The 72089-nt window shown below is 37.7% G+C and overlaps 5 protein-coding genes, 1 long non-coding RNA gene and 1 other non-coding gene across 7 annotated transcripts in view; 4 read left to right on the top strand and 3 right to left on the bottom strand.

Annotated features, from left to right (window-relative positions):
- Positions 1–31556: 31556 nt before the first annotated feature.
- On the top strand, positions 31557–31630 carry TRNAV-AAC. The gene has a single exon. It is a non-coding gene; the product is annotated as a tRNA-Val (tRNA).
- A 3041-nt stretch (positions 31631–34671) lies between these two features.
- Positions 34672–36558, top strand: LOC121768687. Its single transcript, XR_006043399.1, has 2 exons — positions 34672–35530; positions 35652–36558. It is a non-coding gene; the product is annotated as an uncharacterized LOC121768687 (long non-coding RNA).
- An 8647-nt stretch (positions 36559–45205) lies between these two features.
- LOC121771672 (late embryogenesis abundant protein Dc3-like) lies at positions 45206–45848 on the bottom strand. The gene is made up of 2 exons (XM_042168509.1): positions 45744–45848; positions 45206–45662 (listed from the first exon to the last, which is right to left on the bottom strand). The coding sequence occupies exons 1-2, from the start codon at positions 45795–45797 to the stop codon at positions 45372–45374; spliced, it is 345 nt and encodes a 114-aa protein (XP_042024443.1). The 5' UTR covers positions 45798–45848; the 3' UTR covers positions 45206–45371.
- Positions 45849–47944: 2096 nt separating this feature from the next.
- Positions 47945–49461, top strand: LOC121773756. The gene is made up of 4 exons (XM_042170678.1): positions 47945–48028; positions 48088–48843; positions 48923–49050; positions 49122–49461. Exons 1-4 carry the CDS (start codon positions 47945–47947, stop codon positions 49459–49461), a joined length of 1308 nt encoding a protein of 435 aa, XP_042026612.1.
- A 3053-nt stretch (positions 49462–52514) lies between these two features.
- On the top strand, positions 52515–55871 carry LOC121761048 (squalene monooxygenase SE1-like). The gene is made up of 8 exons (XM_042156636.1): positions 52515–52827; positions 53537–53648; positions 53784–53958; positions 54229–54397; positions 54503–54721; positions 54808–55083; positions 55169–55447; positions 55541–55871. Exons 1-8 carry the CDS (start codon positions 52741–52743, stop codon positions 55643–55645), a joined length of 1422 nt encoding a protein of 473 aa, XP_042012570.1. The 5' UTR covers positions 52515–52740; the 3' UTR covers positions 55646–55871.
- Positions 55872–58828: 2957 nt separating this feature from the next.
- On the bottom strand, positions 58829–64313 carry LOC121764097 (histone H3.2-like). Its single transcript, XM_042160175.1, has 2 exons — positions 63977–64313; positions 58829–58988 (listed from the first exon to the last, which is right to left on the bottom strand). The coding sequence occupies exons 1-2, from the start codon at positions 64311–64313 to the stop codon at positions 58897–58899; spliced, it is 429 nt and encodes a 142-aa protein (XP_042016109.1). The 3' UTR covers positions 58829–58896.
- A 5667-nt stretch (positions 64314–69980) lies between these two features.
- Positions 69981–72089, bottom strand: part of LOC121788170 (DUF21 domain-containing protein At2g14520-like) — a 3814-nt gene continuing 1705 nt past the window's right edge. Inside the window, exons 4-11 of the mRNA XM_042186994.1 lie at positions 71957–72070; positions 71793–71879; positions 71459–71598; positions 71289–71376; positions 70934–71007; positions 70589–70716; positions 70243–70502; positions 69981–70174 (exon numbers count right to left, since the gene is read on the bottom strand). Of these exons, the coding sequence (XP_042042928.1) occupies positions 70130–70174; positions 70243–70502; positions 70589–70716; positions 70934–71007; positions 71289–71376; positions 71459–71598; positions 71793–71879; positions 71957–72070 (936 nt within the window). The 3' untranslated portion in view covers positions 69981–70129. The remainder of the gene's footprint in view (positions 70175–70242; positions 70503–70588; positions 70717–70933; positions 71008–71288; positions 71377–71458; positions 71599–71792; positions 71880–71956; positions 72071–72089) is intronic.

The raw sequence follows: 72089 nt of genomic DNA, 5'->3' as shown, positions 1-72089 counted from the left end.
TAATATTAGAGAAAATATTATTAATAAACAAAACCAAATTAATTTTATAAAACAAGAAATTAATTCTATTAATATTGAAGCTATTAAAAAAATAAAAGAAAAGGTTAAAAATATCCCTTGTCTCTTAATTGCCAATCCGGATTGGGAAAAAATTATAGAAACCGATGCCTCAAATATAGGATATGGAGGCATCCTTAAACAAATTGATCCCAATGATAAACAAGAATATCTTGTTAGATTTTACTCGGGAAAATGGAATAATAGTCAAAAGAACTATGCTACGGTTGTTAAAGAAATCCTGGCTATCCTTAAATGCGTTTTGAAATTTCAAGACGATTTATATAATAAGAGTTTTTTAACAAAAACAGATTGCCAGGCAGCAAAATTTTTGTTTAATAAAGATTTTAAGCACGATGTTTCTAAACAGATGTTTGCTAGATGGCAAGCGCAACTTGCTCCTTTTGATTTTGAAATTATATATAAAAAAGGATCGGACAATAATTTACCCGATTTCCTAACTAGAGAATTTATTACTAATGGTTAACCAGGAGATTCGTGATCTCCAAAATATGATTTTAAATTATAAGATTAGAATAGAAGAACTTGATAGACAAAGGTATTATATTAGAAGATGGTCCCCGTCTACTTCCCTCAGACCTATCTTGGAGGAAGCTCTTAATCTCAGAAGACTCATAAGAGATTGTAATAGAAAAATTAATATAATTATTCTCATTGGTTTAACCTAAAATGTTTCATTTTGTAGTTATGCTCCCCAGAGGAAAAGGCCAAAGGAGCCAATACCCTTCCTTTTATAAAGGAAGAGGATGTGGAATCCCCATCATTCAGCATGGTAATAAGAAACTTTTTAAGGAAAATATCACAGGTATCGACCAACTGGAAGATAATCCAGAATTACTTCAGAAAGTTCAGGAATATCTGAACTCAAAAAAGGATACTGAGGGAACCTCATCATCTTGGGCTAATAAAGTACAAGGTTCAACATCCTATGCTGAGGTAATAACTTCATCAGAAGAGAAAGTAAAGTATATTCATTCTCCCTTCAAAGATATCATTGTCTTCCTCGAAACTCATGACCTTAAATGGGAAAAAGAGCCTTCGAAGCTTATGCAGCGTTATATGGATACATCATCATATGCTGCTCCTGCTTATAAAAAAAGAATTTTTTATGAAGAATTCCTGACAAGTATGGGAGCTTGTGAAATCAGGCATTTCAAAACTTATAAGGAGGCTAAAGTTTATAATTTTAGCAGAATAATAATTAAGCAAATAATAACAGCTGAAGATTGGGGTTTTGGAACCCTAAGAGAAAGAGAATGCCAGATTAAGAATAATAATGGTGGCAGAGAAGTTATAAACTTCAATTATTGGGATATAAAAGAAGCTTATTATAAAACCTTCTTTTACCAAAATCCTTATCATAAACATTCGTGGTGGATTAAAATCTGCCCAAAAGTCTATGAACAAGGACTGCCGACATGGGTATATGACTGGTGGCAGACATTTGGAACTTCTGATAAAATACTTCCAGAAGAATTCAAATCCTTATTTTTCAAATGGAAACAAGTTTCTCCTGCATTAATAGAAGCAGAGAATCAAAATAGATTTTTCCATAATATGGAGAGTCTTCATTTTTATGCAGAGTTTGGTATCCCTTGGATCTGGAAATGGGAACCAGAAATTGGTTTTGATCATAACAATGTTCCTTGCCTTAAAAGGCAGTTCTCCACTAGGTTTTGGCCTACAATGATGGAGAAGGACAAGTCAGGAGATATCCAAGGTCTCTAGACTCTTCAATTAATAAAAGAAAGAGTTTCTTTTTATAAAGAACAAAAGAGAGTTAATAAATCTCTGAAAAAAGAAATTACTCCTTTTGAAGAATTTTTGAGGAAGAATATCTCAAAAATGAATGAGAAGGAACTTATAGCTAAATATATGGCTAGTATTGGAAAAGACATTGATCATATGGATGAAGATGAAAACGAAGAAGGAGATACAGATATTAATTCTCCAGAACTCTCTCCAAACAATGATGAGCATAAAAATTTTAGGGATGCTCAGGATCCATATGAAGAAGAAGAAGGCTTCTCAACAGAAGATAATTTCGAGAACTTCATTAAGATAATCGAGAAAACGCCAGATAAGGCAAATGGGAGCCAACAAAGTGGAAAGATGAAAGAATAAAAGGTGCAAGCTCTTTCGTCAGCCCTTACGTCAGCTGAAAAATTATAAATTTCAAATCCGGATTTGAAATCCGACTTTTGTTGTCTTTAAATAAGGTCTTTTGATAGGAAGAGATCAAAATCTCATGTGTTGAGATAGAAACCCTCTCACTCTTCCTCTCTTGTATCCCTCCATCCTTACTCCTATTGTAAAAAATCCTTCGGGAAAAGTTTAGCAATATATATTTTGTAAGTTTCCTCTACTCCTCTGTTTTTATAAGTTTTTATTTATGATTGTCTAAGTTTATAAATATTGGATAAACTAGGCGATAAGATACTAAGGAATTAATTATGGAAATATAATTTTAATATCGAAAGGAAGATATACCCAGGTTTGATTAATTATTTATTTTTATGGCTATTTCCTTGGGTCTGGATTCGCCCGTTGTTGCCAATGTTTAGGCGTTTTTTTTGGGCTTGCCTCCATTGACATAGGATGACTGGCCATATTAAATCAATAAGAAATCAGTAAAATCCCTTTTGGTATATTTCTCCTTCCCTTATTAGGATGATAATTCTATAATTATGGCATCCCCCTGAACGATCCTAAAGTATCTTTATACCATCTAAAATTAGTAAGAGTTTTGCATCTTAAATTTTGAAGTAGTGTTCTAATAGTCTCACTATTATCAGACCATCTTCCTGTAAAGTGCTCCATAATATTTATAACAAGAGTATAAACAGAATTTTCTGTAATATTATTATCTTCTGTTTTTACCGAGGTAAGAATAATATTTCTATTTTCTGCGGTGAGATAATTATCCCACCAACCTTTTAACTGACCTGTGAAGCCTGCTGTTATCATTTTTGCAATTTGGCTATCAGTATTACCAAGATTTTTTGCCACTGTACTATTCATGAGCATTCTATGGATAATATTTTGAATGTGCCTATCGTTATAACCATCAATATTCCATTCATAAATATTTTTTCCATTATAAGAATTATTTATCGTATACTCCTGTTCTTCAATAAGGACATCCTGGGGAGTTGGTCTATTATAATAATACATCCTTTGGGTTGGTCTATCAGCAAATTTAAATTTTTCCAGTTTATAAATTTCCTCTATATTTTGACCATCACTATCAGTTTCCTCTGTTCCTTTATTGAGAGTATTGACCCGAAACTTATTGAATTGTTTAATTATAACATCTTCAATATTATCCTTAGCTTTCATTTTAAAATCTTTTATGATAGGAGGAGGTTGTATACTAGGAGTACTAACAACCTGTTTGACTTCTTTTTCAATATAAAAATGTTCTCTAATATTCTTTATTTCAGAAGTTATTTTATTCGTTATACAATTAATATTTTCTCCAAGCCTTATAAGGTAAAGATTTGTAAAATTTCTTTGTTTAATTATTTCATTAATATAACCCATGGTATTAATAAAGGATTCGTTATCAATCAATTTATGAAAAGCTTTAAAATACCTAATTTCATTGTCTTCCTCTATTTGAAAAGATCTAGGAGGAGGAAAACTAGACCTAATATTTTCTCCTGTTTGGGAAAGAGTATAATTTCTTTCAATAGTAGAGATGTAATTTTTTACGTAATTATTTATGAACCAAGGAACAAACGAAATTTCTAAATTTATTTCAGCAAGTTCTTTATAAAATTCTTCAGCAAAATCTTTCTTTTCTTGGGAAGAGAAATTGGTATTGAACCAATCTCTAAAATTTTTCCAAATGGGTTTTTTATAATCCTCCTGTATTTTAAGTCTGGCAGGGGATCCTTGACTAAAATCAAATTTTCTTTTATCCATTTTAATCAGAGAAATTAAATTCTGATACTGTTGCGTTTGGATCAACAGTATATATTCCTGTAGCAATATTATCTTCTTTTATTTTAATTCCTTCAACTTTATCTTCCCTAACTCCTGTTTCTCTTATTCTGGAGGTGGAGGCTCTAGAGGACTCAGGATAGTCAACTTTATAATTAGGGGCTATATAGAAATAATTTTCTTTATCAGATCTAGAGCATAAGCTGTCACTAGATCTTCTATGATTTTCAAATTCTATTTGAACCTGTCCATCAGGCGTTTGAGTAATACTTAAAGGTCTGTTTTGAGTTCGAGGAACTCGTGGGACAGCGTTATCTATAATCCAGTTTTTAGGAAATTCAATTTCTTCCCATTTAATAGATCTTCTAGTAGTGATCTCAGATTTTTTAAAATTAGTTTCTATTAAAACAGTTTCATTTATAGATTTATCCTTGATTCTACATCTTGGGTTTAAAGTATGTAGAGGTTTATAATATATCCTGCTACAAACACATATAACCTCAGACCCTGAAGTATAATTATAGCCATGAGTTTTAACATTTAGAGTTAAAGCATCATATATATTAATATCTGACAACGAAAGTTGCAAATTAGGATATACATTAAAGTATACAGGACCATGAGCTAAACTTGACTGTATAATACCCATTAATGAAGAATTATAATCAAGATTTCTAGCATCTCTCAAGGCTGCTATAAAACTTTCGGGTAAACCTTCTAAAGTTAAAGGTTTGAAAGCAATTTGGACTAAACCTATATGTAAAAATTTATGAGTTTTCTTATAAATTTCAAGACTCTTACTATTTAAAAGTTTTATTTCCATATCCTCTTTATTTAGAGATATGGTTTCCTCTGTGGTTTGGACAACCTGGGTTAATTTGATATTATCAAAAAACCCGTATCTATAAATAGTTCTAGGATTAATCCTAGGAATAGTCCACTTATTTAATAATTCAATGTCTTGAGGAACCTCATATTCTTCCTCAATTCTGTTTTTCACAATATTATTGGCAGTAAAGGACATGAGTAAAATAAGTATTGGACAATCTATTTGATAAGATACCAAGAAATCACATGGCTCTGATACCATTCTCAAAGGTTGTGACCTTTAGGATCGTTCAGGGGGATGCCATAATTATAGAATTATCATCCTAATAAGGGAAGGAGAAATATACCAAAAGGGATTTTACTGATTTCTTATTGATTTAATATGGCCAGTCATCCTATGTCAATGGAGGCAAGCCCAAAAAAAACGCCTAAACATTGGCAACAACGGACGAATCCAGACCCAAGGAAATAGCCATAAAAATCAATAATTAATCAAACCTGGGTATATCTTCCTTTCGATATTAAAATTATATTTCCATAATTAATTCCTTAGTATCTTATCGCCTAGTTTATCCAATACTTATAAACTTAGCCAATCATAAATAAAAACTTATAAAAACAGAGGAGTAGAGGAAACTTACAAAATATATATTGCTAAACTTTTCCCGAAGGATTTTTTACAATAGAAGTAAGGATGGAGGGATACAAGAGAGGGAGAGTGAGAGGGTTTCTATCTTAACACATGAGATTCTGATCTCTTCCTATCAAAAGACCTTATTTAAAGACAACAAAAGTCGGATTTCAAATCCGGATTTGAAATTTATAATTTTTCAGTTGACGTAAGGGCTGACGAAAGAGCTTGCACCTTTTATTCTTTCATCTTTCCACTTTGTTGGCTCCCATTTGCCTTATCTGGCGTTTTCTCGATTATCTTAATGAAGTTCTCGAAATTATCTTCTGTTGAGAAGCCTTCTTCTTCTTCATATGGATCCTGAGCATCCCTAAAATTTTTATGCTCATCATTGTTTGGAGAGAGTTCTGGAGAATTAATATCTGTATCTCCTTCTTCGTTTTCATCTTCATCCATATGATCAACGTCTTTTCCAATACTAGCCATATATTTAGCTATAAGTTCCTTCTCATTCATTTTTGAGATATTCTTCCTCAAAAATTCTTCAAAAGGAGTAATTTCTTTTTTCAGAGATTTATTAACTCTCTTTTGTTCTTTATAAAAAGAAACTCTTTCTTTTATTAATTGAAGAGTCTGGAGACCTTGGATATCTCCTGACTTGTCCTTCTCCATCATTGTAGGCCAAAACCTAGTGGAGAACTGCCTTTTAAGGCAAGGAACATTGTTATGATCAAAACCAATTTCTGGTTCCCATTTCCAGATCCAAGGGATACCAAACTCTGCATAAAAATGAAGAGTCTCCATATTATGGAAAAATCTATTTTGATTCTCTGCTTCTATTAATGCAGGAGAAACTTGTTTCCATTTGAAAAATAAGGATTTGAATTCTTCTGGAAGTATTTTATCAGAAGTATTTTAATCCACCACGAAAGTCTATGAACAAGGACTGCCCAAAAGTCTATGAACAAGGACTGCCGACATGGGTATATGACTGGTGGCAGACCTTTGGAACTTCTGATAAAATACTTCCAGAAGAATTCAAATCCTTATTTTTCAAATGGAAACAAGTTTCTCCTGCATTAATAGAAGCAGAGAATCAAAATAGATTTTTCCATAATATGGAGACTCTTCATTTTTATGCAGAGTTTGGTATCCCTTGGATCTGGAAATGGGAACCAGAAATTGGTTTTGATCATAACAATGTTCCTTGCCTTAAAAGGCAGTTCTCCACTAGGTTTTGGCCTACAATGATGGAGAAGGACAAGTCAGGAGATATCCAAGGTCTCCAGACTCTTCAATTAATAAAAGAAAGAGTTTCTTTTTATAAAGAACAAAAGAGAGTTAATAAATCTCTGAAAAAAGAAATTACTCCTTTTGAAGAACTTTTGAGGAAGAATATCTCAAAAATGAATGAGAAGGAACTTATAGCTAAATATATGGCTAGTATTGGAAAAGACATTGATCATATGGATGAAGATGAAAACGAAGAAGGAGATACATATATTAATTCTCCAGAACTCTCTCCAAACAATGACGAGCATAAAAATTTTAGGGATGCTCAGGATCCATATGAAGAAGAAGAAGACTTCTCAACAGAAGATAATTTTGAGAACTTCATTAAGATAATCGAGAAAACGCCAGATAAGGCAAATGGGAGCCAACAAAGTGGAAAGATGAAAGAATAAAAGGTGCAAGCTCTTTCGTCTGCCCTTACGTCAGCTGAAAAATTATAAATTTCAAATCCGGATTTGAAATCCGACTTTTGTTGTCTTTAAATAAGGTCTTTTGATAGGAAGAGATCAAAATCTCATGTGTTAAGATAGAAACCCTCTCACTCTCCCTCTCTTGTATCCCTCCATCCTTACTCCTATTGTAAAAAATCCTTCGGGAAAAGTTTAGCAATATATATTTTGTAAGTTTCCTCTACTCCTCTGTTTTTATAAGTTTTTATTTATGATTGGCTAAGTTTATAAGTATTGGATAAACTAGGCGATAAGATACTAAGGAATTAATTATGGAAATATAATTTTAATATCGAAAGGAAGATATACCCAGGTTTGATTAATTATTGATTTTTATGGCTATTTCCTTGGGTCTGGATTCGCCCGTTGTTGCCAATGTTTAGGCGTTTTTTTTGGGCTTGCCTCCATTGACATAGGATGACTGGCCATATTAAATCAATAAGAAATCAGTAAAATCCCTTTTGGTATATTTCTCCTTCCCTTATTAGGATGATAATTCTATAATTATGGCATCCCCCTGAACGATCCTAAAGGTCACAACCTTTGAGAATGGTATCAGAGCCATGTGATTTCTTGGTATCTTATCAAATAGATTGTCCAATACTTATTTGACTCATGTCCTTTACTGCCAATAATATTGTGAAAAACAGAATTGAGGAAGAATATGAGGTTCCTCAAGACATTGAATTATTAAATAAGTGGACTATTCCTAGGATTAATCCTAGAACTGTTTATAGATACGGGTTTTTTGATAATATCAAATTAACCCAGGTTGTCCAAACCACAGAGGAAACCATATCTCTAAATAAAGAGGATATGGAAATAAAACTTTTAAATAGTAAGAGTCTTGAAATTTATAAGAAAACTCATAAATTTTTACATATAGGTTTAGTCCAAATTGCTTTCAAACCTTTAACTTTAGAAGGTTTACCCGAAAGTTTTATAGCAGCCTTGAGAGATGCTAGAAATCTTGATTATAATTCTTCATTAATGGGTACTATACAGTCAAGTTTAGCTCATGGTCCTGTATACTTTAATGTATATCCTAATTTGCAACTTTCGTTGTCAGATATTAATATATATGATGCTTTAACTCTAAATGTTAAAACTCATGGCTATAATTATACTTCAGGGTCTGAGGTTATATGTGTTTGTAGCAGGATATATTATAAACCTCTACATACTTTAAACCCAAGATGTAGAATCAAGGATAAATCTATAAATGAAACTGTTTTAATAGAAACTAATTTTAAAAAATCTGAGATCACTACTAGAAGATCTATTAAATGGGAAGAAATTGAATTTCCTAAAAACTGGATTATAGATAACGCTGTCCCACGAGTTCCTCGAACTCAAAACAGACCTTTAAGTATTACTCAAACGCCTGATGGACAGGTTCAAATAGAATTTGAAAATCATAGAAGATCTAGTGACAGCTTATGCTCTAGATCTGATAAAGAAAATTATTTCTATATAGCCCCTAATTATAAAGTTGACTATCCTGAGTCCTCTAGAGCCTCCACCTCCAGAATAAGAGAAACAGGAGTTAGGGAAGATAAAGTTGAAGGAATTAAAATAAAAGAAGATAATATTGCTAGAGGAATATATACTGTTGATCCAAACGCAACAGTATCAGAATTTAATTTCTCTGATTAAAATGGATAAAAGAAAAATTGATTTTAGTCAAGGATCCCCTGCCAGACTTAAAATACAGGAGGATTATAAAAAACCCATTTGGAAAAATTTTAGAGATTGGTTCAATACCAATTTCTCTTCCCAAGAAAAGAAAGATTTTGCTGAAGAATTTTATAAAGAACTTGCTGAAATAAATTTAGAAATTTCGTTTGTTCCTTGGTTCATAAATAATTACGTAAAAAATTACATCTCTACTATTGAAAGAAATTATACTCTTTCCCAAACAGGAGAAAATATTAGGTCTAGTTTTCCTCCTCCTAGATCTTTTCAAATAGAGGAAGACAATGAAATTAGGTATTTTAAAGCTTTTCATAAATTGATTGATAACGAATCCTTTATTAATACCATGGGTTATATTAATGAAATAATTAAACAAAGAAATTTTACAAACCTTTACCTTATAAGGCTTGGAGAAAATATTAATTGTATAACGAATAAAATAACTTCTGAAATAAAGAATATTAGAGAACATTTTTATATTGAAAAAGAAGTCAAACAGGTTGTTAGTACTCCTAGTATACAACCTCCTCCTATCATAAAAGATTTTAAAATGAAAGCTAAGGATAATATTGAAGATGTTATAATTAAACAATTCAATAAGTTTAGGGTCAATACTCTCAATAAAGGAACAGAGGAAACTGATAGTGATGGTCAAAATATAGAGGAAATTTATAAACTGGAAAAATTTAAATTTGCTGATAGACCAACCTAAAGGATGTATTATTATATTAGACCAACTCCCCAGGATGTCCTTATTGAAGAACAGGAGTATACGATAAATAATTCTTATAATGGAAAAAATATTTATGAATGGAATATTGATGGTTATAACGATAGGCACATTCAAAATATTATCCATAGAATGCTCATGTATAGTACAGTGGCAAAAAATCTTGGTAATACTGATAGCCAAATTGCAAAAATGATAACAGCAGGCTTCACAGGTCAGTTAAAAGGTTGGTGGGATAATTATCTCACCGCAGAAAATAGAAATATTATTCTTACCTCGGTAAAAACAGAAGATAATAATATTACAGAAAATTCTGTTTATACTCTTGTTATAAATATTATGGAGCACTTTACAGGAAGATGGTCTGATAATAGTGAGACTATTAGAACACTACTTCAAAATTTAAGATGCAAAACTCTTACTAATTTTAGATGGTATAAAGATACTTTTTTAAGTAGAGTTATGGAACTCCCAGAAAGTAATAGTGCTCATTGGAAGTCTAAATTCATAGATGGGTTACCTTATCTTTTTGCTGAAAGAGTTAGAACCCAATTAAGACAAGGAAATATTAATATCAATTATGATAATTTTACTTATGGTAAATTAATAGGATTCTGTATCCAAGAAGGATTATCTCTTTGCAATGAGATAAAACTTGATAGACAAATTAAGAAAAATAATCTTAATGAGAAAAGACAATTAAGGCAATTTTGTAACCAATTTGGGGTAGAAAATATCCCTGTTACAAAAGAAAAAACTAAAAAATATGATAAAAGAAAAGATTATAATGTTCCCACTAGAAAAACTCATAAAAGAAGAGAAAAAAGAGAAAAAAGGGAAACTTATAGAAAGAAAAAGAATACCCCTATAATATGTGATTTTTGTAAAAACCAGGTCACTATGCTAGTAATTGTTGGATAAAAAATAAAAAAAAATATAAAAAGAAAAATTAACAATCTTGAGATAGATAAAGATCTCAAAGATTCTATTATAGAAATCTGTCACGACCGCCCATACAAGGGGTACCACAAACGCGGCGATCGTGACCGACATGCATGGATTACAATTTAGAAGATCAACTTAATTAACTTAAAGAAAGGAATACAACTTAGTTTAAAAATTTTAAGGTTATATTTTTTTTTTGAAAAGACATAAGAAAAATACATTCAAAAAGGACAACGAAAAAAAAATTAGACTTAAGAAATACAACCATTAATAACTAAAGTAAAACAAACATTTAACTTAAATCTCGAAGAATATCATTTTCAAAAGTCAACGTAAACACTTGTTTAAAAACTAATCACCACCATACATGTTCAAACATAAAGCATAAAGAAAAGATTAAAGTCTTGAGACATGGTTCAAGTTATAGCAGCGGAAAATACAGTTTAAGGAGAGTCAAGGACTACGCCTATGTATGACGACACAACGTATCCTACGTTCTCAAGCCAGCTCAACATCCACCGCAACATCCCGCTCAACCTGCACATAAGAAAAATAATATGCAGGGCTGAGTACTTGTTGTACTCAATGGGCTCATGCCGAAAACATTTTAATAAGTTATGTCATCCATACCAGTGATCTCGAGTTTTATGTATTAAGAAAAATATCACGAGAAACACAAAAGTATTCAAGTCTGGCCAGACAATTTATCTCCCCACTTTTCACATCAATCCAACAATCACAATCACAGTGCGACGAAAGTGTGGCCACACTATTCGCCCACGAGACCGGCCGACTTGCAAGGACGGCTCACGATCCCACCAGTGTACACAGCCCGATAGGGTTTACGGCCCTACTCGGACCCGAATTCGTTTCACAACACAGCCATATAGCCTAACGGAGTAAACTCATACGAACTAGGCATCAGGCACACAATCTCAAAACAAAAACAACATGGCATGACATAACAGTTAAACCACCCTTATATCTCCACATAATATTTTTCGGAAAAGTAAAGAGGTTTGAAAAGAAAGCCCACCTCGTTCTCTTAGCAAAATCACAACCCAACTTAGCAACTCTCGATCCTCGAGTTCACGAATACACAACACCCTTGTCAACGACAACACAAGTCAGCCTCACACAACAACATATCACTATGCATGTCCTATCGTTTCTCTCTCATTGTTTTCCTCAATTTCCCAAACCCGACATACATCTCAAAGGTGTAAACACACGTAACACATTTCAACTTATCACAAGTGATTTCAACATTTAAGCACATTCCTTGGACATACATGCATCATACAATACTTTTAAACTTGAAAAATAAGTGTCATTTAATCAAGGCAGAAAACTGGCAGAATTGCGCGACCGTTTTGTAAAAATCACTTTAAATTCACCCGACCTCAAAACATGCTAAATTTTGGTCACGATACAGAGGACACATTCAAGTTCATCCATGAAAATTTTCATATCGAAATCACGTCATTTAGTCAGTCATATCACATATTGAACTCTCTGGTCGGAACATACAATTTCTGGCAATATTGCGCAGTTCATTTGAACAATTCACCATAAATTCATACGATGCCAAAAAAAGCTGAAAATTTAACACAATACAGAAGACACTTCAAATTTTCATATAGCTCAAGAATCACATCAATCGGAGGTCATTTGGTCAGACAAACAGAAAACGAAACATTCATGGCGAGAACTCACGTTTCTGACAGATTTGCGCAGTCAACTTCAAAAATTTATTAAAAATTCATTTTTCAATAAAACGGGCTGAAATTCACACGAGACACAGAAAACATCTTGAAGTTTACTCAGTAAAAATTTCATAGAAAAATTCGTTCGTTTTATGGGTCAATCACAGATCATAAGTCACTGGTCGTGCACCACAGATTTTCAGGTTCATAGATCGAAAATAGGGTCTTCATCTTCCATCAAACAAACATCGATTTTTCATGCTCGAACACACATAATCATGCTTAAAAGTTTCTCACACACATATTTGCACATGAACTCACATCATTCACCAACTATTCCAATCCAACATCACATGATTTCAATCAAAAACACAATATTATCAAAGTTCTTATGCAATCACACTTTCCCACCGATAAATTTTTCGATCTATTAATCCTACACCCTCTATATGCATGTAGGATTCAAGAATAATGTTTCAATGAAGAGATGAGAAGAAAAACTTAGTTATACCTTTTCGAATCACGAAAACGAACGGTAGGAACAAGGATGGAGGCGATTCGTCGAAACTCTTGAAAAATCCACTCCAATTGATGCAAGAAATAATGAGGGAAGAAGTTTTTGGAGAGGATGGAGAGTGAAGGGGGGAGGCACGAAATTTTGAGGGAGATGGGGGCTAGGGTTTAGTTTAGGTGTTTGTATAGGATTAGGTTAAAGTTTAAAGAATTATTTAATTAATTATGGAGGGATAAAATAATGGCCAAATGAAATAAAAGTCCCATAATTAAAAGAATAAAATAGGCATGTAGGATGAGGAGGAATTCGAAAATTCCATGTAGAGCATAACAAGGAATTTATTTGGTATTTACTTGGAGAGAATATATTCACAACTTAGGAAATAAAAGTGAATATTCCATAAACAAGGGAACAAAATAAATTAAATCTCCAAGTAGGAAAATAATGAGGAAGGGACGAAAATTCCATAAGGAATTGCACAAGGAAATTATTTAAATCCTCAATTAAATAGAATAAGATTTAAATTTGGTAATTTCTTTATAGGAAAAGACTCCCATAAAATAGGCAACAACTAAATAAATTTGCACAAGGAAATTAACCAAAATGGGGCGTGCGACACAAGGAAATATTCACATCCCCAATTAATTGACTTAGGTATTAATTTGGTATTTCATTGAATAAAAGGGATTCCACAAAATAAGAAACAAATATATTCTCCTCTAAAAAATAGGGACACCGAAAATTGGCTTAATTAGCCACAAGGAAATAATTCAACTCTTAATTCAATTGGGGCGAGGGAATAAAATGTGGCAAGATTTAATTGGATTTAATTTGGATGAATATCCCAAAACAATTAATTAAATCCAAGAAAGAATAAATTCTCAATAATTGGAGGGGCCGACAATAGCCATTTTTTGGCTAGAACAAGATGCATGATTTTATTTAAATTGACTCCCCACATTAAAATCTAATTAGCACTTCATTCCAATTCCCCCATGATGATTTATTCCACATAACCAAACTCAAACACGTAGCAACAATTTAAATTTCATAAATGAAATTTCCAACCGACATTTATTAAATAAAGGTCATACAAATTTTTGGGATGTTACATCCTTCCCCTCTTAACAGAAATTTCATCCCGAAATTTAAACGTCTCACACAAACAGATCGGGAAACTTTTCTTTCATCTTATCTTCTAACTCCCACGTAGCTTCCTTGGGACCATGGTGCTTCCACAACACCTTCACGGATGCTATCGACTTGTTTCGAAGCTCTTGTACCTTCCGATCTAGTATTGCTTCGGGCCTTTCCTTGTAGCTCATGTCGGGGGTTAGGATCACTTCCTCTTGATGAATCACATGCTTGGGGTCGAACACGTACTTGCGCAACTGCGACACGTGGAACACGTTGTGCTAGTTCCTAAAGCTGGGAGGTAACGCCAATCGATACGCTACAGGACCTACTTCGTCGATAATCTCGTACGGTCATACAAAATGCGGTTTCAGCTTGCCCTTCATTCCAAACCTCACAACTTCTTTCGTCGGGGATACTTTCAAGAACACTTTGTCACTAATGTCGAATTTAATTTCCGTTCGACGCACGTCGGCATACGACTTCTGCCTATCTTGAGCTTCCTTGATCCTTGTGCGGATTTGATGCACAATTTCGGTCATCTCCCTTATAGCGTCGGGTCCTAACATCTTCCTCTCGCCAACTTCATCCCATTAAAATGGAGATTGACACTTCCTGCCATACAAGGCTTCATACGAAGCCATATCGATCGTCGCTTGATAGCTATTGTTGTAGGCGAATTCAACCAACGGTAGAACAGTTTCCCAACTTTTCTCTCGATCTAGGACAACGGCTCGCCACATATCCTCAAGTGTCTGAATCGTCCTCTCTGACTGCTCGTCCGATTGCGGGTGATAAGCAGTGCTGAAGTTCAGTTGCGTGCCCAATTCTCGTTGCAATCTTATCCAAGACTTTGATGTGAACTTCGTATCGCGGTCTGACACAATGGTCTTTGGCACTCCATGCAATCGCACAATCTCATTCACGTAGAGATTAGCTAACTTATCCGCGCCATAAGTAACTCGAATTGGTAAAAAGTGCGCGCTCTTAGTTAGTCGATCGATGATCACCCAAATTGCGGTGTTGCCCTTCTGTGACTTTGGCAAACCCGTCACGAAATCCATAGCTAGATGCTCCCACTTCCATTCGGGAATTTTGAGTGGTTGCAACTTCCCATATGGCCGTTGATGTAAGGCCTTCACTTGTTGACATGCTAGACATCGTTCCACATACGACGCTAAGTCTCCTTTCATTCCATTCCACCAAAAACGTTGCTACAAATCTCAATACATCTTCGTGCTTCTGGGGTGTGCAGTGTAAGGCTTGTCGTGTGCTTCACTCAAAATCTCATCTTTTAGCGCCTCATCGCTCGGCACACACAATCGTCCATCATACGTCAAGGCATTATCCGCCTCCTCACGGTAATGATCAAGCTTCTCGGCTCTTACCTTCGCACGTAATTATTTCAACTTCTCATCACGTCGCTGGGTTCTATGAGCTTGGTTCTCAAATTTGGCTCAATCACTAGCGTCGCCAATCTCGCTTCTACTGTCTCGGGCGCTCTCACTATCTCCAATCTCATTCTGACGAATTCGTGAATCAACGCTTCCTCTTGCGTTAGGAAATAAGCCAATTGCGGTTGGTTCTTCCTACTCAAAGCATCGGCTACTACGTTTGCCTTGCCCGGGTGGTAGTGAATACCACAGTCATAATCTTTCACAATCTCTAACCAACGTTGTTGTCGCATGTTCAGCTCCTTCTGCTCAAAGAAATACTTGAGACTTTTGTGATCTGTATATATTTCGCATCTCACTCCATAGAGATGATGTCTCCAAATTTTCAGTGCATGCACTACTGCCGCTAACTCCAAGTCGTGAGTCGGAAAATCCAATTCATTCTGTCTCAACTGTCGGGAAGCGTATGCTATCACTTTTCCATCTTGCATCAACACACATCCAAGTCCTACTTTCAATGCTTCCGTATAGACGGCGAAGTCTTTGTCGGTTGCCGGCATAGCTAGAACCGGTGCTGTTGTCAACTTCTCCTTCAATAGTTGGAAACTCGCCTAGCACTCCGGCGTCCAAACTACTTTGATTACTTTCTTTAACAGTTGCATCATCGGTCTCGCAATCTTAGAGAATCCTTCAATGAATCGTCGATAGTATCCTGCCAATCCTAAGAAGCTGCGGATTTCACTTTGGCGTTTTCGGAGTTTTCCAATTCTGCACGGCCTCGACCTCTGCTGGGTCTACTTGAATTCCATTTGCCGTCACAATATGACCAAGAAAGTTCACTCGAGTCAACCAAAACTCACACTTACTAAACTTGGCATAAAGCTTCTCCTTTCGCAACGTTTCCAACACTGTTTGTAGATGCCATCCATGTTCCTCCTCGTTCTTCGAGTATACTAAAACATCGTCGATGAAGACTAACACCAACTTGTCAAGATACTCGTGAAATACTCGGTTCATCAAGTCCATGAAGACGGCAGGGGCATTAGTCAGCCCAAATGGCCTCACGACGAATTCATAATGGCCATAGCGAGTGCGAAAAGCAGTCTTAGGCACATCCTCTCGTCGGACCTTTAGTTGATGATACCCTGATCTCAAATCCATCTTCGAGAATACGCCCGCTCCTCGAAGTTGGTCAAACAAGTCATCAATTCTTGGCAGTCGGTACTTATTCCTCAAGGTCAACTTGTTGAGCTCACGATAGTCGATGCACATCCTCATCGTTCCATCCTTTTTCTTTACGAACAACACAGGCGCTCCCCATGGTGATACACTAGGTCGGATAAATCCCAAATCTAGCAGTTCTTGCAACTGAATCTTCAATTCAGCCAAATCTTTAGGGGCCATTCGGTATGGCGCCTTTGATACTAGCGCCTACCCTGGTTCCAAATCAAAAGTGAACTCCACTTGTCTGTCGGGTGGCGGTCCTGGAAAAGCTTCTAGAAACACATCGGGAAAATCTCGCACTACTGCCACGTCTTCCACTTTCAACTCCTTCTTTTCCTCCCCATTCAAGTACACCAGATATGCCAGACGCCCTTTTCTTATTATCGTAGTTGCTTGTAAAGCAGAGATTATGGAGGTTCGTCTGTTCATGGAGATCCCATACAGGATAGTTGGCTCTTCGCCCGGGGCTTGAAGAGAAATTTGTCTCTCTTTTACAGTGAATCGTTGCGTGGTTCTCGGTAAGCCAATCCATTCCCAAAATTATGTCAACGCTCTCCAAGGCATGACGTGTAAAAGTCGAGCTACTACTCTTAACTCTCCTAACACAAACTTTAGTCAAACAGTCTTAACTTGGATATGAACCGATTTTGAAATATAACAATTGGTTATGATCATCCCCACGGAGCTTGAAAGAACATAAGATAGGTCATGAATATGGGATGAAATCAAACAAATGTCAATTCTCATAGTAGGCTACCAAAAGATAACTCAGTTGTTCGACCAAATTTGGAAGGTCCACACATCAATGGATAATGACTTAAAGGGTTGAAGAAAAGAAATGATCAGTTGCATGAGGATTGAGAAATATAGGCAGTTGTCACAAAGCGGTACTGATCATGGTTCAAGGAAAATCATAATATGGACTGACAGAATCACATCAATAGGTTCATAAGTTTGTGAAAGGCAATCAAAGTCAAAGGGGTTATTGAAAACAAAAAAATCAAGTGGATTAAGTTTGTTAAGGCAAGGAACAAAATGTAGGCCTTAACTTCATTTTGTAGAAAGAAAGGTTCTATTATGGAAAGGATACATGAACTGAACCCAAAAGAATTTCACTCTGTAAGGAAGAACTTGACACAGACATGGTGACAAAATAAAAGGCTAAACAAAAGTTCGAAGAAGAATATCCCAATAGAAAACATGTCTGTGAAACGTGATTATATTGAAGGACGTAACTGCAAGCAGCCTTAGGAATGAAGCTCAATAGCAAAGGCTCACAGAGTCAAAGTATGGTCCGTATAGATAATAGATCAAAGAAGACTACAATCAATCCAAGTGTCCAAAGTTATGAAGGCAACACCACTTTCCAAGAAGTGAAAGTGAGTTATGACTCAATGGAGGAAAAGAAACAATATGCATCACTTGCAAGGGGTGAATGATACAAGCTGTTAAATAGACAATGGCTCACGGCTATTTGAAAGGTCCTGAAAGATAACTTCTTATAATCCAAGTAAGAACTGTTGACTAGAATAGTTTGTTCCACCTATTAAAGTCGCACCTCCTTGTTCATCTTTCGCAAGCCGAAACTGGTAACATCGCTCTAAGAACTGTGGATTCCACACTGAGATTCTTCGTGTCATTACCATAATAACGATAGTTGAAATCCATATCTTCATAAAATTCTTTGCCTGTCATAATGACTATCCTCGTATGACATGGTTATCATCCTGCTATCACTTTTCCATCTTGCATCAACACACATCCAAGTCCTACTTTCAATGCTTCCGTATAGACGGCGAAGTCTTTGTCGGTTGCCGGCATAGCTAGAACCGGTGCTGTTGTCAACTTCTCCTTCAATAGTTGGAAACTCGCCTAGCACTCCGGCGTCCAAACTACTTTGATTACTTTCTTTAACAGTTGCATCATCGGTCTCGCAATCTTAGAGAATCCTTCAATGAATCGTCGATAGTATCCTGCCAATCCTAAGAAGCTGCGGATTTCACTTTGGCGTTTTCGGAGTTTTCCAATTCTGCACGGCCTCGACCTCTGCTGGGTCTACTTGAATTCCATTTGCCGTCACAATATGACCAAGAAAGTTCACTCGAGTCAACCAAAACTCACACTTACTAAACTTGGCATAAAGCTTCTCCTTTCGCAACGTTTCCAACACTGTTTGTAGATGCCATCCATGTTCCTCCTCGTTCTTCGAGTATACTAAAACATCGTCGATGAAGACTAACACCAACTTGTCAAGATACTCGTGAAATACTCGGTTCATCAAGTCCATGAAGACGGCAGGGGCATTAGTCAGCCCAAATGGCCTCACGACGAATTCATAATGGCCATAGCGAGTGCGAAAAGCAGTCTTAGGCACATCCTCTCGTCGGACCTTTAGTTGATGATACCCTGATCTCAAATCCATCTTCGAGAATACGCCCGCTCCTCGAAGTTGGTCAAACAAGTCATCAATTCTTGGCAGTCGGTACTTATTCCTCAAGGTCAACTTGTTGAGCTCACGATAGTCGATGCACATCCTCATCGTTCCATCCTTTTTCTTTACGAACAACACAGGCGCTCCCCATGGTGATACACTAGGTCGGATAAATCCCAAATCTAGCAGTTCTTGCAACTGAATCTTCAATTCAGCCAAATCTTTAGGGGCCATTCGGTATGGCGCCTTTGATACTAGCGCCTACCCTGGTTCCAAATCAAAAGTGAACTCCACTTGTCTGTCGGGTGGCGGTCCTGGAAAAGCTTCTAGAAACACATCGGGAAAATCTCGCACTACTGCCACGTCTTCCACTTTCAACTCCTTCTTTTCCTCCCCATTCAAGTACACCAGATATGCCAGACGCCCTTTTCTTATTATCGTAGTTGCTTGTAAAGCAGAGATTATGGAGGTTCGTCTGTTCATGGAGATCCCATACAGGATAGTTGGCTCTTCGCCCGGGGCTTGAAGAGAAATTTGTCTCTCTTTTACAGTGAATCGTTGCGTGGTTCTCGGTAAGCCAATCCATTCCCAAAATTATGTCAACGCTCTCCAAGGCATGACGTGTAAAAGTCGAGCTACTACTCTTAACTCTCCTAACACAAACTTTAGTCAAACAGTCTTAACTTGGATATGAACCGATTTTGAAATATAACAATTGGTTATGATCATCCCCACGGAGCTTGAAAGAACATAAGATAGGTCATGAATATGGGATGAAATCAAACAAATGTCAATTCTCATAGTAGGCTACCAAAAGATAACTCAGTTGTTCGACCAAATTTGGAAGGTCCACACATCAATGGATAATGACTTAAAGGGTTGAAGAAAAGAAATGATCAGTTGCATGAGGATTGAGAAATATAGGCAGTTGTCACAAAGCGGTACTGATCATGGTTCAAGGAAAATCATAATATGGACTGACAGAATCACATCAATAGGTTCATAAGTTTGTGAAAGGCAATCAAAGTCAAAGGGGTTATTGAAAACAAAAAAATCAAGTGGATTAAGTTTGTTAAGGCAAGGAACAAAATGTAGGCCTTAACTTCATTTTGTAGAAAGAAAGGTTCTATTATGGAAAGGATACATGAACTGAACCCAAAAGAATTTCACTCTGTAAGGAAGAACTTGACACAGACATGGTGACAAAATAAAAGGCTAAACAAAAGTTCGAAGAAGAATATCCCAATAGAAAACATGTCTGTGAAACGTGATTATATTGAAGGACGTAACTGCAAGCAGCCTTAGGAATGAAGCTCAATAGCAAAGGCTCACAGAGTCAAAGTATGGTCCGTATAGATAATAGATCAAAGAAGACTACAATCAATCCAAGTGTCCAAAGTTATGAAGGCAACACCACTTTCCAAGAAGTGAAAGTGAGTTATGACTCAATGGAGGAAAAGAAACAATATGCATCACTTGCAAGGGGTGAATGATACAAGCTGTTAAATAGACAATGGCTCACGGCTATTTGAAAGGTCCTGAAAGATAACTTCTTATAATCCAAGTAAGAACTGTTGACTAGAATAGTTTGTTCCACCTATTAAAGTCGCACCTCCTTGTTCATCTTTCGCAAGCCGAAACTGGTAACATCGCTCTAAGAACTGTGGATTCCACACTGAGATTCTTCGTGTCATTACCATAATAACGATAGTTGAAATCCATATCTTCATAAAATTCTTTGCCTGTCATAATGACTATCCTCGTATGACATGGTTATCATCCTGCTATCACTTTTCCATCTTGCATCAACACACATCCAAGTCCTACTTTCAATGCTTCCGTATAGACGGCGAAGTCTTTGTCGGTTGCCGGCATAGCTAGAACCGGTGCTGTTGTCAACTTCTCCTTCAATAGTTGGAAACTCGCCTAGCACTCCGGCGTCCAAACTACTTTGATTACTTTCTTTAACAGTTGCATCATCGGTCTCGCAATCTTAGAGAATCCTTCAATGAATCGTCGATAGTATCCTGCCAATCCTAAGAAGCTGCGGATTTCACTTTGGCGTTTTCGGAGTTTTCCAATTCTGCACGGCCTCGACCTCTGCTGGGTCTACTTGAATTCCATTTGCCGTCACAATATGACCAAGAAAGTTCACTCGAGTCAACCAAAACTCACACTTACTAAACTTGGCATAAAGCTTCTCCTTTCGCAACGTTTCCAACACTGTTTGTAGATGCCATCCATGTTCCTCCTCGTTCTTCGAGTATACTAAAACATCGTCGATGAAGACTAACACCAACTTGTCAAGATACTCGTGAAATACTCGGTTCATCAAGTCCATGAAGACGGCAGGGGCATTAGTCAGCCCAAATGGCCTCACGACGAATTCATAATGGCCATAGCGAGTGCGAAAAGCAGTCTTAGGCACATCCTCTCGTCGGACCTTTAGTTGATGATACCCTGATCTCAAATCCATCTTCGAGAATACGCCCGCTCCTCGAAGTTGGTCAAACAAGTCGGTACTTATTCCTCAAGGTCAACTTGTTGAGCTCACGATAGTCGATGCACATCCTCATCGTTCCATCCTTTTTCTTTACGAACAACACAGGCGCTCCCCATGGTGATACACTAGGTCGGATAAATCCCAAATCTAGCAGTTCTTGCAACTGAATCTTCAATTCAGCCAAATCTTTAGGGGCCATTCGGTATGGCGCCTTTGATACTAGCGCCTACCCTGGTTCCAAATCAAAAGTGAACTCCACTTGTCTGTCGGGTGGCGGTCCTGGAAAAGCTTCTAGAAACACATCGGGAAAATCTCGCACTACTGCCACGTCTTCCACTTTCAACTCCTTCTTTTCCTCCCCATTCAAGTACACCAGATATGCCAGACGCCCTTTTCTTATTATCGTAGTTGCTTGTAAAGCAGAGATTATGGAGGTTCGTCTGTTCATGGAGATCCCATACAGGATAGTTGGCTCTTCGCCCGGGGCTTGAAGAGAAATTTGTCTCTCTTTTACAGTGAATCGTTGCGTGGTTCTCGGTAAGCCAATCCATTCCCAAAATTATGTCAACGCTCTCCAAGGCATGACGTGTAAAAGTCGAGCTACTACTCTTAACTCTCCTAACACAAACTTTAGTCAAACAGTCTTAACTTGGATATGAACCGATTTTGAAATATAACAATTGGTTATGATCATCCCCACGGAGCTTGAAAGAACATAAGATAGGTCATGAATATGGGATGAAATCAAACAAATGTCAATTCTCATAGTAGGCTACCAAAAGATAACTCAGTTGTTCGACCAAATTTGGAAGGTCCACACATCAATGGATAATGACTTAAAGGGTTGAAGAAAAGAAATGATCAGTTGCATGAGGATTGAGAAATATAGGCAGTTGTCACAAAGCGGTACTGATCATGGTTCAAGGAAAATCATAATATGGACTGACAGAATCACATCAATAGGTTCATAAGTTTGTGAAAGGCAATCAAAGTCAAAGGGGTTATTGAAAACAAAAAAAATCAAGTGGATTAAGTTTGTTAAGGCAAGGAACAAAATGTAGGCCTTAACTTCATTTTGTAGAAAGAAAGGTTCTATTATGGAAAGGATACATGAACTGAACCCAAAAGAATTTCACTCTGTAAGGAAGAACTTGACACAGACATGGTGACAAAATAAAAGGCTAAACAAAAGTTCGAAGAAGAATATCCCAATAGAAAACATGTCTGTGAAACGTGATTATATTGAAGGACGTAACTGCAAGCAGCCTTAGGAATGAAGCTCAATAGCAAAGGCTCACAGAGTCAAAGTATGGTCCGTATAGATAATAGATCAAAGAAGACTACAATCAATCCAAGTGTCCAAAGTTATGAAGGCAACACCACTTTCCAAGAAGTGAAAGTGAGTTATGACTCAATGGAGGAAAAGAAACAATATGCATCACTTGCAAGGGGTGAATGATACAAGCTGTTAAATAGACAATGGCTCACGGCTATTTGAAAGGTCCTGAAAGATAACTTCTTATAATCCAAGTAAGAACTGTTGACTAGGATAGTTTGTTCCACCTATTAAAGTCGCACCTCCTTGTTCATCTTTCGCAAGCCGAAACTGGTAACATCGCTCTAAGAACTGTGGATTCCACACTGAGATTCTTCGTGTCATTACCATAATAACGATAGTTGAAATCCATATCTTCATAAAATTCTTTGCCTGTCATAATGACTATCCTCGTATGACATGGTTATCATCCTCGTGCTCCTTAGCAGGGTATGGAGATCATCTCCATCGTGCTTCCACTTACGCAAGATTAAACTATACTAATTTAAATTGCGAGTATGATCGCTCGTCGTTGCATGAATATATCTCTTAGCATCAGTTCTTCTTGTCTCGCACCTTGACTTAAGCATTTGTCTTAACTTTCATATTCTCGTACGTTTCATTGCTCAGAGAAGCAATAGTTAAGTTTTCAACTTAGAACTACGATTCGCACGGTCAACTAGGCTTATATTTTAGTTACTCTAAGTTCACCGCACAATTCATCATCTCATAGATCATCATCTACTTCAATTTACGTCATTCATACCCCAAGATAAACACACCATATTTTCACTTCCCACAGCAAAACACTTTCGAACTTCACATTATGTTCAAAACTTTTGAAACAAAATTTCTTTACACTTTCTCACTTTCCTAAAAATTTTCCACATCTCACTTTTAAAGTAAAAGTTTTGACTCAAACTAAATCGTAATTTCGCATCAACTTTCATCATTCGTATAAAACATTCCATAGAATAACACATCATACCTCGCACCTCATAACATACATAACATCACACTTCCACAGCTCAATTTTCCAAACGAAGTAAATTTTTTTGTCGAAACTCGTTTTTTTTTTTTTAACAAATCATAAATACCACAATTTCCATTGATCAATTAATTTCCTCAAAAGAAACATATTTTTATTTAAAAAAAATTCTAACAACTTTCCACAACATAAATATTTTTCCTCAACCATACTCCACTAGAACAACTAGTCATTAATATCGCAAAACAATCAACCTCAAAATCATTTTCCCATTTTTTTTTTCTACATGTCTAACACCATGCAAATCTTTCAAAACTCATAACGCATTTGTATTCCAGACAAAACACTCATGCACTTCGCATATATGGTTGAAACAACATTTTTAGTTACTCATCTTTTCTCATAAATTTCAACATTCTCAAAACAACTCATCAATTGTCATTTTTGATGTAAAACACTCCATCTTCCTATGTTCGCATGCTTACATCGTAGAACTTTCACACATAACACATATTTACGACATTATGTCACTCATGCTCATGTTCCACATAAGTATACTAGAACAATATCACATTCTTACATACGACACGTGTTTAGATCATCTTGACAATCATGCTCATACTCAACAAAATCATACTATCACAACATTATTTCCACATAAAGCACGTGTTTAGATCATCACACAAATCATGCTCACATTCAACTTCTTTACGTCATCACATCATTTATTCACGAATTTGAACATGAGAATCACATCACATCATCACGTAATTACATGCTCATGCATTCTTTTGCCCAAACCATCCTCATCATATCATAAAGTTTATACCTCGTTCTCATATTTCATCAACAACTTTAAAACATACCTCACTTTCCTTGGTTGAGCGTGATGCTTTGGATGTTGAGCCTTCGTGACACTTCTAGTCAATACGGGTTCACTAACTTAGACTTAAAGTGAAAGAAGACTCTCGGACCAGAGCGAAAGAACAAAGCTCTGATACCACTCTGTCACGACCGCCCATACAAGGGGTACCACAAACGCGGCGATCGTGACCGACATGCATGGATTACAATTTAGAAGATCAACTTAATTAACTTAAAGAAAGGAATACAACTTAGTTTAAAAATTTTAAGGTTATATTTTTTTTTTTGAAAAGACATAAGAAAAATACATTCAAAAAGGACAACGAAAAAAAAATTAGACTTAAGAAATACAACCATTAATAACTAAAGTAAAACAAATATTTAACTTAAATCTCGAAGAATATCATTTTCAAAAGTCAACGTAAACACTTGTTTAAAAACTAATCACCACCATACATGTTCAAACATAAAGCATAAAGAAAAGATTAAAGTCTTGAGACATGGTTCAAGTTATAGCAGCGGAAAATACAGTTTAAGGAGAGTCAAGGACTACGCCTATGTATGACGACACAACGTATCCTACGTTCTCAAGCCAGCTCAACATCCACCGCAACATCCCGCTCAACCTGCACATAAGAAAAATAATATGCAGGGCTGAGTACTTGTTGTACTCAATGGGCTCATGCCGAAAACATTTTAATAAGTTATGTCATCCATACCAGTGATCTCGAGTTTTATGTATTAAGAAAAATATCACGAGAAACACAAAAGTATTCAAGTCTGGCCAGACAATTTATCTCCCCACTTTTCACATCAATCCAACAATCACAATCACAGTGCGACGAAAGTGTGGCCACACTATTCGCCCACGAGACCGGCCGACTTGCAAGGACGGCTCACGATCCCACCAGTGTACACAGCCCGATAGGGTTTACGGCCCTACTCGGACCCGAATTCGTTTCACAACACAGCCATATAGCCTAACGGAGTAAACTCATACGAACTAGGCATCAGGCACACAATCTCAAAACAAAAACAACATGGCATGACATAACAGTTAAACCACCCTTATATCTCCACATAATATTTTTCGGAAAAGTAAAGAGGTTTGAAAAGAAAGCCCACCTCGTTCTCTTAGCAAAATCACAACCCAACTTAGCAACTCTCGATCCTCGAGTTCACGAATACACAACACCCTTGTCAACGACAACACAAGTCAGCCTCACACAACAACATATCACTATGCATGTCCTATCGTTTCTCTCTCATTGTTTTCCTCAATTTCCCAAACCCGACATACATCTCAAAGGTGTAAACACACGTAACACATTTCAACTTATCACAAGTGATTTCAACATTTAAGCACATTCCTTGGACATACATGCATCATACAATACTTTTAAACTTGAAAAATAAGTGTCATTTAATCAAGGCAGAAAACTGGCAGAATTGCGCGACCGTTTTGTAAAAATCACTTTAAATTCACCCGACCTCAAAACATGCTAAATTTTGGTCACGATACAGAGGACACATTCAAGTTCATCCATGAAAATTTTCATATCGAAATCACGTCATTTAGTCAGTCATATCACATATTGAACTCTCTGGTCGGAACATACAATTTCTGGCAGTATTGCGCAGTTCATTTGAACAATTCACCATAAATTCATACGATGCCAAAAAAAGCTGAAAATTTAACACAATACAGAAGACACTTCAAATTTTCATATAGCTCAAGAATCACATCAATCGGAGGTCATTTGGTCAGACAAACAGAAAACGAAACATTCATGGCGAGAACTCACGTTTCTGACAGATTTGCGCAGTCAACTTCAAAAATTTATTAAAAATTCATTTTTCAATAAAACGGGCTGAAATTCACACGAGACACAGAAAACATCTTGAAGTTTACTCAGTAAATATTTCATAGAAAAATTCGTTCGTTTTATGGGTCAATCACAGATCATAAGTCACTGGTCGTGCACCACAGATTTTCAGGTTCATAGATCGAAAATAGGGTCTTCATCTTCCATCAAACAAACATCGATTTTTCATGCTCGAACACACATAATCATGCTTAAAAGTTTCTCACACACATATTTGCACATGAACTCACATCATTCACCAACTATTCCAATCCAACATCACATGATTTCAATCAAAAACACAATATTATCAAAGTTCTTATGCAATCACACTTTCCCACCGATAAATTTTTCGATCTATTAATCCTACACCCTCTATATGCATGTAGGATTCAAGAATAATGTTTCAATGAAGAGATGAGAAGAAAAACTTAGTTATACCTTTTCGAATCACGAAAACGAACGGTAGGAACAAGGATGGAGGCGATTCGTCGAAACTCTTGAAAAATCCACTCCAATTGATGCAAGAAATAATGAGGGAAGAAGTTTTTGGAGAGGATGGAGAGTGAAGGGGGGAGGCACGAAATTTTGAGGGAGATGGGGGCTAGGGTTTAGTTTAGGTGTTTGTATAGGATTAGGTTAAAGTTTAAAGAATTATTTAATTAATTATGGAGGGATAAAATAATGGCCAAATGAAATAAAAGTCCCATAATTAAAAGAATAAAATAGGCATGTAGGATGAGGAGGAATTCGAAAATTCCATGTAGAGCATAACAAGGAATTTATTTGGTATTTACTTGGAGAGAATATATTCACAACTTAGGAAATAAAAGTGAATATTCCATAAACAAGGGAACAAAATAAATTAAATCTCCAAGTAGGAAAATAATGAGGAAGGGACGAAAATTCCATAAGGAATTGCACAAGGAAATTATTTAAATCCTCAATTAAATAGAATAAGATTTAAATTTGGTAATTTCTTTATAGGAAAAGACTCCCATAAAATAGGCAACAACTAAATAAATTTGCACAAGGAAATTAACCAAAATGGGGCGTGCGACACAAGGAAATATTCACATCCCCAATTAATTGACTTAGGTATTAATTTGGTATTTCATTGAATAAAAGGGATTCCACAAAATAAGAAACAAATATATTCTCCTCTAAAAAATAGGGACACCGAAAATTGGCTTAATTAGCCACAAGGAAATAATTCAACTCTTAATTCAATTGGGGCGAGGGAATAAAATGTGGCAAGATTTAATTGGATTTAATTTGGATGAATATCCCAAAACAATTAATTAAATCCAAGAAAGAATAAATTCTCAATAATTGGAGGGGCCGACAATAGCCATTTTTTGGCTAGAACAAGATGCATGATTTTATTTAAATTGACTCCCCACATTAAAATCTAATTAGCACTTCATTCCAATTCCCCCATGATGATTTATTCCACATAACCAAACTCAAACACGTAGCAACAATTTAAATTTCATAAATGAAATTTCCAACCGACATTTATTAAATAAAGGTCATACAAATTTTTGGGATGTTACAAAATCTTAGAACAAAAAGAAGAATTTAGTGATCAAAAGTGATCAAAATTCTGATGAGGATATGACTTGTGAAGAAATGGAAAATATTTCTTCAGATTCCAGTAATGATTCTTGTAAATGTGATAATCTTTACGAAATCATAGCTCAGTTTCAAGATGAAGCAGGAAGTAGTAGTAATAATATAAATGTCATAACTAGTAATGATATAACAGAACTTTTGAAAATAATAAAAGATGAGAAACTAAGACTTGAAATCTTTGAACAATTAAGAGACAAAGATTTAATTGAGAAAGATAACTCTGATTCAGAACCTTATACTATGGCTTATAATAATTCGGAGCCATACACTATGGCCGAAGTTAAAAGATTAATGAATCAAAAATACTCTAATAAACCGGTGGTAAAAGATTTAAATTCAGAAATTAATAACCTTAAGGAAGAAATTAAAGAATTAAGAAATAACTTAAGGATCCAAGATTTACGTATCTCAACAATTGAAAAAGGAAAAGAAGTTTCTACTACAAACAGCAATGATGAAGGGTTATTCCTTTCAAAACTTGAATTAATTACTTCTCAGAAATGGTTTATAAAGATTATCCTTCTTATTGATAATAACTATAAAAGAGAATTTATTGCTCTCGTTGATAGTGGAGCAGATCTTAATTGTATTCAGGAGGGTTTAATACCTACTAGATACTTTGAGAAAACCTCGCATAATTTGTTCTCTGCTAATAATAAAAAAATGGAAATTAGTTATAAACTTCCTAAAGCCTTTATATGTAAAAATAAAGTTTGTATTCCTAATAGCTTTCTTTTAGTTAAGAATATTTCCAACCAAATTATATTAGGAACTCCTTTTCTTAGAAAAATCTTACCTATCAGAGTTGATAACAAAGGAATAATAGGAAATTTCGGTAATATATCTTTAGAGTTTCCTTTCGTCACAGAACCTATAAGCAGAATTCTGAATAATATTAGAGAAAATATTATTAATAAACAAAACCAAATTAATTTTATAAAACAAGAAATTAATTCTATTAATATTGAAGCACAATTGGAGAACCCGAAGCTTAAAGAAAAAATTAAATTAATAGAAAATAATTTTACTGAACAAATTTGTAATAAACATCCCAATGCTTTTTGGGATAGAAAAAAACATATTGTTAACCTTGATTATGAAGAGGATTTTGATGAATCTAGAATCCCTACTAAAGTTAGACCAGGTCAAATGAATAAGGAGTATCTGGATCTTTGTAAAAAAGAAGTCAAAAGTCTTGAAGAAAAGGGCCTCATACAACCCTCTAAATCTCCTTGGTCTTGCACAGCTTTCTATGTTAATAAGCAAGCTGAACAAGAAAGAGGAGTTCCAAGGTTAGTTATCAACTATAAACCGCTTAATAAGGCCTTGAAATGGTTTAGATATCCGATGCCCAATAAAAAAGATTTATTAGATAGGCTTTTAAACGCTATTATATTTTCAAAATTTGATCTAAAATCTGGATATTGGCAGATTCAAATTGATAAAAGAGATGTTTATAAAACTGCTTTTAATGTTCCCTTTGGACAATTCGAGTGGAAGGTGATGCCTTTTGGTTTAAAAAACGCACCTTCAGAATTCCAAAAAATCATGAATGATATATTCAATCCTTACAGTGATTTTATCATCGTTTATATCGATGATATCTTAGTCTTTTCAAAAGACATCCAAACTCATTTTGAGCATCTTAGAATTTTTAAAAATCTTATTTCAAATAATGGCCTGGTTATATCCAAATCTAAGATGAAATTGTTTCAAGTTTGTGTTAGATTTTTAGGTCATAATATTGAGAAAGGAAAAATAATTCCTATAGATAGAAGCATCGAGTTTGCGTCTAAATTTCCGGATGAAATTAGGGATAAAACTCAATTACAAAGGTTCCTAGGGAGTATTAATTATATTTCTCCTTATTATAAAAATCTTGCTCAGGATACAGCTATTCTTTATGAAAGGCTTAAGAAGGATCCTAAGCCCTGGAATAATAGTCATACGGAAGCTATTAAAAAAATAAAAGAAAAGGTTAAAAATATCCCTTGTCTCTTAATTGCCAATCCGGATTGGGAAAAAATTATAGAAACCGATGCCTCAAATATAGGATATGGAGGCATCCTTAAACAAATTGATCCCAAAGATAAACAAGAATATCTTGTTAGATTTTACTCGGGAAAATAGAATAATAGTCAAAAGAACTATGCTACGGTTGTTAAAGAAATCCTGGCTATCCTTAAATGCGTTTTGAAATTTCAAGACGATTTATATAATAAGAGTTTTTTTAATAAAAACAGATTGCCAGGCAGCAAAATTTTTGTTTAATAAAGATTTTAAGCACGATGTTTCTAAACAGATGTTTGCTAGATGGCAAGCGCAACTTGCTCCTTTTGATTTTGAAATTATATATAAAAAAGGATCGGACAATAATTTACCCGATTTCCTAACTAGAGAATTTATTACTAATGGTTAACCAGGAGATTCGTGATCTCCAAAATATGATTTTAAATTATAAGATTAGAATAGAAGAACTTGATAGACAAAGGTATTATATTAGAAGATGGTCCCCGTCTACTTCCCTCAGACCTATCTTGGAGGAAGCTCTTAATCTCAGAAGACTTATAAGAGATTGTAATAGAAAAATTAATATAATTATTCTCATTGGTTTAACCTAAAATGTTTCATTTTGTAGTTATGCTCCCCAGAGGAAAAGGCCAAAGGAGCCAATACCCTTCCTTTTATAAAGGAAGAGGAGGTGGAATCCCCATCATTCAGCATGGTAATAAGAAACTTTTTAAGGAAAATATCACAGGTATCGACCAACTGGAAGATAATCCAGAATTACTTCAGAAAGTTCAGGAATATCTGAACTCAAAAAAGGATACTGAGGGAACCTCATCATCTTGGGCTAATAAAGTACAAGGTTCAACATCCTATGCTGAGGTAATAACTTCATCAGAAGAGAAAGAAAAGTATATTCCTTCTCCCTTCAAAGATATCATTGTCTTCCTTGAAACTCATGACCTTAAATGGGAAAAAGAGCCTTGGAAGCTTATGCAGCGTTATATGGATACGGCATCATATGCTGCTCCTGCTTATAAAAAAAGAATTTTTTACGAAGAATTCCTGACAAGTATGGGAGCTTGTGAAATCAGGCATTTCAAAACTTATAAGGAGGCTAAAGTTTATAATTTTAGCAGAATAATAATTAAGCAAATAATAACAGCTGAAGATTGGGGTTTTGGAACCCTAAGAGAAAGAGAATGCCAGATTAAGAATAATAATGGTGGCAGAGAAGTTATAAACTTCAATTATTGGGATATAAAAGAAGCTTATATATTCGCGCTCTCCACCACTTTTATAACTATATAATCTATCCTTGTTTTGACTCGTGCATTGTTAGATAATTATATAAATATTGAACAAATAACAATGACAAGTAAGGTTTCGTGGTGTAGTTGGTTATCACGTCAGTCTAACACACTGAAGGTCTCCGGTTCGAGTCCGGGCGAAGCCATTTCGTGTTTTGTTATTACAGTCCATGAGTCTCTCATCAAAGCGCACACATCAACCAAAAATGAATGCTTTTATAGAATTATAAAGTCTTCCAACACGAATATCTCATCAGCCTTTTGTTGTGCACACAAAATATAAACCTATTATTTCAGGCATTCAAGCACTTACTAGTCATTACTAAGCAAAGGACCAAACATATTTTATTTCACTTGTACCAAATATAATAATACCATGATCACTCGTGCCATACAATAGATAAAACCCAATAATTTTACAAAAGGTCCATTTTTGTTGTTTTTACCTAATTTCCTCAGAATTCTTAAATTTGGCTTCCCGATTAATGATCGTAAATTTATTAGTGATGAATTGAATTCAACAAAAGCATCATAGGGAATTTGGTGATAATTGAACACTACAATATGAGAAGGAATACATGTATCATGACCCATGTATAACTAATATTAAGTATATAACTAGAGAATAAATATCAGTCATTAGAACAAAACGATCTTATTGACTGTATGAGCGTTTTAGTTCACAATATGAATTTGAAAACAAGAAATGAATCAAAATACCATTATAGTGAAGTATTTACTCCGTGAAGGATTTATTTAGCTCACTGTAATGGTGTTTTGGTTCACTCCTTCGTGTAGTGAACTAAATCATTCTTATAGTGAACTAACTTCATGATATCTAGTTATACATTTAACTAGTGTTTCCCTAGATCACTACTCATTAGAAGTAGGTTAAAAAACCAACTATGCCCTTTTAGAATTCAGATTAGGTGTACATTCATGATTCATCATAGGGGTACAAAAAGGAAATGAATACATCCCTATATATATATATATGATTTTGATCCAAACAAGAATCCATTTAAATAAAGAAATACAGACCAAATTTTAACCTTAGGATTAGACGGTTTTTTCATCTTAGGATTAGATCTGATGACTATTTTAATTTGATTTCTCATCCATTTTAAATTAAAAATAAAACATTGAAGGCTAATTTTGGTACATCATTATTCCTCTTGTTATGGTAATTCCTACAATCATGCAATATTCTTATTTCAATTAAGATTTTTTTCTCCCACTCCATATCTTCGTGAAAAATTATTAACCATGATTCATTTTCTTCACCAGAATCAATTTTATCGAATAAATTAGTCGATTTTATCATCTTCATCTTTAAATAACGGTTAACTCTAACCCAGACTTCACTTTTGCGAACTTTTCATCATCGTCGTACGACTATTTCTACAACTGTCTACAAGTTTTTATTTCATCCTCAATTTGAATTAATCGTGTATATATTATGTACCAGATTGTCATGCGACTTCTTCTCCTTCATCACTCCATTGATGATTTGTCTATTCACCTGTAATCTTAGTTATTGATTTTTCTTAGAATTTATTAGTGATTTTGCATATTTATTTCTTTCGAGACCTTCTTAAATGGAAATAGGATCACTCCCAGTACCCGCATGGTAACAATGATGAAAGTGTAGATAATACGATTTATGGAGGTCAATTTTATTGATTGGTTTTCATTTAAATGTTATCAATTAGTTATTCAATAAATATTCTATTTTATGTTACTGTTATGACTCAATCATCTCATTGTTATGTTCTTCGTTATATGTCATCCATCATCATTGTTTAAATCTTCAACTATGTTTTTTGCATATATTTGTAGCATAGAATAGTGATCAATCTCGAAACCAATCTTAAAGACCGAACTGTTGAACCTGTCATTGTTAGCTTGTTATAGGTCATTGTAAGACATTTTTAGTTTGTTTTAGGTCATATGATAAAATCCGGATTTGAAAAATGCTGATGTCATTTTTAGATAATTTTAGGTCATGTTTACTATCATGACCTAAAATCGACTAAGAATGACCTCCATATTGTCTAAAAATGACATATGGGTATGGTTCGGTGGGTATGTTGTGATAGCATATTTTATGACTCGTATATACCTTTTTTATGTTCTATTATGACTCATTTTTACCGTTGCTATGTTGTGATAGATGATATGGCTTGAATATGCCATTATTATGCTATATAATTTATAAAAGAATGACTTGTATTCAGTTTTTCAAGCCCCAGACATTTTCATATAACAATGACCCTTATAGATACAATTAATTTGTCACATTAATAACTAAAGCAAACTCACAATATCAAGATGCAATGAAGTTTTACTGATTTCACGACCGCACTTGCTAAGGATAGCATAGTCGGGGAACTGTGACTAGGGGTGGGGGTATAAGAAGCGGGAAAAGAATTTAGGGAAAATAAAATCAAACATTGGTTACGAGACATGACTAATCAAGTGCTGATACATAGCAGAAAAGATACCCGATCATGAAAATTCGAGTAATTATTTGTAAAAATTTCAAAATATCAGAGTTTTGAACAAAATAGACTTGAGTCTTTTAAGATGCACAACGGAAGCAAATGAACGCGGTTCCATGTATGAAGACATGAACCTGCGAGAGTCAAAATCTGACTGAATTAAATGTCTTGTCTCAATAGCACTTCCTCCACCACTTCGCAGCTCAATCTGCACATTTAGAATTATATGCAGGGCTGAGTACAAAAGTACTCAGTGAACACATTGCCGAAAAATACAAATATACATTTGAAAATATTGTCAAACCATCATCACAGTAACACTCGGGGGTTTATTGAAAAGGCCCGAGCTTACTAAAATATTCACATTGGACTGCAGTCCCTTTTTCCTGTACTTAGCCATATCTGATCGCATTGTGCCGTCGAGATGGTGTTCTCGCACGGTCACCTTCTATGCCCAACATGTCAGAGGTTTCCATGTGCCGGGAAGTTGGCCACCTTCCACGGTCACCTTCTCTACCGTTCACGGTCAGAGGTTCCAAGTAGGGACACCACCCTACCAGGTCTCAAAATCGAATCGATTCACATATATCATCATTCATAATTCACTTGGCCTTAGCCAAACAGATAGGCATCATACACAAAACATTTATGGCAAGACAACATCTTTATAAATCACGAACATGTGTTCGAGTTTTCATATAATACGATTTGTATTTTAGTATAAGAAAGCTCACCTTGATCGTTTAATTCCCTGCACTTGAATCTTTCGTTTCGACTTTACTTGCGTCTTCATTCACTATTTTCGGGCTTCGATTAAATTGGATCTATGTATCTTTTTACTTTGAAAATTTTACTCTTAACCAAAACTCTAAAATAAATTGAAAAATCAATTATTTTCACTTAGCTACACAAAACCATATAAAAATATTAATGGAACCTTAATTTAAACTTAGGCTAAAATTTTATATTAAATTCCTCCAAAATTAATTCTATTTTCGAAACTGAACTAAAATACATTACTGCAATTTCCTCTATTAAAAGGAGTTGGGCCCAGATTCATTCTTTTCACTAATTCAACCCAAATGAATTATCATTAGCCCAATTCTAATTAAATTGGTGGCCCCAAAACATTAAATTCTCTAGCCCAAATGAAAGAAAAACTAGCCCAACCCTTAAGCCTAAAAAGAGAAAACCTACGTTAAAAAAAATATCCAAGTCTTCTTCCTCCCTCATTCATGAACAATGAACAGCAGCCTCCCTCCCTCTCACACATCGTCGCCGCCAGCCTCCCTCCGGTGCCGCCGTCGCGCCACCGCCACCTCCGACGGTGGTCCTTCTTCCTCCTTCTTTCTTTCTCCCTTCACCCCCCTTTCTCTCCCGGAGCAGCCTCCCTCTCTCGGTCAGTCCCTCTCCTTCGGTTCAGATTCGCCGCACCGCTGCCACCGCTGCGGGTCCGCCGTCGTCGCGGGTTCGCGTCCCCGCCGCCATCACCGAGAACCTCCCCTCCAGCCGCCGACGCGGTTCCCGACAGATAGGTGGTCGGAAGTTCGTTTCTCCATCCCCTCTCTTTTAATTTTAATTATTATTATTATTATTATTTTAAAGATTATATTTTAAATATATTTTTTTTATAATAACTTTGTTAATTACATTCCAAAATTTCCAGATTCAAGGAATGAAAGCAGTGGCTTTCGGAGCGTTGGTTGATGATTGTTGGCGACGGAGTGCCGAGCTCGTTGCCAGAAGTTATTCGGCAGATTCATCTCCTAAGATAAGCATTTCTAGCTGCCCTATGTTATTTCTATCATTCAACAGTTGGGGGAAAAATTTAGGTTTTAGCATTCAACAAGTTTTGGTGAATTTTGCAGTCCCTGATATAAAATGTGGTATAGTGGTTACCTAGCATGTGTTTCTATTTTCATTCCTACTGTAATTTGATGTATGTGCATAAAGAAAAAGAAAGGAGGCTTGGGGTTACCTTTTTTGATGTGGGGACGAAGTGTTGTTGGATGTGGGGAACTTGATCCTAAATCAACTCTCATTCCTCCATCCTATGCGAATTCTTTGGAAAGCTTGATTGTGAACTCTTTGGAAAGCTTGATTGTGATAGGGGTGGAAGTGATTGTTATATCTATCCATATGTAAAAAAAAGTTGCAAGAGACGTGGGCAGCAAGTTGTTGGCAGCATGTTGCCAACATACTTTCCCTAATCATTCTCCTTTTGTCAGGACATTTAATGTTTCTCTGCTAACACTGAATACAGTAATAAATGATATGTCAGAAGATCTATCCTAAAGGATCGGCATCACATCAGATTGAGTTACTATTATTATTGCATTAGATTAATCATTTAGAAAGAAAATTTTATTTGCTTATTGTTTGATTTGGTGCAGGAAAAAAAATCCAATTCCAATTCGGAGCTGTTCTCGTTGATGTACCCGATTTTCTTTAGAACGAAAGATGTATTAAATTAAATTTTTGTTGGTCTTTTATTGGATGTATCGGACATTAAAATTTTGATTTTGAGATCTTATTTATTTATTTAAATTTATTATATTCTAATAGGTGAAATATATTTACGTGTTCTTTTCACTTACCTAACGTCAAACAAACAACAACGACGATCTATCGTAAACAACCCTCTATCGTAGTTCGAAATTAATTACGCAAAAAGTCACTTATATGTGTATAATTACGCCAACATTATTGTTTCTAATAATATCGTTTTAGCGGGACGTTACAACTGAGGAATCAAACCATGTTCTCTTAAATTACATATAATAAAATGTCAAACATAAAATCCAATGACGTATCTAAACTACAAAAAACTAGGTGATGAATGGAAAATTCTAAAGTCCCTCATTCCAATTGGTGAATAAAATAACCAATGTAACCGGCCATGAATATCTGCAGTGTCATGAATATCTGCAGTGTCCGATGCTAGACCCTTTTCTGACAACGCCTTTTCCGTTGGCCCTAAAATCACAAAGTGGCCATCAAATCAATTTAGAGCATGACAATACCTTGAATGAGTCATTTACTTACCGAACGTCAAAATACATCATAATATTATCTAGATAATAATATGTAAAGTAATTCCAAAACATTTCATTTCTAATTACTACATTTCACATTTTCTGTTGTATACTTGCTCCCAACATTAGTAGTTTCAGTTGCTGCACACTTTGTTGATCCCTCCTTTTCTAGTTGCCCTGATAACACAAATAGGATACACATAACAACATATAAAGTACAATGAATACATACTCCAGCATAATTCGTAATAAAAGCATAGTAATATCTGAACAATTATATTAGAAAATAAATATGCCATATTTACATGCCTATTACGTCATTTAATATCAAAATTCAGGTCATTTCTGTATAAACTCGGTTACAACAACAAAACAATTTATTAACCTGATAAATATGCCATTTATTAGCAACAAATAGGTCATGGTTTTACTGACCATAGGAAATCAACATATTTACTGTACAGAAATGTGATTGTTCACAAAAAATCATTCAGAAAGCCCACAGTCACATAAAATTAATAGTAATTTCATCAGATGTTCCTCAGCCCTTCTTCTAAACCTGTTTATGTTCGAATTTCGAATTTCCAACTTATTCCAAAATAAGAATGACCGACAATGTCAACAAAAAAATTGTTTTCCGACAGCCCCAAAACCATATTCGTTGTTTAATTGTTTGTATTCGCAATCGATTAAATGCGACGATTTCTAGAGAGAATTCTTCCTAAAAAATACAATTGACCACATAATACCTTTTGGAGGGTCCTTTTTGGGTTCGATTTTCTTCTTTCCAAGGCACGCGTTCATAAACTCCTCAAAAACATGAGAAACGAACTTCAGTTCACGCAGATTATAGCAAATCACAAAAATGCGCAACAAGAAAAACCCTTAACCTCTCCATCTTTGCTCTCGGTTTCAGACCCCCCGAGTTTCCACCATTGTTGTAGACGCCGTGAAATAGAAATCAGTGGAGAGTAATTGTTGAAAGAATAGGGTTTCAGAGCAGGGGTTCAATCGTTCTCTTCAATTTCACTCCCACACGTATTAAGTTTTGATGATATATCTTTTGTTGAATCCTATAAAATTCGCATAATAAATAAATTTAATCACTCCCATTAAATCTGCCCACTAATAATGGAAACGACGGTTCCACTTATTTGCAATCCCGCAAATACCCTCATATGACCTAATCCGAACTTGTTATGACACAAAAGAAACAACTTTTACGACAAATCGTAGCCCTTAAATATTAAATCGAACGGTTGATAATTGAGCTGTATTTTGGTACTTAGGGGCCTCTTTTGATAGATTAAAACCACATATATACATATATATATATATATATAGTAGTGATAAAATGCAAACTCATATATTGTACAAACTCAAAATTATGATCTGTACCGTTAAAAAATATCAATAGATGACAAAATAGTAGCTATAGAAAATGTCAACAAAATATCAACACAGAATCAACTGTTGACACTGTGTTGACATTTTCTGTTGCTACTATTTTGTCGTCTGTTGATATTTTTAACGGTCCAGATCATAGTTTTGAGTTTGTACAATATATGAGTTTGCATTTGATCACATTCCTATATATATAGGGATGTATTCACACACACACACACACACACACACATATATATATATATATATATATATATATATATATATATATATAGGGATGTATTCATTTCATTTTCCTATATTTCCTCCTTTTTCCTTCTTAATATCAGTCATTAGATTAGAGAAATGGACGGTCAAGATCAACATTGGGTAATTAATCCCGTGTTGCATTATTTGTCCTATTTAGTGCATTATGAGGGTACAATAGTAATCTAATAATGGCTGGAAACCGCTACGAATAATGCACCACATGGTCACGAGTAATGCATATAATTGACTATATAATGCACAATATGTGAACTGCAATGCATACGAATAAGATGTACCATGTTATGATGTTTGGACACACGTTTCTTGTTTCCCCTAAGGGTTTAATAAGCTTAGGGGCTAGGGTAGAGTACATAGACACGTATGTAATCTTCACATGGTAACGAGTAATGGATATAATTGACTATATAATGCACAATTTGTGAACTGCAATGCATACGAACAAGATGTGCTGTGTTATGATGTTTGACACACGTTTCTTGTTCCCCTAAGGGTTTAATAAGCTTAGGGGCTAGGGTATAGTACGTACGCATTAATAACAAATTATAAATCGATACGAATAATTCACCAAATTGTCACGAGTAATGGATGTTATTAACTATATAATGCACAATATGTGAACTGCAATGCATACGAATAAGATGTACCATGTTATGATGTTTGACACACGTTTCTTGTTTCCCCTAAGGGTTTAATAAGCTTAGGGGCTAGGGTATAGTACGTAGACATTACTAAATGCACGTATGTAATCTTCAATCTGTTGATTAACCCATATACACAATACCTCTAATAATGCATAATATACTGAGATAATGATAATTAATAGCTACATAATGCACTACCTAAACCAAATAATGCTCATACGTATATTCCAATAACAACAATTTGTTAGTAATATCTACGTACTATACCCTAGCCCCTAAGCTTATTAAACCCTTAGGGAAACAAGAAACGTGTGTCAAACATCATAACATGGTACATCTTATTCGTATGCATTGCAGTTCACATATTGTGCATTATATAGTTAATAACATCCATTACTCGTGACAATTTGGTGAATTATTCGTATCGTTTTATAATTTGTTATTAATGCGTACGTACTATACCCTAGCCCCTAAGCTTATTAAACCCTTAGGGAAACAAGAAACGTGTGTCAAACATCATAACACAACACATCTTGTTCGTATGCATTGCAGTTCACAAATTGTGCATTATATAGTCAATTACATACGTGTCTACGTACTATACCCTAGCCCCTAAGATTATTAAACCCTTAGGGGAAACAAGAAACGTGTGTCCAAACATCATAACATGATACATCTTATTCGTATGCATTGCAGTTCACATATTGTGCATTATATAGTCAATTATATGCATTACTCGTGACCATGTGGTGCATTATTCACAGATACCAAAATGTGGCAGTTACTTTTCCGTCAAATGTCAATAATAACCCTGTAATGCATACAACCACCTTCTATAATGCAACACGGAACCAGTTTTATAGAATCAATCTGATCCGTTGAGGCCTTAGATCTAACGCGTAATATTAAGAAGGAAAAATGATCTAAGATGTGAAAAGGAGAATAACGCTCCCCTATATATATATATAGAGAGAGAGAGAGAGTTGTGATCATATGATAACCCCCAAATCACGTAATAACTCTATAACCAAATCTGAATCACACATATTTTCTAATCTTGTGGCTGAGATTCAAACTTAGATTTACTTCATAATAAAGGCGCATAGGGTAAATATGTCATTTCCCTCATTTAATTTCTGAATTTCGCTCCATTCTTTAACTCTCTCTCAGTTCGATTCTCTCTTCTCAGCGTTTTTGTTTCCATATTTCTCGCCTATTTTATTTAAATAGGCTCCAGATTTTCTTCCGATTTAGTTCATTATTCCATAATCTCCAGATTTTGTTTCCATATTTCTCGGATAATTGTGACCGGGAAGATGTTTTCAATTTTGCATATAAGTTGATAAAATGATACTTTAACCTGACAAAATGACATATTATGCATTGCCGATTATGTGTTAACATGATACTTTTGGCTTATAAATGTTAGGTTTAATGCATAGAATTATAGTTTTGCCGGATAGAATGATACTCTGAGTTGATAAAATGATAGTTTTGCCGGATAGAATGATACTCTGAGTTGATAAAATGATAGTTTTGGCGGATAGAATGATACCCTGAGTTGATAAAATGATAGTTTTATTGATTTGTAGGTATGTACATTTCTGCATACAATGATAGTTTTGCCGGATAGAATGATACTTTGAGTTGATAAAATGATAGTTTTGCCGGATAGAATGATACTCTGAGTTGATAAAATGATAGTTTTATTGATTTGTAGGTATGTACATTCCTGTTTGTGATGATGCTTTGAAGCCAATTATTGGTATGAAATTCATTACATTAGTAGAAGCAGCTGATTTCTATGAACATTATGCTCGTTCAGTTGGTTTTGGCATTCGTAAACTGGGCAACAAATCAGTTCATGATATTACGTAATTATATTATGCATTGCCGATTATGTGTTAACATGATACTTTTAGCTTATAAATGTTAGGTTTACTCCATACAATGATAGTTTTGCCGGATAGAATGATACTCTGAATTGATAAAATGATAGTTTTGCCGGATAGAATGATACTCCGAGTTGATAAAATGATAGTTTTGCCGGATAGAATGATACTCTGAGTTGATAAAATGATAGTTTTACTGATTTGTAGGTATGTACATTCTTGTTTGTGATGATGCCTTGAAGCCAATGATTGGTATGAAATTCAATACAATAGTAGAAGCAGCTGATTTCTATCCCTGGTATCATTTTATCATTTGAAACTATCATTTTATCCCCTGAAACTATCATTTTATAATTTAAAACAATAATTCATCATGGAATAAGGTATGAATTGTTGATACAAAACCAAGTATGAAGTAAATTCAAAGTAAATTCATCATGCTGTCATATGTAACTCTAAATCTACACTAAAAAACTATAGAATCTAAAAAAAATGAGAATCTCTGGAAAAATGATAAAATCGAGCAAAAACAAAAGTGAAATAAGTAATAAGCTTCATCCAGCCTTCCTTCGATGATGCTTGAGCGTTTTCCTTCGACATATTCCAGAATTTGGATGATTTTTCCTTCGAAACTGAAGAAGCAAGGGTTTGAAATGCGATTCGGGGGGTTTGAGTGTGAGAGAAATTGAATGCAGTGTTTAATTCACGTTTTCTTCTTACCCACCCAATTTAATAACGAAATGACAATTTTGCCCTTAATATATCCGAAATATGATAGTTTTATTTGATAAAATGATAGTTTTGTTAGATTAAATCCAGACCACGTATTTTTAAAATGTGTGGTGGAGATTTAGTTATAGGGTTATCACACAAATTGTAGTTATCATTATAATGCACCCATATATATATATATATATATATATATATATATATATATATATATATATATATAGGGATGTATTCATTTCCTTTTCCTATATTTCCTCCTTTTTCCTTCTTAATATCAGCCATTAGATTAGAGAAATGGACGGTCAAGATCAACATTGGGTAATTAATCCTGTGTTGCATTATTTGTCCTATTTTGTGCATTATGAGGGTACAATAGTAATCTAATAATGGCTAGAAACCGCTACGAATAATGCACCACATGGTCACGAGTAATGCATATAATTGCCTATATAATGCACAATATGTGAACTGCAATGCATACGAACAAGATGTGTTGTGTTATGATGTTTGACACACGTTTCTTGTTTCCCCTAAGAGTTTAATAAGCTTAGGGGCTAGGGTATAGTACGTAGACATGTATGTAATCTTCACATGGTAACGAGTAATGGATATATTTGACTATATAATGCACAATTTTGTGAACTGCAATGCATACGAACAAGATGTGCTGTGTTATGATGTTTGACACACGTTTCTTGTTTCCCCTAAGGGTTTAATAAGCTTAGGGGCTAGGGTATAGTACGTACGCATTAATAACAAATTATAAAACGATACGAATAATTCACCAAATTGTCACGAGTAATGGATGTTATTAACTATATAATGCACAATATGTGAACTGCAATGCATACGAATAAGATGTACCATGTTATGATGTTTGACACACGTTTCTTGTTTCCCTTAAGGGTCATAACATGGTACATCTTATTCGTATGCATTGCAGTTCACATATTGTGCATTATATAGTTAATAACATCCATTACTCGTGACAATTTGGTGAATTATTCGTATCGTTTTATAATTTGTTATTAATGCGTACGTACTATACCCTAGCCCCTAAGCTTATTAAACCCTTAGGGGAAACAAGAAACGTGTGTCAAACATCATAACACAGCACATCTTGTTCGTATGCATTGCAGTTCACAAAATTGTGCATTATATAGTCAAATATATCCATTACTCGTTACCATGTGAAGATTACATACATGTCTACGTACTATACCCTAGCCCCTAAGCTTATTAAACCCTTAGGGGAAACAAGAAACGTGTGTCCAAACATCATAACATGGTACATCTTCTTCGTATGCATTGCAGTTCACATATTGTGCATTATATAGTCAATTATATGCATTACTCGTGACCATGTGGTGCATTATTCGCAGATACCAAAATGCGGCAGTTACTTTTCCATCAAATGTCAATAATAACCCTGTAATGCATACAACCACCTTCTATAATGCAACACGGAACCAGTTTTATAGAATCAATCTGATCCGTTGATGCCTTAGATCTAATGAGTAATATTAAGAAGGAAAAAGGATCTAAGATGTGAAAAGGAGAATAACGCTCCCCTATATATATATATATATATATATATATATATATATATATATATATATATATATATAGAGTTGTGATCATATGATAACTCCCAATTTGTGTGATAACCCTATAACCAAATCTGGACCACACATATTTTCTAATCTTGTGGCTGAGATTCAAACTTAGATTTACTTCCTAAAAAAAGCGCAGAGGATAAAATAATATCGTGCTGCAATATCAAATATTCTAACGTTTTCTTATGGTAATTTGCAGCTGCTATCACCACTGGCAAGTCATCATAATCGTTCACAATATGCAGTAAATTTGGATTTCTTTCAACCAAAGCAGTTGCCACCACTGTATTTCCAACAATGGCAGCATTGTGTAAGGCAGTTTCTCCACTGGAATCCTTGAGGGCCAGCGCCTCTGGTGGCAATATTTCCACCAACTTGATCACCAAATCGTTTGATTCTTATGATATTGAGCTGATTCATAGACATCAATGAAGTCTTCCCCTATTGTTCCAAACAATATCATTTTATCACTAAACCTATCATTTTACCCACTAAAACTATCTTTTTATTCCTCGAAACTATCATTTTATCCAACCAAAGAACTGAAACAATCAATTTATCATGCAAAAGTATCATTTTATCATTTGAAACTATCATTTTATCCCCTCAAACTATCATTTTATGATGCAAAAGTATCATTTTATCAGCAAAAAATCTAAGAGTGAAGTGAAATCATAATAAGAGTGATGTGTTTTGTGAACAAGAGTGAAGTGTTTTCTGAACAAAAGTGATGTGTTTTGTGAAAAAGAGTGAAGTGTTTTCTGAACAAGAGTGATGTGTTTTGTGAACAAGAGTGAAGTGTTTTGTGAACAAGAGTGAAGTAAAATCAGAATAAGAGTGATGTGTTTTCTGAATAAGAGTGATGTGTTTTGTGAACAAGAGTGAAGTATTTTCTGAACAAGAGTGAAGTGTTTCGATTTTAATAAATTTTTATTGATAAAAAGCGAATTTAAAAAATTATAGTATGAATTTATAAATCGTGATAAGCAAACTACTAATTAAAATCAAAATAAAATGCTAAAAGAATACGCTGATTAGATATAAAAAAATTTCTAAATAAATAATAAATAATAAAACTAGAACACAAGATCAAATTTATAATATACACCTAGAACACGAGAAATTCACATTGAAGAACAAATTAATTAGAAGTTCCTTCGACAAAAAATAAAAAATAAAATGTCAGTACGAAATATTGAAGAATAAAATCTGAGTTGATATACATAAAATGATATTTTTGGCGGATAAATATTGAAGAATAAATTTGTAGGTATGTACATAAAATGATAGTTTTGGCGGATACAATGATAGTTTTGGCGGATAGAATGACACTCTAAGTTGATACAATGATACTTTTACTTATTTGTAGGTATGTACATAAAATGATAGTTTTGGCGGATAGAATGATAGTTTTGCCGGATAGAATGATACTCTGAGTTGATACAATGATACTTTTACTGATTTGTAGGTATGTACATAAAATGATAATTTTGGCGGATAGAATGATACTTTGAGTTGATACAATGATACTTTTACTTATTTGCAGGTACGTACATAAAATGATAGTTTTGGCGGATAGAATGATAGTTTTACCGGATAGAATGATACTTTGAGTTGATACAATGATACTTTGTGATTGTAACATATTATCTATAATTCAAATAGAAATACAAGAGTGTGACTCAATTGAAACATTGCAAAAAAGGAACTGTTAAATGATACTTTGAGTTAGAAGGGGAAATAGGATTGCAGTTGCATCGGAGAAGGCTAATGAGAGACTTTAAAAACAAACAAAATACTTAATAATTAGTAGTATCTCTCTTCTTAAACACATCTTCTTTATCCTCCTCTTCCGCCATCCCGAAAGTGTGCTTCACCGCATCGGCAGCGCCCTGCGCCATCCCCTTCACCTGCTCCCCGGTCTTCTGCAAAAGCCCTCCCGTTTTCTCCTTCCCCGCCGCCGCAGTCTCCCTGCCCGATTCTGCCATCTCCGACGCCTTGTCCCTCGTTGTGTCTGCGGCCTCCGAGGCCTTGTCCCTCGCCGCCTGGGCCTTGTCCTTCACCGTGTCCATCGCACGCCCGGTTTTCTCCTGCAATTATTTTTAAACATTTTATTTAATTAAAATAATGAAAAATGGTGATATGAGGAATCGTGAGACAGAGAGAGTTGCCTGAGCATGGCCCTTGGCTTCACCAGCTCTGTAGCTTTGCTCGTGAGAAGACATTTTTTTGGGATGATTTGAGTGAAAATATATGTGTCACTTTGATTTGAAGATGATAGCGCTGCGTTTTGTTGGAGATTTAAAAATGTGTGGTGGAGATTTAGTTATAGGGTTATCACATAAATATGGATTATCATTATAATGCACCCCTATATATATATATATTATATTTACTAAAAGTTGTTCTCGGTTTCTACAACAAGAAAGGTTTTAACTGGAACCTTTCGTCCCTATGAAGCGTAGGTAGTTATTCAATTCTGCAAAGTGAGAGAGTTTGATTTTACCATACAAACAACAATGAAGGTAATAATGAAGCTTAATTTAATTGGTGAGAAGCTTTCCCTATGACTAATAAATAGGAGATTCAAGTCACCAGAAAAAATCATTGCAGGACATCTTTAAATAAGAAAAAAAAATATAGGAAAGAAAAATAAACGTACTCGATACTTAATGAATGCATATGTCTACAGTCTATTCCTAAGGCTGTCTCTTTAGAAGGCAATGATCAATTAAATTTGATGAATTTAATGAATGCATACGTGATATGTCTATACCTGATTATGGGGCTGAGTCTTTTTAGAAAGTAAGGATTAATTTAATTTGGTGCAGTGACTGATATATATTCAATACACGTAAACTGTTATTATACGTATTCCCTGATTCAGTTGTTTGGACGTCTATATTATGTTGTACTAGTATATAGTTTGATTTTAGGGACATTGCGATTTTAATTAATTTGGTGCGGAGTAGATTTTAATGAATGCCTAACTTCAAATTTAGATTTAATTAGTTTAAGTTCTGTATGCATGTATGTAGATGTACGCTTAATAGTGGAGTAATATACTCATCAAATGCAAGAGACACGTTAATTTTGTAGCAATTAAAGTTTATCACTTTCTACATAGTATTCCACATGTAAGTGTATCTTACAACTTTATAGCATTCCATATATAAGTCTATTTAAATAAGTATATTACATATATCGAATTAAATGTAATCTTATAATTATTCTAACAATATCTTAGTTGAATATATTCATGTGAATAAATTTGATTACATTTTTCTGAATGTTAATATATTTTGGTGTTGAGTGTTGTAAAAATATACTACTACTATTTCTGACTGTGATGATAAATACTGAGTGTTAAACTAATTTATTTTTGCACACTGCTACTAAGTACTAGTATATGTTATGTAATGTAAGCATCCACAGTGGTGCGGATGTCTCAGCGGACATCCCGAAGGACTTCCCAAAAACACCTCCTGCCATGTCATAAGGACCTCCCACTGCACTGTCACGTCATAAGGACATCCCACTGCACTGCCACGTCATAAGGACATCCCACTGCACAATGACGGACATCCCGGCGGACATCTACAAAAAAAAAATAAAAAATCGGGAGATCCCGCGCGGACGTTACGACGGACGTCCCGGAAAGCCCAGATGTACGGTGTCCGCAACTAACGTCCTCTTCCGCCTCTCCCTCGCCTAATGGCGGACGTCCCGCGCGGATGTCCGGTACGCCGGTCCGACGTCTGGCGGGACATCCTCCGTTGTGGATGCTCTAAGCAGGCAGATCATTACTCCCTTCGTCCCAGATTAGGAGTCGTTGTTTGACTCGGCACGGGTTTTAAGGAAGTGTTTGAATGGTTGTTCTAGTAAATGGAGGTAGGTAGTGGAATGTGAGACCTCTTTGACTTTTGGTGTAATAAATTTAATTGAATCAATTCAATGTTCAATTTAAATTTAATGTTCAATTTAAATTCAATGTTCACTGCCTCAAACAATTCAATTAAATTTAATTGTGTAGTCATTAACTAAAGTCAATGTTAACTGCCCCAAAATTGAATGGAAAAAAAGGTGCAAGTTGCACTGTAATTGCAAAAATTAAAGCAAGGATGGAAATAGAGAGGGCACGTTGCACTGTAATTCAACTTCCTCCCAAAAATAGAGAGGGAAAGCCAATTTCATTTAGTGGAGAGAATTTTTACAAGCAAGGAGGGAAAATGTACAAGGAATTTCAAAGTGTTTACCAACTCCTATAAATACATTCATTTCTCTTCTTCAGTTACTTCCACTAACCAAAACAAAAAAAAGGAAAAGCTATTGGTTTTATATTATACCCTCAGAAAATTTTCATCATTAGGTAATGGAGAATGTGGTGGTCCGGGTGTTGGACCCTGATCAGGAGCAGCAGGGCAGTGGCAGTGGCAGTGGCAGTGGCAGGGGCAGGGTGGATGGCAGCGGCCTACATTAGAATTGACTAGCCAACAAAAAAACCTCATTGCGCAGTTTCTTCTACATCGAAGTACGGCTGGAGTGCTGCCAAGAGGTTCTTCTGCAGAGGCATCCAAAAGATTCAATATTCACAAAAGGACAGCAGAGAGAATTTGGCACATCAGTAAGCAGCAGATAGACAGAGGGGAACATGTCATGATGCAAGACAAAGCAACAGGTTATCAACACAAAGATAAACTCATGTTAGATGAAGACAAGTTTAGAAACATGTCCATGCTTGAGAGATCAACCATAAGGAAGGTTGCTTCTAAGATGGAAGTAAGCAAGACAGCAATTGGTAGATTTCTTAAGAGTAATCAGTTGAAACCTCACACAAGTGCTATCAAGCCTACACTTACTGAAACCAACAAAATTGCAAGGATGAAATGGTGTCTTTCTCATATTCAGCCAACACTAGCTGAAGGTAAACTTCTTTACCATTCAATGCACAACATTGTTCATATTGACGAGAAATGGTTCTACATGACAAAGACATCAGATAGATACTACCTTTTGCCGGATGAAGATGTGCCATACAAGTCCTGTAAGTCCAAGAGATTCATCACTAAAGTGATGTTCATGGCTACTGTCAGTAGGCCACTTTGTGGGCCTGATGGAGAAATCATATTCGATGGTAAAATAGGCTTATTCCCATTCACAGAACAAATACTAGCCCAAAGAAGTTCAAAGAACAGGACAGAAGGGACACTTGAGACAAAGCCTATTCAATCAATTACCAAGGAAGTCATGACAGCTTGTCTCCTAAACCAGGTATGCCTCTTTTTCTGTCAATAAAGCTATCAGACATAAATCATGTCATCACTTAGTCACATACACATATCATTGCCAGATTATACCAACAATCAAGGCCAAATGGCCAGCCAATGCAAGCAAGAAGATTTTCATACAGCAAGATAATGCCAAACCTCACCTTAGAGCTGCTGATCAACAGTTTGAGTCACTTGCTAGTACTGATGGGTTTGAATTCCATCTAATTAGCCAACCACCCAACCCCCCGACACAAATGTGTTAGACCTTGGGTATTTCAGGGCAATACAGTCACTTCAAGATGATAAGATGGCCACAAGTGTAGATGACTTGCTTAGGAATGTGTTTACCTCATTTGAAGAACTCTCACCACAGACTCTGAATAGAGTATTCATCACATTGCAAAGCTGTTTGACAGCAATATTACAAGTGCAAAAGAAGAATGACTACAAGATCCCTCATTTAAACAAGGACAGATTACACAGAACAGAGGGGCTGCCTTTACAACTTCAGGTTGAAGAGGGTTTGGTGAGAGAGAGCTTGGAGTACCTAAAGCTGCCTGAAAACAACACTGGGGACACATATGACATAGGGCGGCTTAACCATGCTTTAGGGTACTAGACATAAGTTTAGGGGCGGGAGTTTACAGTATAAGCACCAACATATGTTTGTGTTTAAGATGTAAACTCTTTTTTTGTGCATAGGCTGCATTTTTTGTTACTGCCATCAGAAAAGTTTCATCACATGGCATCAGCCTCCAAACCCTTCATAGGGGGTGGTTTTTTTGCTAAATAGGCTACATTTTGTATAAACATCATCACTGTACACCCTAGTAAGTAATTAGTGAATATTTTTTGTATTATCACTTCAAATCAGCCTCCAAACCCTTCATAGGGGTGGCTTTTTTTGCATTTCCCTCAGAAAGAGTTCATCCTAGGGCATACAAACAACAACACAATGCATAGGGACATCAGAGGATAGTTGCAACATCCACACAAATGCATAGGGACATCAGAGTATAAATACAACAGCCACACTAATACACATTCACATTCATCAACATTTCCCCCAGCCTCAATATCACACAAGGTAGTCATAAACATTTCCCCCAGCCTGAATATCACATAACATGGACCAATACCACTTCAAATCAGCCTCCAAACCCTTCATAGGGGGTGGCTCAATATCACATAAACATGAACCAATATCACATTCACAGTCATCAACATTTCCCCCAGCCTCAATACACATAAACATGGACCAATATCACATTCACAGTCATCAACATTTCCCCCAGCCTCAATATCACATAAACATGGACCAATATCGCATTAACATGGAGCAATGCACATAAGCATAGATTACATCAGAAATATGCTGCATTTTCCTAAAGTTAAAAGCCTCCAAACCCTAAAAAGGGGTGGCTCTGAATTAGAAAGAAACTCACAAATCAGACGATATCCTTCATGCAAGGAAACATGATTAATAACATAGCTTTTTCATTGTTGGTGTACTCTCTATTTGGCTCAACCGCCGACTGCATTGCTCCTTCCTCGATGTCATCCAAACCAATGGAAGGTGATTCGCTTTCCAGCAAGTTCACAGAACGTGAAGGCGGCTTGGTATCAGATCCGTCAAAGGGGGCAAACGGAGGCTGAGTTTCAGATCCGTCAAAACCCTTATCCGGATCTTCGGTTTCAGAGCCGGAGGTTAATGGGGACGGAGATAGAGTGTCAGAAACGTAGAAGCCCTCGGCCGGAGGCTGAGTTTTAGATCCATCGAAACCCTTATCCGGATCTTCGGTTTCAGAGCCGGAGGTTAATGGGGACGGAGATAGACTGTCAGAAATGTAGAAGCCCTCGGACGGAGGCTGAGTTTCAGATCCGTCGAAACCCTTAACCGGCGCTTTGGTTTCATATCCGACTTCTAATAGGGACGGATCTAGGGTTTCAGAACCGTAGAATCCCTCGGACGGAGCTTCAGTTTCAGATCCGTAAAGGACCGGATCGGGAGGTGTCGGCCCTTCAGCCCCGTCGTCGCATATGAACGGTGGAACACCGTGAACCACGGACCGACGACAACTTGCGTCGTAATCTACCCAGTCCGGCGGTGTTTCAGGCATGACGGTGTCCATCGCGTCGGAGGGAGGCGAAGGGGGAGACTGATTGAGGCGGAGGGGGAGAGGATTCATGAGAGAGAGGGCCGACCGTGAGAGAGAGAGTCGAGAGTGAGTGAGATTAATCGAGAATGAGGGGTTGACTGCAAACCCTAATGGGTTTGCATTTTCTTTCTTTTTTAAGTGTAAATAATGGCATTCTCAGTAAATTTGTTAAACATTAAGGGTGATTTTGATGTCCAAAAATGGTAAGTGGGTAGAGTGACTCTTATTGGGGGACATCCCAAAAAGGAAATTAGCGACTCTTATTCGGGGACGGAGGGAGTATAATGATTAGCCAAGTAACAGTACTATACTAGCAAACAACTCAACAACTCATTCAAAACACGTCGATAATTGGAGTATATACCAGTATTAATAACAAAACGCAGTTTGTATATGCATAGAATTAGAGTGGATGCCAATCAAAATAATTGTAAAACAAACACAATAAAACGCTCTTTTTTTATGGAATGTGACAGGCTTGCTTGCCTATACATCGTAAATTGTTTGATTATCTTGGCTTTCATATCATAGATAGTTTGGAACCATATGTTGAGTTGTTTGCCTATGTATCGCAGATTGTCTAGATTGTCATTTTAACTATGATGTCGCCATAGTACTCTTATTTCGTATCGCAAATTGTTTGTCTATGTATCGCAGATTGCTTGCCTTGATTGTCATTTAAATTATATTGTCACCATAGTGCACCCCTTTTTTGATACATGCATATATCTTGAAGAAGAAAAAAATTGGAGTCATTTAATTGAAGGCCATCTTATTAATTCATCCAACAAAATACTGCTAAATAACAATAACATTTTATTTGAGTTCCCTGAAATTTTGATACATGCATATATCTTGAAGAAGAAAAAAATTGGAGTCATTTAATTGAAGGCCATCTTATTAATTCATCCAACAAAATACTGCTAAATAACAGTAACATTTTATTTGAGTTTGTCAAAAGAAATTATAGTACTCGTCCGTTCCATAATAGACGTCACACTTTCTTTTTTAAGTTTGTCTCATAAAAAATATTATAATTCTTTTATTAGAAAAAACTCTATCTCAGGTTAATATAAATGTACTATTTTCTCTTTGCACTCATAATATAAAATAATATTTCTTAAAATTATGTATTATTTTTTAAGTAAGTCATCTATTATGAGAGAGAAGAGTATGAGTTTCCACCTAAAAATAGAAAAGAAGAGAAATCTCAATCTTGCCAAATAAAAAATCCACGTGGCGCCAGTAATTTTCTGCCACGTAACTCATCCAATCACCATGGATGGTTATGAGTCGGTTTTAAATTAAATGAGCGCAACTAACACTAACGACGGTAGCGCAACCGTATTAAATAATTTCTTAACTGAAAAAAAAGAAACTTCGAAAAATAATACAGTATATTTATTATATTAAAATTAATTAAGTCACGCTTTCCGTGCTGCTTTGGAGCCAATTCACTTGTTTCCTATTTATAGGGGCACCATTTCTTAACATCTCCAAAATCTCACACGCAGAAACCAAGTTAAAAAACACTAAAAAAGGAAGAAATTCGTGGCGCTTTTATCGTTAACAATGGTGATGATAGAGGTCAGTATATTTTTGGATGGTTCGCCGCTTCTTTGTTCGGATTCGCTTTGCTCTACAACTTGCGCCGGAAGATAAGGCGGGATGTAGGCTCCAACTCCAAGGCTGCCGGAAAATATGAATGCATTAAGACTTCCGCTGCTGTTTCCGTGCGAATGCGGCAGGAGAGCGGCGGCGACCCGGACATTATCATTGTCGGTGCTGGTGTTGCGGGGGCGGCGCTGGCTTATACCCTCGGCAAGGTAGGGGAGTATTTTAATTTCTTCACAATTATATGATGCTTCTTATTTTGTTCACCATCCAAACTTTTGTATAATCTTACTTACTTTCACTAAATTTCATCAAGCCTTATTGAAACTATTGCATCTGTATGATATTATTCAGGCTACGTCTGTAGAGTCTGCGCATAAACATTAATAATTGCTTTCACTTTTTTATATTAGGCTGGAGCTGACAATTCAAATCATTTCCTATCTTATTTGGATAGAGTTTTTTCGTATAATGAGTCTGAATTTGGCAATAAATGGAGTGCAAGGAAACTAAGAAAATAATGATTGATATAGACGGCGACTACATGATTTTTAAGCAGGATAGTCCGGCCTCCTACAAATTTCAGTTGCTAGATGAAGAATTCAACATTATATTCCTAAAATTAACTATTACTAATTGGCCTTTTTCCAATTTTTTAGATTATGCCCGAGGAATTTACTCCAAATATTTATGTGTTCACTGTTGATTTTGGAGATATGCTATTAGTTGTATTATTCGGAAAATCATGACATCCACCTACTCCAGCAGTAGATCTATAAAATTCACATGTGAACAAGTGATAGTTCTTGAAAAAGTGAAATGACTTAAGCCACTTTAGTCAGCGATTAATTAAATCTCCAAAGAAACTTTGTTATTTTACTCTGGTCTATCATTAACATCTTTCCACTACTATAATTGCAGGATGGACGTCGAGTTCATGTCGTCGAAAGAGACTTGACCGAGCCAGATCGCATCGTTGGCGAACTTCTCCAGCCGGGTGGTTATTTGAAATTGATTGAGTTAGGCCTTGAAGGTACAGCAGTTTCATTAACTCCATATTTATTGTTGCCATAATATCTATATCGGACTATTAGAGTTCGGTCCAAAATTGCTAGCTGCCAGAAAAGCATGGTGTGCTCGTTAAACCGGTACTAATACTTAACTGCAGATTGTGTGCAAGATATCGATGCTCAACAAGTTTTTGGATATGCCCTTTACAAGGACGGTAAAGACACCAAGTTACCTTACCCTTTAGAGAGCTTTGGCGCCGATGTCTCCGGGAGAAGCTTCCACAATGGCCGTTATATCCAGAGGATGAGAGAAAAGGCTGCAACACTTCCAAAGTATAATTTCATACAACTTCTTTATTTAATGATAATAAAAACTCCTATTAGATTAATATGGATGTGTGAATTCGACTATGTTGAGTTGCCAGACTTAGTTGCACTTTAATGAATGACTTTTAAACTTCATCAATTGTCGATTTTAAAATTTGAAGGAGATGCAAGATTGAACAGATGGATATCTACCGAAGAGTCAAATATCAAAACCCCTTGTAATTTTAAAATACTAGTACATCAGTAAAAGATTTTAACTATATATTTCTGATGCAGTGTAACTCTTGAACAAGGCACAGTGACGTCGTTGCTTGAAGAAGATGGAACTATTAGAGGTGTGCAATACAAGACCAAGAAAGGCGAAGAGATCACTACTTATGCGCCTCTTACCATTGTTTGTGATGGATGTTTTTCAAACCTGAGGCGTTCTCTCTGTTCTCCTCAGGTGAATAAGACACCAGCATATGAATAAACTCCACGCCCTACAACTTGTATGTTGCTTTTCTCATGTCTAAAAGTTTCCCAACATGAATCCTCTCTATGCGGACAGGTGGAGAACCCCTCGTGTTTTGTCGGTCTGATCTTGGAAAACTGTGATCTCCCACATGCTAATCATGGACATGTTGTACTTGGGGATCCTTCGCCTATTCTGTTTTATCCCATTAGCAGCACAGAGGTACGATGCTTGGTCGATGTTCCTGGGCAAAAGGTTCCATCCATTTCCAATGGTGAAATGGCACACTATCTGAAAACTGTGGTGGCTCCTCAGGTGTTTGAGTGCTCTCTCAAAGACTAAAAACTTCTTCATTCCTTCATACTACTCGTATAAGCTTACTTAAATCAATGTTTCTACAGGTTCCTTCTCAGCTGCATGATTCATTTATTGCTGCTATTGAGAAAGGGAACATACGGACCATGCCAAACAGAAGCATGCCAGCAAATCCTCGTCCCACCCCTGGTGCGCTTTTGTTGGGAGATGCATTCAACATGCGCCACCCTTTAACTGGTGGAGGAATGACGGTGGCCCTATCCGATATTGTTCTCCTACGCAATCTTCTTAGGCCAATTGACAATTTGCGTGATGGATCCACACTCTGCCAATATCTTGAATCCTTCTACACCCTCAGAAAGGTAAGCTGAACATTCATGTGAACTTATATGTATTGAAAGCGAGTTGAAGCATGATAAAGAGATATGATGTGTTAATCTGATGCAGCCAGTGTCATCTACCATCAACACATTGGCTGGAGCGCTCTACAAAGTTTTCTGTGCTTCATCTGATCCAGCAAGGAAGGAAATGCGTGAGGCTTGTTTTGATTACCTGAGCCTTGGAGGCATTTTCTCAACTGGTCCTGTCTCCTTACTTTCTGGTTTAAACCCGCGCCCTTTGAGCCTCTTTCTCCACTTCTTCGCGGTGGCTGTCTATGGTGTTGGTCGATTGCTACTTCCATACCCTTCGCCTACCAAGGTTGGGTTGGGAGCCAGATTGCTTTCGGTCAGTAACTTGATCCTATATAGTATCTCAAAATTTTCAAATCATTGCATTGTCTTGTGTATGCTAAAGATTCAGTTTTTTTCCAACTTACAGGCAGCATCTGGAATAATTTTCCCGATTATTAAAGCAGAAGGCGTTCGACAAATGTTCTTCCCTGCTACTGTGCCAGCATACTACAGATCAACCCCTGTTGATTAGATCATCAACTACCAAACTATCATATTCATTATTTTCTTCTTTCACTGTTAATTGGAAAGAAAAATGGTTTGTTAATAGTAGTAATATAGCTGTGGGTACTGTCAATCACATAAACCACAAAACTACTAGGATTAAAGTTCCGTATCAGTTTGTATTATTACTCGTATTAGGAATAAAATTGTTTGGTATCTTCCACGATGCCACAAAATAGGAGTATACTATCAAATGTGGCATAAAGTTTCATAACAGCATCCACTATAAGGCGGACAATTCCAATAGTCTCGCCTCTTTTTTGTCCACAGCCCCAGTTTATTTGTCCGCGCTCATAAAAAAAAGTGTCTGCAGCTATAAAGTGGACACTTCCAATAGCTCCAAAATTTTTAGCCACTTTTCATTTTATTATTTTTTCCGTTTATTTTAAATCAATTATAATTAAAATTATCGGAATGTAAATAATTAGAAAACGAGGTAATAGGGACTGAATATTCGTTGTATTGGAAACGGTAAAATTATATAACGAACATTTAAAAATAATATAAATAAAAACGCCGCCACCGTCTACTCGGTGGCGGAGTCGGATTCCTCCTCCTCTTCTCCGCCACCTCCCCCGCTGCCGCCGGCCGCCCCTGCCAAATCCTCATCAGACAAGCCTAGCCGGGTCTGGATCCGACTTATGAGTTTCCAGCATATACCCTTGATGACCGGGTCGGTTGCGGTCTCGTAGAAACGGCAGTTTTCCTGCAGTTGTTTCATCAACTGCACATCTAGGTTCTTCCTCAAGACCTCGTGGGGACCAGGGGCCATGGGTTGCGGTATAGGGGCGGGTTGCGGGATGCGCAATCCAGACGCGGCCGGCGATATGCGGGAGGAACTTCCAGCCACTCTAGCGCTTCGGATAGATGCATGTTGTCCCGGAGGGCGTGGGCGCCTAGAGTGTGTAGCGGAGGGCTTTTTGGTTTGCTCGTCGTTGAGGTCGAATGATTGCGAGCCGCTGCCGCTGCTGTAGTCCCCGGCTATGGTGTGTCTAGTACGCTTCGCCCCAGGAGCTCCTGCCCGCTCTTGCGCACAGATGGACTTGAATTTCAGACAATGCTCGAGAACAAGATACTCCTCCCACATGGTGAACTTCGGCCAGCCTTCCGTGTTGAATTGGGTCATAGACAGCGCCTTCAAGTCGGTTTCGCTTCGGCCACTCTCAGCACTGAGCAGGTTGTTCTCGTATATGCCCGCGAACCGCTTGTTGACATGCAGAATTCTAGACCACTTTTTGCGGAGCTGTTCCCCGTCACGCGGTTTTGGTACCTCGAGGTTTGAACTCGTTGTATGCCAACAGGACGTGCTTCCAAAAGCTCCCCTCGGTCTGATCGGTGCTCACTATGGGGTCCGATGTGACGGCATCCCACGCCCGCGCCACAGCAATGGACTCCGCTTCGGTGTAGTGCGTGGCCTGCCGGCTGCCGGCGCTGCTGCCCTCACCGCCACCGCCGCTGCCGACGTCGCTACCCGCGCCGCTGCCCGAGCCGCCACCGCCACTACCGGCGCCGCTGCCACCGCGGCTGCCGACGCCCCCGCCGCCACTGCTTCCACCCGCCCCACCAGACCCGCCGACTCTCGTCGGAACGGGCGTATCCACGTGTGCTGCCGGCGTATCCGGTAAGCCTGGACTTAGATGACCCATCATCGTCTCCAGTGCGTCTCGATCTGCATCGGTGAAAGGAGATTGGCTGGAATGGAAAGGGGTCTCCAGCCGCGGATGGTTAAACGCGTCCAGGTTGGGTCTGTAATCTCCAAACGCCGAGCGGCTCAAATTCCTCTGAAAAGGTTGGGGCGTGGGACTCGACCTCCATGGCTGAGATGGAGGAGGAGTTGGACTCGATCCTCACGGAGGGGGAGTTTGACTCCAACCCCATGGCTGGGAAGGATAGTTGCCATATCCCGATTCGTCAGTGTCGGGTGATTCGTCGTCTTCACCGTGCATTTTTTTAGAGTGAAAGTGTAGAGAGTGATTTAATAGAGAGTGTTTGAAAAGGGTGTAAAATGGGTGGTGGAGGAGTGGTATTTATAATACAATTTTCAAAAATAATTATAAAAAAAAATCTAGGGGCGGCCGGAGCACTATAGGTCGGCGCGCCTATAGGCACTGCGAGGCGTGACTAGCGCGTTCTTGCACCCTTATCGTCGGAGGGCCTTCCGCCCCAAAAATGGCGTCCGCCTCGAGGCGGACGCTCCATGCACTATAGATCGACGGGGCGGCGGCAGATTAGGGGCGGCCGGCGCACCGCCCCTATAGTGGATGCCCTAAAGGATGTGTGATAAAAAAAATAAAAATAAAAAAAAGCTCTACGCACGGCAAATTAAATAAATATATAGTACTTCCTCCGTTTCACTACAGTTGAGGCGGAACTTTTGGGCACGGAGTCTAAGAAAGGGATGTTGGGTGTGTTAAATAAATAGTTAAAAAAGTAAGAGAGGAAAAGGTAGAGAGAATAAAGTATAAAGTGAATAAAGTAGAGAGAATAAATGAAGAAAGAGAAAAAAGTTACCATATATAGAAATACCTCAACTATGAAGAAACTTTTAGAAATAGAAAAATGACTCAACTATAGTGAAACGGAGGGAGAAATAGAATAGCATGAAATAAAAGAAATGGTATTTTCATTTCTAAAATATGAAATTTTGAATGAGATACATTAAAAAAAGAAAATTAAGTATCCACTATATTAAGTAAGGGTAATTCTCTTTAAATATTTACACTATTCATTTTCTATTTTCCATTATTCTTCCGGTAAATAAATTGCATCAATATTTTAGAGGATAATATACAAATTAGAGTTTCACCGTTTATGTAAATCCAAGGGCAAGAAATTATAACACTCAACCGGCGGTTTCCGCCCATGGTTTCGGTCAAATCCGGCGGCCACGGGCCCGGTTTCTGAAAAGGCTAGGAGTAGGCCTGAAATTGTGCCGGGAACCGCCGAACCGGCGGTTCCGGCAAAATCGGCGGTTCCGAACCGCCGGTTACGGTTAGCAAAAAAATGGAACCGGAACCTGCCCGGCGGAACCGGCGGTTCCGGTGCCGGTTCGAACCGCCGCCGACGGTTCCGGTTCCGGTTCGGAACCGCCGGTGACGGTTCCGGGCCGGTTGTCCGGTTCGGTTCGGATTGGGGACCTCTAACTAGCAACCACCTATTTCCCCGATAAGGATCACCTAATACTTACCGCTATTTCCCAGCCCAACGTCAAACTCAGAACTACGCCCTCTCACCCCTAATTCTCCTGGCCAGCTGGATATCTTTAGGCATAATAGTCACTCTCTTTCCATGGATGGCGCATAGATTTGTATCTGTTAGAAATAATGGGAAGAAATTCCCAAGCCGTGTACAAGCGGTACTCTAACTATTACAATCGAAAGGAAACTTTGCAACAAAAAGAGGAATGAAAATTACAATGGAAATAAAGCAAACCAAATTTATAAGTCGAGTCGAGGAAAGCCCTCTTTCATCAAGACAAATTACGCCCCGGCTAGTGCTCACGGAATGGCGTATTGCCCCCAAAGATAAAACGACTTCCTCCTAGCGTGTAGAAGCACCTCAAACCCGCTAGGCACCGGTGAACTTGATGGAGTTCCGAGAATCGAGCTTGACAATGCTCCTAAGATGCACACTATGATGTAGATAACTAGAGAGTGAAGTGAGAATGCATGTTTTTGGTCTTACTTCCATCTACAAATCCATGCCTTATATAGGCTAGGAGTGACCATATGAGAGGTCTTGGCATTAGGGATCTCATAATGTATTTGGAGGTTACACCATATGATAAGCCAAAGGCCTAGCCTTTTGAAATTTCACACGTTTTTTTCCTACAATCCCCCACATTGGTTAGAGCGGTAAGCTCAAACCAAACCAGACACAAATGCATGTATGCATACTCTATGCTCAATTCTCGAGAAACAATATTGCATTTGGAATAGTAGCTTGGGGCTTTGAACTTTCCATAGTCAACACTATCGGGCATACCGGTGGCCTGGTGGACGTGATGCCTTGAACCATTCCTCCTTGGTGTATACCGAGACAATAATATTGACACAATATTATTTACAAACTCATCAGTTCTCACGTTTGTGTCCTTTACTGGCCATGGAACACCACTTTGGATTCATAAGTGATTCATATGTTGAAGCGGCCCACACTTCTTCACTTACATAGGTGATTCTTTTTCAGGTATCCTGCAATACCCACCTCCTCGAGGTTTCTAAGAATCATTAAAAGTAAAAACTTAGCCTCTTACCACATGCAGGTTACAACATCCAATGCTTTCTAAAGAATGGGCGAAGATTAAAAATCTTCCGAGTGTTACAACTAGATTCATATAGCTTCGTTTTCCCATTGAACCAAGCCCATGGGATCTCCAATCATATGGTTGGGTTACCACTATAATCATCTTTTAAGATGTGGTTTTCAGTCCCATTCCTTTTAGCAATTTATGCATTTGATCACGGTTTAAACCTTTTGTTAACGGATCCGCTAAGTTATCAACTAACCTTACATAGTCAACTGTGATAACACCACTAGTGATCAATTGTCTGACGGTATTATGTCGCCGACGAATATGTCGAGACTTACCGTTGTATAAGCCACTATGTGCTCTCCCTATAGCTGCTTGGCTATCACAGTATATCACTACTGTCGGCACTGGCTTCTTCCAACATGGAATACATTCTAGGAAATTTCTGAGCCACTCGGCTTCTTCCCCTGCTTTATCCAATGCGATAAACTCAGATTCCATGGTGGATCGAGCTATACACGTTTGTTTCGTCGACTTCCACGAAACAGCACCACCCCCCACAGTGAACACATAACCACTCGTCGAGAACGAGTCTTTTGAATCAGAGATCCAATTTGCATCACAGTACCCTTCAAGTACTTGGGGATATCTTGTGTACTGCAGCTCAAAGTTAAGAGTATACTTCAAGTATCTCAAAACCCTACGCAGAGCTTTCCAATGTTCCTTGCTTGGGTTGCTCGTAAATCAGCTCAGCTTATTCACCGTACACGCAAGATCTGGTAGGGTGCAGTTTGTGATAAACATCAAACTCCCTATGATCTTTGCATATTCTTCTTGAGCTATAGGCTCACCCGTGTGCTTACTCAAATGCACGTTGGGTTCCAATGGAGTCTTAGCTGGCTCACAATCGAACGAGTGAAATTTCTTTAGCACTTTCTCAATATAATGAGATTGTATCAGAGCAATTCCCTCATGATTCCTTTTAATTTTGATTCCGAGAATCACATCAGCTAAACCCATATCTTTCATGTCGAAATTTCTCTTCAACATATTTTTGGTTTCGTTGATAATGACACTATTGCTGCCCGTAATCAACATATCTTCTACATAAAGACACACAATAACAAAACCGTTATCTGTATTCTTAATGTAAACACACTTATCGCACTCATTGATAGTGAATCCATTTGACAACATCACGTTGTCAAATTTTAAATGCCATTGTAATGGTGCTTGTTTCAACCCATATAATGACTTTACCAGTTTGCATACTTTACGCTCTTGCCCAGGCACAACAAACCCTTCGGGTTGTTCCATATATATTTCTTCTTCCAGATCACCATTCAGAAATGCAGTTTTCACATCCATTTGGTGAATCTCAAGATTGTGCAAAGCAGAAATCGCTAGAAGCACCCGAATGGAAGTGATTCTCGTAACAGGTGAATAGATATAAAAAAAGTCATGCCCTTCTTTCTGCTTAAAGCCTTGGACAACTAGGCGAGCTTTGTACTTATCTATAGTACCATCGGGCTTATATTTCCTTTTCAGAATCCACTTGCACCCTAAAGCCTTACAGCCTTCAGGCAAGTCTACTAACACCCAAGTGTTATTTCTCATGATGGATTCAATTTCACTATTGATAGCTTCTTGCCACCACGCTGCGTCTGGGCCAGACAGAGCTTCCGCCAATGACTTTGGTTCGTCATCCAACATAAAAGTTATGAAGTCGGGACCAAATGTTTTAGCAACTTTAACTCTTTTACCACGTCTTGGTTCAACATCCTCAAGACTTGACCCCGTCCTTTTTGGAGGATTAGAACTAGTGGATTCATCCATCATTCTTTCACTAGAACGATCCTCTTGCCTCTTGCAAGGGTAAACATTATCAAAGAATATAGCATTCCTTGACTCAATCGTTGTTCCTTCAGCCACGCGAGGCACAGCTGATCTATGGACTAGGAAACGATAGGCACTACTATTAAGTGCATGGCCAATAAAGATGCAATCGACTGTTTTAGGGCCTATTGCAACTTGTTTCGGAGGTGGTACTTCTTCCTTCGCTAAACACCCCCACACTTTGAGGTACGAATACGAAGGTTTCTTCCCTTTCCACAACTCATAAGGAGTCACATCCCTATTTTTTAGTGGAATTTTGTTCAGGATATGATTCGCTGTTAACACAGCCTCCCCCCACATGTTCTGGGATAAACCAGAATTAATCAACAGAGCATTCATCATCTCTTTAAGTGTTCGATTTTTGCGTTCAGCAACACCATTTGATTGAGAAGAATATGGAGCTATGGTTTGGTGAATTATACCACTTGCATGACATAATTCTGCAAACGGAGCTACATACTCACCACCTCTATCACTTCGAACACACTTAATTCGACAATTAAGTTGATTTTTAGCTTCATTTTTGAAGTCTTTAAACGCTTCAATTGCCTCATCTTTACTTTTTAATAAGTAAAGGTAACAATACCTTGTGCAATCATCTATAAATGTGATGAAGTACTTTTTACCACCTCTTGTTTGCACAAATTTTAAATCACATACGTCTGTATGGATCAATTCAAGAGGTTTTGTGCTTCGCTCTACCGAATGGAACGGCAGTTTAGCCATTTTAGCTTCAACACACACTTCACATCTTTCTTGTGAGTTAAACTTATCTACTTTTAGTAAATTAAAATTTACTAGTCTTTTTATAGCATTTAGATTTACATGTCCCAATCTATTATGCCATAAATCAGAGCTCTCAAGCAAATAAGAGAACGTGTCATCTTCCTTAATGCTTATTCCTTTTCCACGGTGAATGACTGTAACATTCAGCTCAAAAAGTCCATTCACTAGGTGGCCTTCACCTATGAACTTTCCATACTTGGTCAATAAAACCTTTTCACACTCAAATTCTAGTGAAAATCCACGATTTACTAGAAGTGAGCCTGACACCAAATTGTTTCGGATGTCTGGGACATGCAGTACATCCTTAAGGGTAAGAACTTTTCCAGATCCTAATTTTAGGAACACATTACCCACACCAACCACTTTATAAGAGGCTTGGTTTCCCATACATACTTTTCTACCTCCAACAGATTTGTAGGTAAAAAAAACGCTTCTCTCGGAGCACACAAGATATGTGGCACCCGTATCAACAAACCATTCATTTGGATTGTTACCATGGTTCACGTCGGAGACCATTGCGACCACCTCGTGATCATTGTTGTTTATAACAACACGTTCAAATAATTTGCACAATATCGTCTCCAACAATAAGTACACAATTATATCGAACCATATGTGCATTGGTATATTCAACAACCCATATCCCAATTACTACTACCAAATCTAAATTGGTCTTGCTTGTCAAATGACAAACGATAAACACAATTCTCAAGAGAGTAGATCTCAAGGAATTAACCATTTCGTAGCCCATGAACATTGGTACTGTTCGTTTCTTCATTCCAGCTTTGGAACTCATGTTTACTCCAACTTCAATTAGTATAATCCCGTCTTAGAAGAGTACACTAATTTGTCTTGCGATTGTTAGAAATAATGGGAAGAAATTCTCAAGCCTTGTACAGGCGGTACTCTAACTATTACAATCGAAAGGAAACTTTGCAACAAAAAGAGGAATGAAAATTACAATGAAAATAAAGCAAACCAAATTTATAAGTCGAGTCGAGGAAAGCCCTCTTTCCGCAAGACAAATTACGCCCCGGCTAGTGCTCACGGAATGGCGTATTGCCCCCAAAGATAAAACGACTTCCTCCTAGCGTGTAGAAGCACCTCAAACCCGCTAGGTACCGGCGAACTTGATGGAGTTCCGAGAATCGAGTTAGACAATGCTCCTAAGATGCACACTATGATGTAGATAACTAGAGAGAGAAGTGAGAATGCATGTTTTTGGTCTTACTTCCATCTACAAATCCATGCCTTATATAGGCTAGGAGTGACCATATGAGAGGTCTTGGCATTAGGGATCTCATAATACATTTGGAGGTTACACCATATGAAAAGCCAAAGGCCTAGCCTTTTGAAATTTCACACGTTTTTTTCCTACAGTATCCTCAAACAATCCGACGAGGTAAGCCTCGGCTGCTTCCTGAAGCGCCTTAACGGCAGAGCTCTGGAACCTCAGATCAGTTTTGAAATCCTGCGCTATCTCGCGAACAAGTCTCTGGAACGGAAGTTTGCGGATCAACAGCTCGGTAGATTTCTGATACTTGCGGATCTCACGTAGAGCGACTGTGCCAGGGCGGAAGCAGTGGGGCTTCTTCACTCCGCCGGTGGCCGGAGCTGATTTTCTAGCGGCTTTGATCGCCAGTTGCTTACGCGGCGCCTTTCCACCAGTAGATTTGCGGGCGGTTTGTTTTGTGCGAGCCATTTCTTGCTGTTTGGGATTTGCAAGGAAAAATGAAATGGGGATTGGAATTTGAAGTGAGGCAGAGCGTTTTGGGGGAGGAGTATTTATTCCCACTTGTCTTCAATGTTATGGCGGGATGAGGTTATGATCTTGACCGTTGATATCTGTATCTTTCCATGGACGGTTGTAGTTTAATTATGGGTGTGCACAGATCTTTGACGTGGCAGTCTAGATTCTAGAGGTTCGTTGGATTATATGTGGAATCGGTGGCTGGAGATAAAGAAGGTTCGGATCGGATTTATGACGTGTCGTAGAAACTGATATTCTTTTTTCTTTGTTCTACTACTACTATTCTCATTTTATGCCTCAAAACTTAAAACAATACCCCATCTTAGGGCACCCGCAACGCGATACGCAGGTGTCCCGAGTTCCGTCACCGGGGGATGGGACGGCGTCGCGACGCGTTGCGGCGCCCCGTCTCATCCCCAGCCCGTCCCGATCCCGTCCCGCGTCCCGTCACGACGTGACGAGTGACGAGCCATCTCGCCACGCACCGAGGCGACATGGCGCGCCCAGGGGCCATGCGTGATCGCCCACTCGCCTGCCCGCGAGTGGGCATCGTCAAGTTGACGCTATAAATTATTTTTTAAAAAATTTGAATTAATAAATAAATAAAATAAATAAAAATTGTATACGGTCGTTTAATTAGCCATTTTTTATTTTTTATTTATATTTTTTTACTCTATAAATACTCCTAATTCATCCTCATTTCACACACAACTACACATCTTCTCTCCCAAAATCATCTTCATTTCCTCTCCAATTTTCATCTAACATCTCATCACAAAATGTCCGGCGACGGAAACTCCGGCGGTGGCGGTGGCGGCTCCGGCGCGTGGGATCTCAACGCGTTCGGCGACTGGGGAGCATGTACAACACATTGGGTGGTTCCGGTTCGTCGACGCCGAGGGGTACCAACCACCCAATTTTGACGTGGATGCATACGCCCGTCCCTCTGCCCCGCGGTATTCGCAGGGATTATCCCAGATTCGGGAGGATTATTCCGTTGAACCCACTCCGGGAGGAGGCCGAGGCGGTGGAGGAGGCCGAGGCGGTGGAAGCTCCAGGGCAGAGGCAGTGGCGGACAAGAAGGAGGAGGATCTAGGCCGGCATCCGTACAACAGCAAAGAAACGATGGCGGTGTACAACGCCTGGATCTGTGTTTCATACGATCCCATCATTGGGAATCAACAACGTCGTAAGTGTTTATGGGAAAAGGTCTCCGAGGCCTACCACCAGATTAAGCCGAAGGGGTCCCCCCGCCGCACATATAAGATGCTTCGCGCTCACTTTGACCGAGTCGACAGAGAGGTCAAAAGATTCTGCGGCATCTACACGAACGAAACGGCTCAGTACCAAAGCGGATCCACGGGCGCCGACATTCTGAGGTCGGCTTTGTTTGTCTACCACGACGACACCGACAAACAATTCAAATTTATTGATATTTGGCAGGTCATCAAGGACATGGAAAGGTGGGACAGCGGTGTCCGCTCCAGCTCGGGCTCAACCTCCAAGCGCACGAAGCACAAGGCGAGTGGTCAATACTCATCCGGTGACGCCTGTGAGGGCAACGGCGCACATGAGGGTGCCTCGCAGGAGGTTGAGGGCACGACAGGCGATGCCGGGGGATCCTCCCATAGGCGCCGTCGGCCGCAAGGGACCAAGGTGGCGAAGGCGGCTAGAGCGAGGAAGGGCCGAGGCGAATCAAACCAGGCTGGCTCGGGCTCGGGCTCGGGCTCGGGGGGAGGCTCAAACTCCCATATGGCCATGTACATGACCGCCACAATGGCGGACACTTCCCGCTTTACCCCCGCCCAGTACCAAGCTTGGTGGAACGGAGTTGTCTTTATGGCAGCCCAACTTGGCCTTCCGCCTCCTACCGGCTTTAGTGCACCTCCACCGCCTTCGGGTGATGATTCGCCGGCGGAGTAGTTTTATTATTTTCTATAAAATTATATTTTAAATTATGCCACGTTTATTTTTTTAGGATTTTAATTGTGTATTTTTTTAATTTTTTAACTTTTAAGTTGTATTTTTTATTTTATGTTGTAATTTTATTTTATTGTTAATGAAGTGTGTTTTTTATTAATTGAATTTGTTGTAAAAAAAATAAAAAAATGAACTTGAATGAATAGTAATTTAAGGGACGGTTAAGGGGCGGAGGGTTGCAGGTTCTGTCCCTTAGTTAAGGGATGGAGTAAAAAAGTACAGTGGGGCCCGCAAATAGTGTTTTAAGGGACGGTATAGTGACAGCGTTGTGGATGGCCTTAGTTACTCCCCATTTCCATAATAATTCATCACCATTTGATCCGTCACGAGTTTTTAAAAATATAATAGAATGTGGATTGAAAAAGTTAGTGGCAAGTGGGTCTTACTTTTATATAATAGTTTTATAATAAAATGTGAGTGTGAATGAGTTAGTGGGATATAGGGTCCACTACCAAAAATGGTAAAAGTGAAAGATGACAAATTTTTAGAGCATCCACAATGGCGGATGTCCCGGCGGACGTCTGCCGTTAGGCAGCATGCATACGGATACGGGCGTCCGCTGCGGACACCGGAGTTCTGCGGCTTTCCGGGACGTCCACCATTGCGTTGACACGAAGGACGTCCCGATTTTTTATTATTTTTTGTGGATGTCCGTTGGGATGTCCTTGGGGATGTCCGCCATTGTGTAGTGGGATGTCCTTATGACGTGGCAGTGCAGTGAGATGTCCTTATGACGTGGCAGGAGGTGTTTTTGGAAAGTCCGCATGTACATCCGTCCCATTTGGATGCCCTTAGGACGAACGAAAATTAAAATAGGTGATAAATTTTTAGGGACAGAGAGAGTATTTTCTAAATTTTTCAAATGAGAAAGAAAAATAGAGATGATATATTTTCATTTTAGGAAATATACCAGTTTTAGTTTAAATAACTCAAAAAGAAAAATCATTTTAATATGACATAGGGAACATTTTATTAAAAAAGTACTATTACTCCATCCGTCAAATAAGAATATGCACTCTTTTCTTTTTTATCCGTTCTACACGAATATGTACTTTCTAATTTGGAAAGTCTTTTCTTTCTAATAAGGCAGAACCCATTCTCTATTGACAATACTTTAATTAGTCTTCCTCTCTACATTTCTCTTACTTTATCAATTTTACATTATAACATGTGGCGAACCCAAAGTGATTCTTTGGGGACGGATGGAGTAGTAAATTTTTTTTTTTTAAATAAATGTGATTTTTTTTATACATAGGAGTTCGAGATACATTCAGCAAGTGAACTAGCCCGCCACAGCCCCTCGTGGCTTGAATACTTTAGCTTCCCTCCGACGAGTTCGGGCGTGAACTAGCCAATGTTGGCTCGTAGACTGCACTCCCTCCGACGAGTTCAACCCCGGTAGACTACCCGCCACCCTCAGACGCGTCCAGGCTCGAAAGCTTGCCAAGCCCCAAGGAAACAACCTTGAACAGGCCCACAGGGAAATTAATCCCAAAGTCGCGCTATCCAGGAGTCGAACTCAAGACCTCCAGAATGGTGCATAAATTGTTGTATGGGTGATTTTTAAGTTGTGGATCATCCACTTGTATCATATGATTCATGTCTAATGTCGCACTTAGAAAGGATAACCTTAGAAATGCATGAGCATCCATTTGTGAATTTTATTTTACGTTCAACTTTGGAGACAAATGCTCGCACTTAGAAAGGATATCCTTAGAGCATCTCCAATAGCAATAGCCCAGCCACAAACTCCTCTTGTCACATCATTAGCACTAAAACTCCTCCTGCCACATCATCCGGACAAGCAACTGGAAAGCAATAGCACAGTCATAGCCCAGCCATAATAAACAAAATTATAAAAATAACAATCACACAAAATACGGAATTCAACTTACGACACAGATACGGGAAAATGAAATAATTTCATTTAAATTAAAAAAAGGTACATTAAAAAAATTACAAAATTACAAAAAAAAACTAACGTCGTACAGTCCTCCGCGCCCATAACTCTTCAATTAAATCCTTTTGGAGTCGAATATGAGCTTCCACTTGGCGCATGTCGGCATGTGCTTGGAGGCGGCCGGCTTCATCGTGAGGTACCTCACTTCGTACGCTGGGGGTGGCCACGCCGTGGCTTGGACCGGCTTCATTATCGTCGTTGGCCCAACTAGTCAGTTGTACACCTTCATCTTCGACAATCATGTTGTGCATGATAATACAAGCGTACATTATATCAGCAATACAGTCGACATGCCACAAACACGTTGGACCTCTAATTGCCGCTCATCGAGACTGGAGCACACCAAATGCGCGCTCCACGTCCTTGCGCGCCGTCTCCTGCCGTTCTGCAAAGTAGGTCTTCCTCTCATCTGATGCGCATCTGATCGTCTTCACAAAGACGGGCCACCTAGGATATATCTCATCCGCCAAGTAGTAGCCAATATCATGCTGGTTCCCGTTGGCGACAAAACTGATGGCCGGACCGACGCCCTGGCACTGCTCGTTGAAAAGGGGCGATGAGTTGAGGTCGTTGTTCGACCCGGCTACCCCAAAATATGCATGTCAAATCCACAGCCGGTAATTAGCTATGGCCTCGAGGATCATCGTGGGATTCTTTCCCTTGTAGCCGGACGTGTAGAACCCTTTCCAGGCAGCGGGGCAGTTCTTCCACTCCCTATGCATACAATCTATGCTGTCTAACATATCCGGGAACCCATGCTTCGTCCCGTGCATCTGCATCAGCTCCTGACAGTCTTCGGGGGTAGGGCTTCGAAGGTACTGATCACCGAATATTTCAACCACGCCCTGACATAAATACTTCATATATTCAAGGGCAGTCGACTCGCCGATGTGGAGGTACTCGTCCCACATGTTTGCCGCGCCTCCGTAGGCCAACTGCCTGATTGCGCAGTGCACTTTTGAATAGGTGTGTGGCTGGGTCTGCCAGCCGCATCGTGTCTGAAGCGGAAACACAGATATCGACGCTCCAAAGCGTCAACAATACGCATAAACAGGGTCTTGCTCATCCTAAAACACCGCCTGAAAATGTTAGCGTTAAATCGCGGCTCCGGTGCGAAGTAGTCGTCAAATAGCCGCTGATGTGCAGCTACGTGATCCTGATCAATCACTACTCGGCAGTGGACAACGGGTCAAGGTACCGCCGGCTGCAAGGCCCGTTGTATCAGCCGGTCGATCTCTCGGGACGTATAGGCCTCCAACTGTTCGTTCAAACGTCATTCGAACTCCTCAGCATCCCCACCACTACTACCACCCGCGTTACTCATTTCGCGTTGTCGATCTTGTACAGAAATTAAGACAGAGAGAAAACTTGTTAAAACAAGTGGTGCAAATGGAAATGACGTGCAGATCGCGTATATATAGTGTTTCGAAAATTAAATAATTAAAAAAAATCCCGCTCGCCTATCGCTCGCTGATTGGAGCCTGCAATGGCGGCCAGGAGATCGGCGAGCGCATCGCCGAGCGGCGTGCGCTCGCCGTTTTTCTCGCCGATTTGGCGCTCGCCAGCTGCAATGGTTCGACGAACGGACCGGCGAGCGCCAAGAATCGACTAGCCGGTGCGCTCGCCGCTATTGGAGATGCTCTTAGAAATGAAATGAATTTTCTACACACGCACAAAAGTTATCGAGTCATCTGTAAGCAGCTCACTAAGAAAGTGTGACTTTCCTCTTCAACAGCTGTATGTACTCTGTACACATGGAACCAAAACTTGTTCCACTACCTATTATCATACACAACACACTTTACATTGAACATTTACATATGATATGTCACGAGTCTTCGAGATGGTGATCTGTTTCATCGAATATCTCTTCCTGAAACCGAGGGACCAATCAATCAATTAGTGAATCCAAATCTGTAGTTCCAACATACTTGAATTTACCTGTAAGAGCTCTTCAATGACATCTTCCATGGTTATTATCCCGACCGCCTCTTCCTCTTCGGGGTGCATTGGGAGTGGATTTTCATCTATCTGCAGGATATCAGAGTACATGTTTTTTGCCCATTTCTTGCTCCTTGGTGTACCCTTGAAGGAATTGCTTCCTGTGTTTGGTAAACTCTTCCATTTCTGCAGAGGTATCTTCGACTTAACATTTTTATGCGATGAACCACCAATGTCGACTCTCACATCTTTGACTGCATCTACATCCACAGACACGGAACAGTGTTGTTGAATTATAATGTACTATTGACATCGAAACTTCATCAGAAAACCAAAAGAAAATTACCTCCTGCAGCATCCGTGCTAGGAGGCTTGTCCGCAGCCTTGTTACACTGCCTAACAACAACAGCCATGTGACTATGCCCCTTCTGGAATTCATTCAAGATGTCATATAATGGCATAGTTTCAGGAACCCTAACAAGGAAAACAAATAGAAGAACAAGTATCATCACGAGGTGTCAATCACTGAAAATTATGATGCATTATACATGTTTGCAGGTAGAGAATAGGAATTCAACTTCATGGTTGCCACCATGGTGAAGCAATAGCAATGAGTTTTCATTACTTAATGCTATTATATCCAGTTCCAGTAACATACATTTATGTTCTGAACTCTGAAGCATCAAGATACCTTGGAATTCTGCGAATAGTGACACTTTTCACTGGGACTTCATCCTCCGGATGAATCGCCAACAAGTTTTTCGCCTACAATATTAGGAAAGAAACAGATGATTCAGATAATCCATTCCAACAGGAAATCTTGTAGCAAATATGACCACAGGAGGAAAAATTGAATTCATAGCAGCTTGACGGAAGGAACCTGATTCTTTAAAAAATTTAGTAGAATTTATTAGGATAGCCTAGTGTTATGTTCCACGCAATACAGTTGTCCTTATGTAAGATCATATCTATCCAACTCACAGATTACAAAAACAAATACTAGTACTAGTTTATTAATGGAACTGAGCAGAAGATGAAACAGTTACCAGAATAAGCCCAATTATATTTGTAGGTTGCTCGTAGTAGACAGGGACTCTGCTGTGTCCTTTCTCCAAGATTTCATTCATTAAAACCCTTCACCATAACACACTTGCAACTATTTCAGTATTTTACAATTTATATAAGGGCAAAAGACTACTAAAGCTGCGGATAGAACCTGTCGAGCTTAGCATTAATATCAATAGCAAAAATTTCAGATATTGGAGTCATTGCGTCGCTTGCTGTTTTGTCACCGAGTTCCAATGCCCCTGCAATGATGGTCGTTTCATCATGTGTGAGCTCTCCCCCTTTTCCAGCCTGCATATAAGCAGGTAGTGGAGTCACGGTGAACATCAGAGCTTTTCCAAGATATCATAGAATTAAACAGCACTACCGAAAAACGGCAAAACAAATTTACTAAAATTCTATACACAGAGCATCTGCAGAAAAAGACAAGAAAACAAAAGACCAAGATAATCATATGGAAACCAACAATATTTTATTTCATGTACCTCATTTCCATGTAAATTAACAAGGGTTTTCAACTCAGCACGTCGAAATAGAGCTCTATGTCCATGGCCAAGTAGTGAATCCAACAACTAGAAGATAACAGATAAACACATAAAAGTGTTAATGCCACCAGCCAAATTTGAATGAGCAATATAAATATCTGTACCTTGCTTATAGGATATGCAACTGGGAAACAGATCCAGACAAGGACACGAACCACTGGGGCCACAGTCGCACCAATAGCTAGCCCATGTCTCGAACAAATGGACTGTGGGATGATCTGAAAATACAACATATCT

This window comes from Salvia splendens, chromosome 2 (genome assembly GCF_004379255.2).
Source record: "Salvia splendens isolate huo1 chromosome 2, SspV2, whole genome shotgun sequence".
Classification (NCBI taxonomy): Eukaryota; Viridiplantae; Streptophyta; class Magnoliopsida; order Lamiales; family Lamiaceae; genus Salvia; species Salvia splendens.
Note: the sequence above shows the minus strand (reverse complement) of the source record. Positions and strands in the feature narration are given on the sequence as shown.

What these genes read in the sequence shown, in the direction of transcription:
- LOC121771672 (XM_042168509.1), bottom strand. Translation starts at nt 45,797, where the DNA reads ATGTCTTCTCACGAGCAAAGCTACAGAGCTGGTGAAGCCAAGGGCCAT. An exon ending in AAGCCAAGGGCCATGCTCAG is followed by an intron (nt 45,663 to 45,743) that starts GCAACTCTCTCT and finishes AAATAATTGCAG; the next exon opens with GAGAAAACCGGGCGTGCGAT.
- LOC121773756 (XM_042170678.1), top strand. Translation starts at nt 47,945, where the DNA reads ATGGAGAATGTGGTGGTCCGGGTGTTGGACCCTGATCAGGAGCAGCAG. An exon ending in CAGCTTGTCTCCTAAACCAG is followed by an intron (nt 48,844 to 48,922) that starts GTATGCCTCTTT and finishes TATCATTGCCAG; the next exon opens with ATTATACCAACAATCAAGGC. An exon ending in TCACTTGCTAGTACTGATGG is followed by an intron (nt 49,051 to 49,121) that starts GTTTGAATTCCA and finishes TGGGTATTTCAG; the next exon opens with GGCAATACAGTCACTTCAAG.
- LOC121761048 (XM_042156636.1), top strand. Translation starts at nt 52,741, where the DNA reads ATGCGGCAGGAGAGCGGCGGCGACCCGGACATTATCATTGTCGGTGCT. An exon ending in AAGGCTGCAACACTTCCAAA is followed by an intron (nt 53,959 to 54,228) that starts GTATAATTTCAT and finishes TTTCTGATGCAG; the next exon opens with TGTAACTCTTGAACAAGGCA. An exon ending in TGGGAGCCAGATTGCTTTCG is followed by an intron (nt 55,448 to 55,540) that starts GTCAGTAACTTG and finishes TCCAACTTACAG; the next exon opens with GCAGCATCTGGAATAATTTT.
- LOC121764097 (XM_042160175.1), bottom strand. Translation starts at nt 64,313, where the DNA reads ATGGCTCGCACAAAACAAACCGCCCGCAAATCTACTGGTGGAAAGGCG. An exon ending in GGATACTGTAGGAAAAAAAC is followed by an intron (nt 58,989 to 63,976) that starts GTGTGAAATTTC and finishes TATTTCTAACAG; the next exon opens with ATACAAATCTATGCGCCATC.